At 41.8% G+C, this 60,000-nt stretch overlaps 2 protein-coding genes across 4 annotated transcripts in view; one reads left to right on the plus strand and one right to left on the minus strand.

Moving 5' to 3' along the window:
• The window catches only part of LOC138979377 (contactin-4-like), a 140,030-nt gene extending 131,526 nt beyond the window's left edge, over positions 1-8,504 (minus strand). The window contains exons 1-5 of one of the 3 annotated variants that reach the window (XM_070352086.1): positions 8,128-8,504; positions 7,296-7,404; positions 5,438-5,631; positions 933-1,106; positions 545-682 (exon numbers count right to left, since the gene is read on the minus strand). In XM_070352086.1, coding sequence (XP_070208187.1) covers positions 545-682; positions 933-1,106; positions 5,438-5,631; positions 7,296-7,404; positions 8,128-8,200 — 688 coding nt within the window. In that variant the 5' untranslated portion in view covers positions 8,201-8,504. The remainder of the gene's footprint in view (positions 1-544; positions 683-932; positions 1,107-5,437; positions 5,632-7,295; positions 7,405-8,127) is intronic. The other 2 variants (XM_070352085.1, XM_070352084.1) reach the window with 2 other exon arrangements.
• A 5,032-nt stretch (positions 8,505-13,536) lies between these two features.
• On the plus strand, positions 13,537-45,104 carry LOC138979398 (neuroglian-like). Its single transcript, XM_070352112.1, has 12 exons — positions 13,537-14,521; positions 15,004-15,112; positions 15,520-15,716; positions 18,748-18,936; positions 19,407-19,544; positions 20,381-20,489; positions 23,867-24,078; positions 24,298-24,450; positions 26,707-26,850; positions 27,205-27,552; positions 36,371-36,469; positions 44,753-45,104. The coding sequence occupies exons 1-12, from the start codon at positions 14,449-14,451 to the stop codon at positions 44,917-44,919; spliced, it is 1,938 nt and encodes a 645-aa protein (XP_070208213.1). The 5' UTR covers positions 13,537-14,448; the 3' UTR covers positions 44,920-45,104.
• The last annotated feature ends 14,896 nt before the right edge of the window (positions 45,105-60,000 follow it).

The raw sequence follows: 60,000 nt of genomic DNA on the forward strand, positions 1-60,000 counted from the left end.
CCCGATCGGCAGGGGCGAGTAAAACATCCGCTGGGCTAGTAGAAACCGCCTGGCAAGCTAGTGACATGTTGGTCGTTTGATTGTACTAAGAATAAGAATAAGAATAAGAATACTTTATTATCTCATAGAGAAATTCAGGCGTGGTACATAACAATAGTACAAACAAGACATTGATTTTACATAAAACATATAGCACTATATAACAGGGCAGGTTATAGAAACACCTCCCACATACCTCTCTGGACATTCCTTGCATTGTTCTTACGCATTCAGACATGAACACATCCATGTCTCATTTACGAGTTGCCACACTACGTATCACTACGTATCACTACGTATCCCTGCTATTTGCATTGTGAAATCTGTCATTCATAATTCGGTGTGGTGTGTACCGGGCCAGCGAACTTCCTTGCGGACTATCAATTAACTTTCTTGAAGTTACGTGCCCGGCTTGCGAGTTAACATTTCGAGACTTGGTCATCGCTGCAATACCTTATCTTAACTATGTCTAATGTCTCCTTCCACAAAGACACACACATCTTACTCGAGTCTGCTTGTATGACCACTAGGCTGGTTTGTCGCCCATCTATTGAGAGCCCTTGAATCGAGTTGTGCATGCTGCAGGTGTAGTATCCCTCGGACCCATCATCGGTATGCATCACGTAGGCAAAATGAAGTTCTCCTGAAATGTATGTTTGAAGTACACATTTAGCATGAGAGAATAATACATTTTTGGAGCAGGAACAGTGGTGTATACAGTGTAGAAGAAGAGAAAGGAAATTGTCCATTCCACCAATAGCAGCAGCAACAACAACAATAGCAGCATCAGCAGCAGCAACAACAACACAATAAAATAAAATAATAAGTTTAACGCAGACTTTAACTGTTTTACAAGCATAATTATAGACTAAATCACACATCGAAACACACACCTTTGATATCAATAAAGATTTGGTCATCTCTTCCCAGACGACCAAAGTCATAAAGCCACTCGAAGGTGGTGGGACCGTAGTACTCCAGTGGGGTATCCCCACATGTCATGAAGACGTAGTTTCCCTCTGTGACCGTTACGGTTCCTTGTTCAGACCGTACCCCGCGTACAATACCTGCAAACGATACACAAAACAACCACTGTCTTCAAATCAACTGATTCTATACTTTTTACATTTAGTCAAGTTTTGACTAAATGTTTTAACATTGAGGGGGAATCGAGACGAGGGTCATGGTGTATGTGTGTGTGTGTGTGTGTGTGTGTGTGTGTGTGTGTGTGTGTGTGTGTGTGTGTGTGTGTGTGTGTGTGTGTGTGTGTGTGTGTGTGTGTAGAGCGATTCAAACTAAATTACTGGACCGATCTTTATGAAATTTGACATGAGAGTTCCTGAGTATGATATCCCCAGACGTTTTTTTAATTTTTTGGATAAATACTTTAATGACGTCATATCCGGCTTTTGTAAAAGTTGAGGCAGCACTGTCACACCCTCATTTTTCAATCAAATTGATTGAAATTGTGGCCAAGCAATCTTCGACGAAGGCCGGACTTTGGTATTGCATTTCAGCTTGGAGGCTTACAAATTAATTTATGACTTAGGTCATTAAAAATCTGAAAACTGTAATTAAAATTATGTTTTTATAAAATGATCCAAAATTACGTTCATCTTATTCTTCATCATGTTCTGATTCCAAAAACATATAAATATGTTATATTCAGATTAAAAACAAGCTCTGAAAATTAAAAATATAAACATTATGATTAAAATTAAATGCCCGAAATCGATTTAAAAACAATTTCATCTTATTCCTTGTCGATTCCTGATTCCAAAATCATTTAGATATGATATGTTTGGATTAAAAACACGCTCAGCAAGTTAAAACGAAGAGAGGTACAAAAAAGCGTGCTATGCAGCACAGCGCAACCACATTCGCGCTAAACAGGCTCGTTAATTTCACTGCAATTTGCACGAGCGGCGGACTACGGTCATTGTGAAAAAATGCAGTGCGTTCAGTTTCATTCTGTGAGTTCCACAGCTTGACTAAATGTAGTAATTTCGCCTTACGCGACTTGTTTCTTTTCACATTTGGTCAAGTTTTGACTAAATGTTTTAACGTAGAGGGGGGAATCGAGACGAGGGTCGTGGTCTATGTGTGTCTGTGTGTGCGTGTGTGTGTGTGTAGAGCGATACAGAGAAAACTACTGGACCGATCTTCATGAAACTTGACATGATAGATCCTGAGTATGGTATCTCCAGACTTTTTTTTCTTTTTTTGGATAAATGTCTTTGATGACGTCATATCCGGCTTTTCGTGAAAGTTGAGGCGGCACTGTCACGCTCTCATTTGTCAACCAAATTGGTTGAAATTTAGGTCAAGTAATATTCGACGAAGCCCGGACTTTGGTATTGCATTTCAGCTTGGAGGCTTAAAATTTAATAATGAGTTTGCTCATTAAAGTTGTCATTAAAATCGATTTTTCGCAAACAGATTTAAAATTGATTGCATCGTATTCTTCACGACATTCTGAATCTAAAAATATATACATATGTCATGTTTACTCTAAAAATGTGATCACAATTAACGAAAATAGATAAATTAGTCTTACGATTAAAATTTAAGAAATCGATCAAAAAAGATTTCATCTTATTCTTTATCATTTCCTGATTCCAAAAACATATAGATATGATAGGATGTATTCAAAACAAGCTCCGAAAGTTAACAAGAATACAGAAAAGCGCGCTTTCCTGCTTAGCACAATACGCTACCGCGCTAATCTGGCGTGTCAATATCACTACGTTTTACACGTGGAAGCAAGGTGAGCGATTTCCTTCACGCGGGGATTGACGAAGCGGCTGTACTCTCTTGGTGAAAAAACACACAGTGGGTTCAGTTTCATTCCGTGAGTTCGACAGCTTGACTAAATGTAGTAATTTCGCCTTACGCGACTTGTTTGTTTTTGAATTTGCCAAGCACATCATGTGGGGCGTTTAATAAATACCACTGATTCCATACTTCTACTGCGTTCTCGTTGCCACGCTAGACTGTCAAGGTTATTGATGCGAGGAAGTCTGCAGTTCTCGTTGCCACGCTAGACTGTCAAGGTTATTGATGTGAGGAAGTCTGCAGTTCTCGTTGCCAGGCTAGACTGTCAAGGTTATTGATGTGAGGAAGTCTGCAGTTCTCGTTGCCAGGCTAGACTGTCAAGGTTATTGATGCGAGGAAGTCTGCAGTTCTCGTTGCCACGCTAGACTGTCAAGGTTATTGATGCGAGGAAGTCTGCAGTTCTCGTTGCCACGCTAGACTGTCAAGGTTATTGATGTGAGGAAGTCTGCAGTTCTCGTTGCCAGGCTAGACTGTCAAGGTTATTGATGTGAGGAAGTCTGCAGTTCTCGTTGCCAGGCTAGACTGTCAAGGTTATTGATGCGAGGAAGTCTGCAGTTCTCGTTGCCACGCTAGACTGTCAAGGTTATTGATGCGAGGAAGTCTGCAGTTTTCGTTGCCAGGCTAGACTGTCAAGGTTATTGATGTGAGGAAGTCTGCAGTTCTCGTTGCCACGCTAGACTGTCAAGGTTATTGATGCGAGGAAGTCTGCAGTTCTCGTTGCCACGCTAGACTGTCAAGGTTATTGATGCGAGGAAGTCTGCAGTTCTCGTTGCCACGCTAGACTGTCAAGGTTATTGATGCGAGGACGTCTGCAGTTCTCGTTGCCAGGCTAGACTGTCAAGGTTATTGATGCGAGGAAGTGTGCAGTTCTTGTTGCCACGCTAGACTGTCAAGGTTATTGATGCGAGGCTGTCTGCAGTTCTCGTTGCCACGATAGACTGTCAATGTTATTGATGCGAGGCTGTCTGCAGTTCTCGTTGCCAGGCTAGACTGTCAATGTTATTGATGCGAGGCTGTCTGCAGTTCTCGTTGCCACGATAGACTGTCAATGTTATTGATGCGAGGCTGTCTGCAGTTCTCGTTGCCAGGCTAGACTGTCAAGGTTATTGATGCGAGGCTGTCTGCAGTTCTCGTTGCCAGGCTAGACTGTCAAGGTTATTGATGCGAGGAAGTCTGCAGTTCGCTGGGCGCCACAGTCTCTCCTTTAGGTCAAACATCTATGGCCAGAACTTTCTTCACAGGTCCGCACAGGTTGGGTATGTCTGGAGGACGTGTTCTGGGGTCTGCCTGTCTGGTCCACTAAGGTTGGACATGTCTGGAGGACGTGTTCTGGGGTCTGCGTGCCTGGTCCACAAAGGTTGGGCATGTCCAGAGGACGTGTTCTGGGGTCTGCGTGCCTGGTCCACAAAGGTTGGGCATGTCTGGAGGACGTGTTCTGGTGTCTGCCTGCCTGGTCCACAAAGGTTGGGCATGTCTGGAGGACGTGTTCTGGGGTCTGCCTGCCTGGTCCACAAAGGTTGGGCATGTCCAGAGGACGTGTTCTGGGGTCTGCGTGCCTGGTCCACAAAGGTTGGGCATGTCTGGAGGACGTGTTCTGGTGTCTGCCTGCCTGGTCCAAAAAGGTTGGGCATGTCTGGAGGACGTGTTCTGGGGTCTGCCTGCCTGGTCCACAAAGGTTGGGCATGTCTGGAGGACGTGTTCTGGGGTCTGCCTGCCTGGTCCACAAAGGTTGGGCATGTCTGGAGGACGTGTTCTGGGGTCTGCGTGCCTGGTCCACAAAGGTTGGGCATGTCTGGAGGACATGTTCTGGGGTCTGCCTGCCTGGTCCACACGGGAAGTCGTCTGTGTGGGAGATCTTTAGCCTGTAGAGGTGAGCTAGGAGCCGGCAGTGACCAGTCCGGAGACTGAAGATGATAACCAGTTGTGCTCTTGTAATTCCATACGAATGAGAACTAAATCACAGGCATGGTATTTACATGAAAAGTATCAACAACGAAAGCTTTCCCCCCAAAAGATCAAAGATGGGTGGCCCGGTAGCTCAGTTGGTAGGGAACTGGACTTGTGATCCTAGTGTCACGGGCTCCAATCCGGGCCGGGACGGACACGGGTCAACTTTATGTGCAGACTCAGAGACGGTGTCCATGTTCCGCCCCGTGTCACCACTGTGGCACGTAAAAGACCTCGGTCACTCTGCCATAAAAGCAGGTGGCTGATACCTAAACACGCAGACACCAAGGTAGCGCGACTCTGTTGCTGCTAGCTTTCCATTGGCAGGAAGCGACCCGAATTTTTAGAGATTAATAAAGTTATTGTATTGTATTGTATTGTATTGTAATGGGTGGGGAAAAAAAGCACACAAAAAAGCTGAACATTCGTCTCAAGAAGACAAGGCCTTGGTAAAGTGGACTTCCCCACAGATACATTTAGCGTTGCAAGCGACACCGGATGTAAACCAACAGGCACGAGAAAACAGAGCTACATCTGTCTCGTTTACCATGTTTGCCTTTAAGATCCTTTTTGTGTATGACAGGCAAGCAAAACAAGTAGCCCAAAAAACACTCACGTGCGACTATCACTTCAATCTTGGGTGAGATGACCACGGCGGACAGACCGTTAGGGAAGGTGTTCCTGGCCCGACAGTTGTAGAAGCCTTCTTCACGCGTGGTCAGACTCCTTATAGTGAGGATGCCTGATGGCGGGTTGTAGGAGATATAGCCATTATCTTCAACTAGAGCGCCATTCCTGTACCATTCGTATCTAAACACAAGTCGCGTAAAAGCCAAATTACTACATTTAGTCAATCTGTCGAACTCACAGAATAAAAATCATCACACTGTATTTCTCTCTCTAACCAAGACAGTTTAGCTCCATCGATTTCCCGCGGCGTGAACAACTTCCAGCATTGGGCTAGTCAGTATAGCGCGATTGCCAGTGCGCTTCACAAAAAAACGCTTTCCTTTATTCTTGTTAACTTTATGAGCTTTTTTTCTCAATACAAACATAACATATTCATATGTGTTTGGAATCAGGAAATAATACAAAATGAGATGAACCATTTTTTTGGATCGATAACTTGAAATATAATATTAATTGAAATTTGAGATTTTTAATAACCAAACTCATTAATGAATTATTAAGCTTCCAACCTGAAACGCAATCCCATAATCCGGGCTTGGTCGAAGATTCCTTGTACACAAGTACAATCTATTTCACAAACAACAACAAATGATAGCGTGACAGTGCCGCCTCAACTTTCACTATAATCCGGATATGACGTCATCAAAATAATGTATTTAAACATTGAAAACAATGTCTGGGGATATCATACCCAGTAACGTTCATGGTAAGTTTTATGAAGATCATTCCTGTAATTTTCTCTGAATCACTCTACACACACACACACACACACACACACACACACACACACACACACACACACACACACACACACACACAACCCCCTTGTTCACGTATACATCGCTGGTTACTGACCTATAATGTCAGGTATCATGTCGACTATCATGTCGCTATATGTGTTTTGAAACATCGCCTGTTAACCTTCATCGTGCGGGCCTAACGGTAACCACTTCATTGTTGCATCTTTGAAAACACACACACCTCTTGTTAGGCTGACCAACACGAGTGGACAACTCAGACAAAATAACAGAATTATATCACCCAAGCCACCTTACTGTTTGCTGAATTTGGTAGCGGAATGAATGGGCTTTTAAATAATTAAACCGGTTGTACAGGGGAACCCCCCCCCCCCTCTCCCGATTTAATACTTCCTCCATTTTCAAACCTTGCTTTTTTTCACTACATAGGCTCTGTGAATGGACCTCCATATCACGACTCCCTGTTTTTAAGACCTATTTTTACGACCTGTTTTTACGACCTGTTTTTAAGACCTGTTTTTAAGACCTGATTGTAAGACCTGTTTTTAAGACCTGATTGTAAGATCTGATTTTTTAAGACCTGATTTTGTCAGATTGTGACGGTCAGAAAAGGGGGGTGAAGTGTAAAGTAAACCTGATCACGAAGATCTGCACTTTAAAATTAATGAGTTGTAAGGGGGGGGTTCCTCCTTTTTTGGGGGGGCAAATCAGCGAAGTGGCGATGCCACAAGCGCGCGCCTGCTTTGCAGGCGCGCGAACTAGGGGGGTCCGGGGGGCATGCTCCCGCGGAAAATTTTTGAAAAACGGTTAAAATCTGTGCAATCTGGTGCATTCTGGGCCTTGTTTTGAGGGTTAAGAGCAGCATTGTTTTGGTGCTAAAACTAGTAAAAAAAACAACACTCAAAGCAAGGTACATGCTTTTTCCAGGGGTGGGGTTCCGGAACCCCTGGAACCCCCCCCACCCCCCCCACCCCTGGGTCCGGCCCTGGGTTGACAAGAAGCAGTATGGAATCCTACTGTACGTACATAGGCACAGGCTGACCAGAAGCTCTGCACTGCAGTGTCACGTCTTCCCCGCCCTTGTGGAATTCCTGGCGAGCTGCTGCAGGCTCCACGATCTTGGGTGGCTCATAGGCTGTGTACATAAACAGATGCTTGAAGATCTTGGGTGGTGCATAGACGGTGACCAAAATGATCAGAATATTGTTATATGTAGGTATAACCTTTTCGAATCTTGGGGGGGGGAGAGGGAGGATAGGGTAGTGGACACGGGGGCGAGGCAAAGTATTGTCACATGCAGTTAAGCTCCTCGGAGGTGGGGGGGGGGGGGAGGCAAGGGAGAGACTGTGCAAAAACAAAACTGCAAAATATGCTCATTTGCAGGTAAGCTGCTCAGATAGTTGGCACTAAGTTCATCACCCACGCCCTGCTAGTGGAAAAGTCCTATTTACATTCAGTTAAATGAACCAGAGAAAGAAAAGAAAATGACGATGGCAATACCCTGACGTACACAGCTTCTAATTCCATGAGGGACAATGCAAAGTGTAAACGGTGTGTATAAAATAATCAACTAAACGACAGAAAGCCCTTTCTCTCCACCGGAAAGACCACACTCTCAGTAAATGAAAGCGTGCGTCAAGGCATTAAAAATTAAAATATCAACGCAATCTGCAGGAAACGTGGAGAAGACAGTCGTCTAAACCCCTACCACAAAATGTATCAGGGGCGTACCTTGCAACAACAACAACAACAACAACAACAACAACAACAACAACAACAACAACAACAACAACAACAACAACAACAATAACAACAACAACAAATGCTTTGGCAACAAAAGAAGAAGACAGAAACTGACTGTCGTCCTGAGCCCGAACAAAGAGGAAGACAGAGAGGAGCAGTGTTGATGCCAGGCGTGTCCCTCCCGCCATGTCTTCTCTCCCTGTGTGTCGTGCAGGCAATGGATCAGTCTTGTAGAGGCAGCGCCAACTATAACCCTAGAGGCTGCTGTGTGGAGATGCAGGGTGCGCCCTCGGTCAAGACTCAACACTGTATTCTGCAGGTGGGACGTCAGTTCTGACAACCCCTTGTTACACACACTGTCACTCACTGCTTTCAGTCAACGCGACCTCAAGTAGAGTGAACCAGATCAGGTTTTTGAAAATGTTACTCACAGCAACACACGACGAGGCACACACGGACGCACAGACACATACCCACACACACACACACACAGATAATGTAATTGCACCCTGTGCTTGTGTGGCGTGGCGGAGACATCTCCTTTATTCGCTGGGATCATCGCATGCACAGATATTAAAACGTTTTTACCTGTAGAACTCTCGCTGTCATTGTTAGAAGCGGAGCTGTGAATCAGACACGGAAATAGGATCCTGTGTATTGACTGGGCGCTGTGCCTTGCGCGGCCTGATACCATAATCTGCTGAACAACAACCAGAGACACATAATTATGATACAGGCTTGGCTGACTCTAAACCCAACCACCGCCCCAGACCGACCTTCAACCCCCTCACCCCCTCCCCTTGCGAATCCCCCTTAAGCACTGCATAAATGACGTAATTCAACCGCAAACGACTTTGCTGTTTGACTCTGAGGTTGATTTGAGACTGGTTTATTGTGTGTGTGTGTGTGTGTGTGTGTGTGTGTGTGTGTGTGTGTGTGTGTGTGTGTGTGTACGTGTGTGTTTCTCCGAACGTCTGTGTATCGAAACACAGATACACGCACTCCATGCCTTTGTAACTTGGAAGACAAAACATATCGCTTGGTTTTATTTGTTTGTGATGAATTTAAGTAGTTATCTTTTTTTTTTTGTTTACTTGTGCCAGTTTGCCAGTTCGTTTTGGGAACTTTGCAAAGCAGTGTCGTCTGTCTAGGTCTGGGGAAACGCCAATGAAAAGAGCCGAAGAATCCCCGAGCGTTTCTATTGGGTTTGCTTTTGATTATCCATGTATAACCTACTTCCTGCAACTATGGTAACCGGGGATTTATTGCATGGGGAACATGAGATTTATTTCCCAGGTGTTTGTGAATGAAAACTCGTGAAAATGATGACAATTAGTTTTAACGTCCTCTTGGAACCAATTGGCCTATCTTGGGACAGGAAGAGTTAATATGCTTTATGGAGAGAGAGAGAGAGAGAGAGAGAGAGAGAGAGAGAGAGAGAGAGAGAGAGAGAGAGAGAGAGGTGAGAGAGGGAGAGATAGAGAGAGGAGAGAAGTGAGAGAGAGATAGAGGGAGACAGGACAAGACAAGACAAGACAAAATCTTTATTATCGAGGGTAATAGATAAGCAAGAATAGTGCTTTTTTACATCCAGCCCTCGCCCTAATATAGGGTGAACAAGAACAGAAAACAATATAATCAAAGAATCACATCAAAATTAACACATCATAACTGTATATACAGATACAAAATTTAAAAATAAATTGTCATACTGCATTTTAAGTACAATTGTCAATGATAAAAAGTGTCAATTTTTAACATAACTTAATCTAGATCTGAATATTATTATAATTTTGTTTAACATGCACATACATTTTAAATGAATTGATGAACCATTCAGCAAATGTTTAGTTGCATTATGTGCGACATATAATTTTTTTTGAAGCTGTCTGTGTTTGTTTTATATTTAAGAAAAATAGGCAGTGAGTTCCATAGGACCGCACCTGAATAAAGAAGGCTTGATTTGAAAAGGTCAATACGTGGAGACGGTGTTATGATTTTTAGTCTGTTATAGTTCAAAATAAAATTATCACGTAATGTCTCCGGTGCATATGCTGACATCACTTTATGCATTATAACACCTTTATTATACATTAATCTTTTTTGAAATGGTAACACTTGCACATTTGTATGATCAGATTCTGAAGGAGTGTGATTTGTTAGCATAACTAGCTTAACTGCTCTTCTGTGAAGACTGGCTAAAGGTTTCAAAACATTAGCACTTGCACAATTCCACACGGTGGATGCATAATCAATATTTGACAAGATGTGATTGTAAAACAAAATCTTTCGCGAGTGGAGATTCAAGAAGTGTTTAATTTTTGATAACTGATATATTTTTTGGGAAGCAATCTTACAGATGTAATCAATGTGGTCATTCCATGACAAATTATTATCAATCTTTACACCAAGGACTTTTTGGTGATACACTTCTTCCAATACTTGATTTTTAATATAAAGGGGTGGATCATGGAATGCTCGATAATAGATTTTGTCGTTTCTGTCTTGTGGTTATGAGCATACATTTTGTTTTTGTATGGTTGAGAGACATATGGTATAACTCTGACCAATTCAGTAGTACATTAATGCTTTCTTGGAGAGTTTTTGATAAATAATCTAAGGAATGGTGACTGGAATGAGAGAGAGAGAGAGAGAGAGAGAGAGAGAGAGAGAGAGAGAGAGAGAGAGAGAGAGAGAGAGATGGAGAGAGGTGAGAGAGAGAGAAAGAAAGAGAAAGAGAGAGAGAGAGAGACCAAGAGAGAGAGAGAGAGAGAGAGAGAGAGAGAGAGAGAGAGAGAGAGAGAGAGAGAGAGAGAGAGAGAGAGAGAGAGAAAGATAGAGATCAAGAGAGAGAGAAAGACAGAGAGAGAGATGATGATAATTAGTTTTAACGTCCTCTTGCAACCAATTGGCCTATCTTGGGACAGGTAGAGTTAATATGCTTTATGTGGAGAGCGAGAGAGAGAGAAAGAGTGAGAGAGAGAGAGAGAGAAAGATAGAGAGAGAGACCGAGAGAGAGAGAGAGAGAGAGAGAGAGAGAGAGAGAGTGAGAGTGAGAGAGAAGAAGTGAGCGAGAATGAGAGTGAGAATGAGAGAGAGCGGGGGGGGGGGGGGAGAGAAAGGCAGGGGTGAAAGAGATATTCGCACACACACACACACACACACACACACACACACACACACACACACACACACACACACACACACACACGCACGCGTGTATGGACACAACCACACACACACGTACGCACGCAATCTTTTAAAACGATATCATGGCTATTTTCGTTTCCGAGTTGATCCATACTTAACGCAAACACGCCATGTGAACACGGCAGTCATGATTCCCATTGAATGCGGCCTTACGCGCTGCCTTCAAAACAGATTCAAAGAAACCATTCGACTCACTTTTGACTCATAGGCTTAGGCCCCCCCAAAAAAAGTTGTATGTTTCTGGTCACCCGACCCTACCTAGTTTTTTCCCGCCGACCCTAGACTTTTTTTTTTATTGCATTTGTAAAATAAAAGAAAAGAAAAAAGCGTCAAAACGAAAGTAACAGACGGCAGACGACACAAGGGGGATAACTCCGCATCCCTTTTGTCTCATTTGTTTTGTAATGTGTTGTCTTTCTCTTTGTATAGTAAGTCCAGTCTCTTTGCGTCACTGTATAGTTATTTTCTACCCTGACAAAAAACAAAAAACAAAAACAAAAACAAAAAAATCCCTACCTACCTACCCTATTTGTTGTAGCCATGTTACCAGAAACATACAACTTTTTTTTGGGCGTGATTATAACCTGAACCATGTATGCTTCTTCTTCGTCTTCTGCGTTCACGGGCTGAAACTCCCACGTACTCTCGTGTTTTTGCCCGAGTGGGTTTTCATGTCTGTGACCGTTTGTACCCCGCCGACGGGCGCAGTGGCGTGGTGGTAAGACGTCGGCCTCCTAATTGGGAGGTTGTGAGTTCGAATCCCGGTCGCTGCCGCCTGGTGGGTTAAGAGTGGAGATTTTTCCGATCTCCCAGGTCAACTTATGTGCAGACCTGCTAGTGACTTAACCCCCTTCGTGTGTACACGCAAGCACAATAATAATAATAATAATAATGGTTATTTATACGCGCACACCTTCCCAAAGGGAAGCTCGTGGCGTTTACAAAGGCGCTTCATGCATACACTCGTACATAACAATCTCACAACCTTACATTCCACACAATCAACCAAAAATAATAATAATAATAATAAAACAAGTACAAAATAAAGGATAATAAAGCAAATATCTAACTGTACATTATTAAAAACTCTAAAAGAATATTATACATCGGTGCCACACATTTTGTACAAGGTGAAGTAACTGCTTCTCACTGATCAGCAGAAAAGGCGGATCGGAAAAGGTGGGTCTTGAGGGAGCTTTTGAACTGGGTCGGGGTATCAGAATCACGGACAGAGAGAGGCAGGCACAAGACCAAGTGCGCACGGAAAAGAGTCTGTAATTCATGTCAGAGTTCGGTGGGTTATGGAAACACGAAAATACTCAGTACGCCTACTCAACGAAAGCGGAGTGAAGCTGACTATGCTATCTGAGTATAGCTGGGGAACTTAAATGGGAAAAAAAGCTCACACGTAACCAGAAAATTCTGGAACGCTAAAGAAGAAGAAGTACGCCGCCATTTAGGCAGCCATAACCTCGTATTCAATAAGTCTGTAAATGCCAAGTACACTGAATGCAGGCTTTAGCGTTGGCCACGCTTTCCATACATGACCCTGCAGTCTAGAATCGTAATCGAAAGTACAATGTTGTTACTGTCAAGTCCTCATACTCATTTTGTTTTACTGCAAATTAATTGAAAGAGATTTGACCAGTCGAGTGACTCCCCCATCGCCATGATATTTTGAACATTGGAAAGATTCTTATCTGTGCTTTCAAGAACTGTTTCGTGTGCGTATCACGTTCAGTAAATGATACCCAGAAATCAATTAAACAAGAGCAGAGTGTATCTTATCACTTTAAACTTTTATATTTCCTCGAACTATTCTACAGTAGTTCGCTTCGGCCTGACATGCATTCTAACGGTGACATTGAGGCAAGGCACGGAGCTCTCATCTCACAAGTAAACTTTGACATCGGGAGACCACTTCTTTACCTGCAGATTCTACAAAGTCTAAACAGGAGTGTCCGTGGTTGCAACATGTTTGTGGCGAGCGCTTTCCACTTTTATTCCAGTGACAAAAGTATGCCCATGATATCAAAATCATATGTGTACCAACTGAGGTTCTTTTCATTTTCTGTTTGCTTCCGGAAGTCAGTAAAATCAAACGGGGAAACCCTTTATGATAGTGTACACTCACTTCACACTGCGGATTGTGAGTTGTGAAGATACAAAGGACACCACAACAAAACCCAACCCGTGTCCTGTGTGTCAAATCTGTCGTGATTTTCAAAAGGTTTGTCGGACCCGTCTGAATCAAAATTGACAGAAGTCTTTTCCGGAAAGGAGCGCCACTCCTTTTTTTCTCGCGGACGCGTTCTTTATTCGTCATACGTTATGATTCATAATGCCTTCCGCCATTTTGACATGACACCGAGTGGAACGTGGGCTGGAAAGTTAACTCTGAGTGTGCAGTCACTTTGATTTTCTTTTTCAGTTTGTATCTGTGTGGGAATGTATCACAAAAGCAGGAATTGATTTGTTATGTTATCCAACGGTTGAGTGAAGCAGCCGTGGGTGACAGTGTGTCTAGAAAGGACTCGGGATTTGCTTCCTATCTGCAGAGTAAAGTTGTGAGGCTTGACCGAGGGCGCACCCCGGTGTAACACGAAATTTTTACTCCACGAAAAATTTACTCCGGAGTAAATATTTCGTACGAAATTCTTACTCCGAGTACACTTTTCGTACGAGAAAAGAACTCCCCAAGGCACGACAAAATTACTACCTCCACGAAATTTTTACTCCCCATTTTCTGTACTTCCAGTAAAAATCTCGTACGCAAAAACGGGATGCGGGCGAAGGGATTATGCCAATAAGTGATCTCGCGCAAACGAATGTCGCGCTACCCTCCTTCCACCCCTTCCACCACCAAGACTAACAGGGGACAAGGGAGTAGACATTTCGTACACCTGGCATGGAAAGTTAAATTGCTCGTGTTAGGGTGAAGTAATGTATTCGTTATTTATTCGTCAGGGGAGTAACATTTGTGTACGAAATGTTTACTCGGAACTCACATGTCTTGGGGAGTAATTTTCTCGTGTAATGGGGGAGTGTTTTTTTCGTAAAGGGAGTAATATTTTCGTACGAAATGTTTACTCCGGAGTAAAAATCTCGTGGGAGTAGTTTTCTCGTGTTACACCGGCATCTCTACACAGCAGCCTCCAGGGTTGTATTTGGCGCTGCTGCTACAAGACTGATCCATTGCCCTGCACGACACACAGGGAGAGAAGACATGGCGGGAGGGACACGCCTGGCATCAATACTGCTCCTCTCTGTCTTCCTCTTTGTTCGCGCTCAGGATGACAGTAAGCTCAAAATTAACTTAAGTGAAATCAACATTCCTGCTTAGTCTCAAGTGTGAATTTTGTTGACTAGCATTCAGAGCCCGGCTTCGCCCGGGGTGACCTCAATAACGTTTTAAAGGCTGCCCTTTTCGTAGCGTTCATTAATTAATTTCTATTGTTTACATGTGCGAATAATGTTATAAAACCTGTACCTAAGGGATATAATAACGATTGGCTGTAGCTTTCGAACACGGAAAACATTATTTCAGTATTGCAAAGTGGTTTTGATAGTGTCGAATGTAAACAGAACAGTCTCAAAGGGAAAGTAGATGTTGTCCGGAAATTGCGAAGTTAACAAGAATACAGAAAAGCACGCTTTCCTGTGAAGTATCATGTATGTACACAGTCCAGTTTACCTGTGGTTTATAATACTTTATATCATGTATGTACACAGTCCAATTTACCTGTGGTTTATCAAACTTTACATCATGTGTGTGTTACAGTCCGAGAGCCCCCCAAGATCCTGGAGCCTGCATCAGCTAAAGAGTTGTTCTATGACGGAGGTGTGGACGTCACGCTGCAGTGCAGAGCTTCTGGTCAACCTACACCGCTGTACGTATGCTTCTCCTGTCTGATAAATACACACGATTTGCTTTTTATGTAATGTTTCTCCTTTTTTGTGTGTCTTCGTTTTGCCTCCTTCTCTTCCCCCCCCCCCCCCCCCCTCTTCTTCGTCTGCTTCCATTCCCAGTTTAGGAATCAGGTCAGCTTTACTGTGGTTATCTTTAACTTTGAATATATCACGCTTGCCATGACACAGCTAAGGCCACATACTTACTTTTATGTGTATTGTAATGCACGAGAAAAGGAAACACACAGCCACTAGCAGAGCAAGTATCAGCCAAGTCAGCAAATAAGGTTGTCCGTTACGCGCTGTGGCCCCATGGGATGATGAAATTCACATGGACTTCTTTTAGCACAACACTTGCTTGTCAGGAGCATGATCCTTTTGTTTACAGATACGAGTGGTACTGGAATGGCGCTCCAATTGAACCTACAAACCAAGCCATCACCTACGACCCGTCAACGGGCCTCCTGACCATACAGGGTCTGACCACGCGTGAAGAAGGGTTCTACAACTGTCGGGCCAGGAACACCTTCCCTAACGGTCTGTCCGCCGTGGCCATTTCACACAAGATAGAAGTGCGCCGAGCACGTAAGTGTCCCTTTCCTCACTGGCTGACATTTGCATGTCAAGAAATGGTACTATGTGTGGATACTTCAGGTGATTTTATGGAGTCGAAAAGCAGGTGTTCTTGATTGTTGAAGTCCCGCAGTTTGTGTTTTTGCTATGTTAATGATAATTAGATGGGTGTTGTTGCTATGTTAATGATAATTAGATGGGTGTTGTTGCTATGTTAATGATAATTAGATGGGTGTTGTTGCTATGTTAATGATAATTAGATGGCTGTTGTTGCTATGTTAATGATAATTAGATGGGTGTTGTTGCTATGTTAATGATAATTAGATGGGTGTTGTTGCTATGTTAATGATAATTAGATGGCTGTTGTTGCTATGTTAATGATAATTAGATGGGTGTTGTTGCTATGTTAATGATAATTAGATGGGTGTTGTTGCTATGTTAATGATAATTAGATGGGTGTTGATGGGTGCTGAAATACACACGTTCCTTCTTAACTGTGACCTTGATTCTGATTTGATGTGAATACACTCCTAACAGGAAGTTACTGGTTGGGGGGCATCTGAATGGGGGTGGAGGAGGGGGTAGGGAGGGGGGATGGGAGGGGGGGGGGCTTAATTCAGGAACGTTTGCCTTGTTTTTATTGGTTTTCTACAGTGTCGTTCTGTACCTTCTATACTTGCGATTTACTATTTTGCACATGTTTGAATATCTATTTACATGGATACATGTGATGGAGTACATATTTTCAGACAATAAGAGCTTTCCATATTGCTGCTAGGTATTGAACCACGCAGAAAGGATGAAGATAGAGTGGGGATAGATAACACTAGTTCACACAGTCAGAATGGGGGGGTGGGGGGGGGGGCGTGAAAAAGTATTTCAAACCTAAATCAAAGCATTAATCCCCGTGTCATTTCATTACAACTTTATATGCCAGATAAGGCCGTTTGCCTAACCTTCAGGATCACATTTTGGATTAAATATTTCTTTTACAGGGATCACGTGACCGCCGCTAAAGTAAGGGTACCCTCAAAATAGACCAGACAAAAACGGAAGGGCCGAATGAAAAATAGAAAAACAATTACAATATGCAAAACTTTGCAACTTTGACATACGAGAAGAGAGTGAAACCAATGATCTAGCCTAAACACATTGTTTAGTTTAGCTACCTTGCGAATTTCGCGTGCTATGCTATTCCTACTGATGCAGGTGTCGATCGCAAGAGCGGTCAAAAACGAGACTTTTTGCGTCATTTTTTAGGGGTATCATGACAAAAAAGGCTGCACTTTAGCAATGATTTGGTGGATTGCTTTGAAACTTTCAGAATATTTTACCAACATACTAGAAATACTTCGAGCAAAATGTTGGATTATTTCATTCATTTGTATTGTTATGTAATTTTTCGAAGTTTTTAAACTTGTCATAGGATTGTTCACTTGCGTCAAAAAATGTATGACTTTGAATGTCTTTAAAACATGATTGATACACACACTGCGAAAGTTGTATGTGCGTAAGCACTGACGCACATTTGCTACGCCTGTAAACACGCTTGATATATAAGCGATGATTCTGCTGCCACAGCGATGCCCAGCCAAGCGTGACCCTAGCATGTTTTAAGAGGCACGCAGCGGTAACAGCTCTCAGCGCGAAACAGCGTAAACGTTCCATTTTTTTCTCATGTGTTTGCATGACTAGCAAATTAACACCAGCGGCTACTCACAAATGAAACTTAGACAGAATCTGTATCAATCATTTATCTGTAGACATGCAAAGTCATGAATTTGTTGGACACAAGGGAACAATTCAATGATGAGTTCAACAACATTTTCTAAAACATTGCGTCATATCTGAATAAGCAACCGTAACGATCCAAACTTACACACGAAGAATCTCTCGAATGTTGGTGATATATTCTAAAAGTTTCAAAGCAATCCACCAAGTCATTGCTAAAATGTGGCGCTTTTTGACATGATAATGTTTTTGTGAAGGGCTGGGGGAACACCCAAATGTCGGCATGACATTGACATGAGTTCTCCAAACATCGGGTGTCTGCGAGGAATATGCCATCTGTAAGCAAAAATAGGAACAGGTCTCTCTCTGCCCTCTATGTGCCCTCCCTGTGCCCTCCTTTTGCCCTCTGTGAATCCTCTGTATGCCCTCTGTGTGCCCTATGTGTGCCCTCTCTCTGCCCTCTCTTTGCCCTGTCTCTGCCATCCCTTTGCCCTCTGTGAACCCTATGTATGCTCTCTGTGTGCCCTATGTGTGCCCTCTTTGTGCCCTTTCTGTGCCCTCTCTTTGCCTTCTCTCTGCCCTGTCTCTGCCCTGTATGTGCCCTCGGTGTGCCCTCTCTCTGCCCTCTCTTTGCCTTCTCTCTGCCCTGTCTCTGCCCTGTATGTGCCCTCGGTGTGCCCTCTTTCTGCCCTCTCTTTGCCCTCTCTCTGCACTGTCTGTTCCCTCCCTGTGCCCTGTCTCTGCCCTGTATGTGCCCTCGGTGTGCCCTCTTTCTGCCCTCTCTTTGCCCTCTCTCTGCACTGTCTGTGCCCTCCCTGTGCCCTGTCTCTGCCCTCTCTTTGCCCTGTCTCTGCCCTGTTTCTGCCCTCCCTGTGCCCTGTCTCTGCCCTCTCTTTGCCCTGTCTGTGCCCTCTCTTTGCCCTTTCTCTGCCCCCCTGCGTGATCAGACCTGACCAGAGAGCACAACTCCTAAACTGTGGAAGACCTGCGCCGAACATACCAATTGATAGCATCAGCAGGTCTGAGACTATGAGCGTCACAACCCTTGTAACCTTAAGAAGAAGAAGAATGAGAATGAGAAGTGGTCTTTGGCCCTCTCAAGTTCCTTTGAGTGGGTCCAAGGACCCCCATGTATAAACGTGTGTGTGTGTGTGTGTGATGGGGGGGGGGGGTGGGGGGGGGGGGTGAGGGCGTGACACTTAAGGAGAAGCGTACGTAGGAAGCACTGTTACTTGTAATTTGCAGTGTATCTACATTCTTACGTATCTATTTATAACAAATGATATATATTGAAAACAATATGTGTTTATAGGTATAAAACCGTGGACAAAGGATCAAGACAGAACGAAAACAGCGACCGAAGGAAACTACGTCTTCATTACGTGTGGGGACACCCTGCCAAAGTACTACGGTCCCACCACCTTCAAGTGGTACACGGTGGAGGGTGAAGATGATCTTCTTGAAGTGGAGGAAGATAAACGGGTCTTCATTGACAACAAAGGTGTGATTTGTGTGTGTGTGTGTGTGTGTGTGTACGTGTGTGTGTGTGTGTGTGTGTGTGTGTGTGTGTGTGTGTGTGTGTCTGTGTCTGTGTCTGTGTGTGTGTGTGTGTGTGTGTGTGTGTGTGTGTGTGTGTGTGTTTCAGTGATAGAGAATCAATCTGACACTATTTCTTCAACTTCCACCTGCGTTTTAGGTTCTTTTCTTAATTTCACCTCGAACCTATTGTTGCATGTGTGTTCTTCAAAGTGCGCTTACAAAATTAGCAATGACATAAACACAGACACTGCGTAAGCACAATTATGTGCATGAACATTGACTTTAGTACATGGAAGGATTGGTTGATGTGCGCATTGCGGGGGGGGGGGGGGGTACGGATAACTTCCGTCTCAGCCAAGATTCCTCCAGTGTCAGAAAATGTTTTGTTTTTTCCAAAACGGAATATGACTGTGCTTCGAAAATGACTTTCAGGAACACTGCACTTCACTTACGTGCTTGGGACGGACGAGCAGTCCAACAGATACTACTCCTGCGCCATGTCCAACGTGGTTGAAGGGAAGCTCACGCTGGGAGGAAGAACAAGGCTGGTGGTCACGAAGACAGCCTCCAGTAAGAGTTATATGCCCTTAACCTTCACTATGCTTCCTGGGTCGGAGACACAGGATAAACTTTGTATTTCTTAAACTGTACTGAGTTTTGCTTGGGTTGAAACTCCAAGGTTTATTAATGATTTTGCACGAGTGGATTTTTACGTGTTTGACCATTTTTACCCCACCATTCAGGCAGCCATACACCACTTTTGGGAGAAGCATGCTGGGTAGTTTCATGTTTCTATAACCCACCAAACTATAACATCAGTTACAGTATCTTTTCTGTGCGCACTAGGTTTTGTGCTTGCGTGTTTGTACACACGAAGGGGGATAAGCCACTAGCAGGTCTGCACATAACTTGACCTGGGAGATCAGAAAAAACTCCACCCTTAATCTATTCCTATTCAGATGGCATAGGTCGTGTACGACTGACACCTTTTATGTTTAATCCTTTTATAAAAAGTATGGGTCATACAAGACCCACATTATTCGGACTGTGTATACTAAAACATCATCTGGTGAAAGTTAGCATACAAGTGTTATAAACTGTGGAAAAAATGTATTGTGACAATTTTTGTTATCTGGCACTCTTTTCATATCACAACTTTCTTTTACGGAGGTAATGTGAATGAATGCTTTTTGGGAGGTAGGAACAAAGAAGCAAGTTCAGTTGATTATTCAATGCCACAGCAATTTTTCGCCCATTTTGAGTGACAAAAATTACAACATCTTTTGTTTGTCTTTAGCATTATTTTTTCATGTTGTTTGTTGCCACTTTAGTTTACACTGTTGAAAAAAGACAGCATCTGTTATTTTGTTGAAAACGCCAGCTCAAACCACTGTCATTGGTTACAGTGTCAGAGGTGAAGCCTGCCTTGCAGTTCTCCACGAAGCTTGCGGGAGATGGGGCCTTGACCTTTAAACGCAACACTGAAGGACACCTGGAATGTTTCTTTAGTGGATAGTAAGTGTGTGTGCGAGTCTGTGGGTGTGTTTGAGGGGAGTGTGTGTGTATGTATGCACATGGATGCATAATATGATGTGTGTCTTTGGGGTGAATTAGATTATATATTTGAAATGTTGCCTGGTATCATTAAGCGTTAATTTGTTTTCTCTTCAAAGTTTTCCTTACTTGTTTTTTTGTTGAACCCCTTTGTGCTTAATTTTGTAGTCCAATTGTTTCTTTTGATGGCATCAAAGAAGGGCAACTTGAGATAATGCAATTGGAGGTAATATTAAGCTCAATCAAGCCATGAGAGCAGACATTTAATGGAACAATTCCTAGTGATAGAATACAGAGCAACAAAAGAAATGCGAAAACATTCTGCATTTTTTTTATTGAAAAAATCTTGAACAATTTTAGAGTTAGGATTATGAAAGAACAAGCGGAGCAGGAGAAAACTGGTGTGTGAGATGTGTTCACTAATGCATCAGCAATTAAAAGAGACCATGGCACGCTTGCTACCAGTCTCACTTTTGAAACAGCCAGGATGCCAAGATTGACATCGCCCAAACACCAGACAACCGTGTTTATGTCAACTGTCTATCACCTTCAGCAATGTTTTGCTGACACTGCCTACCCCTACGACTGGGGCGTAATTTACTATTATTGTTAATCCAAACTACGCCACCACGCTTTCCACAATAAAAGTACGATTTTGAAGAAACCAAAAGTACGATTTTTCACATCTCGTCTCGATGTAAATCCGATCTGTATTGTTGCTCTCGCAGAGCTTGTGTGTGCACCTGCGCGAGATCATCTGGGCAATATCCGGTCATTTCCGGTCTGTTCAGCAACATACAAGATAGACGACGCCATTTGCAAAAATGGAGAGACGAGTGGAAATCTGAGTCCCCATGAGACGGACGATAAATCTGATGAGGAAGCTGGTCACAGTGGTGGTAAAGGGATTGCTGTGAAAAAGAAGAAAGCCATTCAACAGAAATACAAAGGCAGCTAAATGGAATTGTGGTCATGCCTAGGACCTTAACCAAAAGGACCAAATCATGTCTTGTGTTCCCTTTGCCACAGTGACTTTTCATATGCACACGTTAACAAGTCGTGTAAGGCGAAATTACTACATTTAGTCGTAGCTGTGGAACTCACAGAATGAAACTGAACGTAGTCCGCCGCTAGTGCAAAAGGCAGTGAAAGTGACGAGCCTGTTTGGTGCGGTAGCGGTAGCGGTAGCGCTGTGCTTCATAGCACGCTTTACTGTACCTCTCTTCGTTTTAACTTTCTGAGCGTGTTTTTAATCCAAACATATCATATCTATATGTTTTTGGAATCAGGAACCGACAAGGAATAAGATGAAATAGTTTTTAAAACGATTTCGGAAATTTAATTTTAATCATAATTTTTATATTTTTAATTTTCAGAGCTTGTTTTTAATCCGAATATAACATATTTATATGTTTTTGGAATCGGAACATGATGAAGAATAAAACAAAAGTAATTTTGGATCGTTTTATAAAACAATAATTTTAATTACAATTTTCAGATTTTTAATGACCAAAGTCATCAATTAATTTGTAAGCCTCCATGCTGAAATGCAATACCGAAGTCCGGCCTTCGTCGAAGATTGCTTGGCCAAAATTTCAATCACTTTGATTGAAAATTGAGGGTGTGACAGTGCCGCCTCAACTTTTACAAAAAGCCGGATATGACGTCATAAAAGACATTTATCGAAAAAATGAAGAAAATGTCTGGGGATATCATACCCAGGAACTCTCTTGTAAAATTTCATAAAGATCGGTCCAGTAGTTTACTCTGAATCGCTCTACACACACACACGCACAGACACACACACACATACACCACGACCCTCGTCTCGATTCCCCCTCTATGTAAAAACATTTGGTCAAAACTTGACTAAATGTAAAAATGGAAACTATGACTGTTCATTGCACATTGGGACAAATTGTCACAAGGATGCAGTAAGAAGATCTCATGGAAACCAAAAGACCAAAGACATTCGAATTACCGGTTTCTTTATCAGGAAGTATGAGTCGAGTGATACAGTAACAAAACTGGAGGGAGAAATTGTCTGAGCAGAAGTGACAATGTGCGAAATGATTGCCTAATGGAATCTTGATTTCACCTTCTTCCACCAGATTACTCTTTTTGGCTTGGTCATTACACCTTGTAATTTTGGGGGGTAGGTAGTTCTGGAAGTTACGCAACGCGGTGCTGAGTGGAATTCCTAGCGGTACCTCAATAAGACATTATCGCCAGATCCTGCGACAACGTCTTCAAGTTTGATTCCATACAGCCACTGACACTGCCAGGAATATCATCAGGAACCACCAGAGTCCCATCAGTGGCCAGACATACCTATGAAGATTGGCTGAGCAAAACCTCCAGCTAGAGGACAAGTCCTTCCTCGAAGGCGTGATGTGGCGCGCAACAGTTGGCCCAGAATCACTTAACTGGAACTGGTGGCAATAACAAAACATTTTGTTCACTGATATGATGACCCTTGATGCATCAATCATGTTAATGAACTCGTGAGAGTGAGGAGAAGAAGAATTCAGCGTTATGTTGATGGCTGCATCATGGAACACAATGCCGAGGGTGGACTAAACGTGATGGTATGGCATGTAGTTGGCCTCAGCCAAACTTTTGGACCTGTGTTTTTCCACAATCTTGATCCTGGTCGGGAAAATGGTATCCACTAACGCATCCACTTCACCAGGCGGCGGTTGTCAGATTGTGACCAACGCTGTGTGTCATAAGTCATAATGACCTTCCGACCAGGCTTGCGTTGCCCAGGGCAACAAAAGACGATGCCATACCCAATAAGAGTGTTAAAAGAACTGTTCACCTTTATTTTGATTTGTTTCAATGTCAGGTGTTTAATTTAGCCTTGCAATTTTCAAATGTAAATTAAACTTATTTCTAAAGAGAATTCACGTTTCTTTTGTTGCTCAATATAACATAACTTTTCATTTTTTATTTTTTTTTAGCAATGTCAAGTTCAGAGGAATGTGTGTTACCATGGAGAAAGTGTAACAAACAATTGTCAGTTGTTAAAAATCAGTCAAATTCATTAGTCTAAATGTTTGACAAATCGCACAGACCATTCACCTGTCTTTGCAGAACAATCCCATTTATGACCCTGTTTTATTAGATTATCTGTCTATAACCTCTAAATGTACCCCCATGTTAAGGCTCTGTTCTATTTAAGACCGGATTTTCTCAGATTTCTGAATTTGGAAAAAGAGGGGTTCCACCGTAAACCTTGCTGGTTATTGTATGCTTACTTAGATTCTTGTGTTATATCTAGCTTTTATCATCAGTAAACTTCATTTTATTTTAAACTCTTGTTGACTGTCTTTCAGTGTAAATGACCCAGGCAATGAAGTACCAACCATAAAATGGCTGGACAATGCTGGCAACACAATCGTCAGTGGTACTGACCGCTACACCATTAAGGGCAACGGCAGAGTGCTGACGATTGCCAGTCTGGTGGAGGCCGATGAAAAACCCTTCACTTGTATTGCTAACAACGCGATTGGAACAGCTGAGGGCAGAATGACCCTCAACGTCACATGTATGTTGAATACTCTGTGTGGGCGTGCGTGTGTGTGTATTTGCATATGTGCGCGTGGGTGTATGTGCGGGTGGGTGGGTGTGTATGTGTATGTGCTGATGTGTGTGAATGTGCATGCACACTATCCATCAGAGTTCCTCTTTAAAATTATAAATGATTTTATGTGATTCCATCCTACTCTGTGTTATAATGCTTTGACGGTTGTCCTATTTTTCCCAGCATCCCCGATCTGGGTGAAAGCCCTGCAATCCATTACTGTCCCTCAAGGCAAAGACGCTGTGTTTCACTGTGAGGCAAGGTCAGCTGCCAGCGAGGTCCCCCCTGATCCCCCCAGGTGGTTTAAGAACGGATACCGTCTGGACATGTCATACGGTAAGTTTCTGTGGATCTGTGCAAAGCATGAGGCCAAAGTGCCTTGTTGCAGATCATCACCATTTCATCAGTTGTTGTTTTTCCCTGTCTATAACGACCACCACAGGGACCGACAGACCTGGGAACCCATACAATTTCGCCGTATTTTGTACACATGATTGTCGAGAATACGATCAGTACGGTCAGTGGAAAAAAAATACGACCAGAAACATTCCTAGACTACTTTTCTTCACAAGCCCATCTCGAAGCCGATCCAGTATTTTGACACATGATTACAGTTTTTGTCAGTAAACATTGAAAACAAGCATTTGTTTTAAATGTATAGGTAAACTTAATCAATGGTGTGACGGACGTGTGTGAAGCATGCTTTAATCATGGATGTTCATATGCCGTGTGGAGTACGCTCATTTTTCTGAAAATACACCAAGTTTGTTTGAGAATACTTTAAGTGCAAAACAGGGGTTCCCAGGTCTGGACCGACCAAAAGTGGTAACGTATTTTCCGGGTTACAAGGCGCTACAGCGCATAAGGTGCACCCCCTTCTTTTAAAAAAAAATTGTAATCCAGTCACCCATTGGGCGCAGGGGGCCGATAGGGCGCACCACAATTGAACAAGTCGCGTAAGGCGAAAATACAACATTTAGTCAAGTAGCTGTCGAACTCACAGAACGAAACTGAACGCAATGCAACGCAGCAAGACCGTATACTCGTAGTCCACCGCTCACGGCATAGGCAGTGAAATTGACAAGAAGAGCGGGGTAGTAGTTGCGCTGGGAAGGATAGCCCGCTTTTCTGTACCTCTCTTCGTTTTAACTTTCTGAGCGTGTTTTTAATCCAAACATATCATATTTATATGTTTTTGGAATCAGGAACCGACAAGGAATAAGATGAAAGTGTTTTTAAATTGATTTGGAAATTTAATTTTGATAATAATTTTTATATATTTAATTTTCAGAGCTTGTTTTTAATCCGAATATAACATATTTATATGTTTTTGGAATCAGCAAATGATGGAGAATAAGATAAACGTAAATTTGGATCGTTTTATAAAAAGAATTTTTGTTTTACAATTTTCAGATTTTTAATGACCAAAGTCATTAATTAATTTTTAAGCCACCACGCTGAAATGCAATTCCGAAGTCCGGGCTTCGTCGAACATTACCCGACCAAAATTTCAACCAGTTTGGTTGAAAAATGAGGGCGTGACAGTGCCGCCTCAACTTTCACGAAAAGCCGGATATGACGTCATCAAAGACATTTATCAAAAAAATGAAAAACAAGTCTGAGGATATCATACCCAGGAACTCTCATGTCAAATTTCATACAGATCGGTCCAGTAGTTTAGTCTGAATCGCTCTACACACACACACACACACACACACACACACACACACACACACACAGACAGACACACACACACACACACACACACACACACACACACACACACGCACATACACCACGACCCTCGTCTCGATTCCCCCCTCTACGTTAAAACATTTAGTCAAAACTTGACTAAATGTAAAAAGTATACCAGTAACAAACGGTCGCGGCACATCAAAGGAAGAATAGAGAGTGGAAATATGTGTGCTCTGTGTGTGAGATCAAAGGCAGGTCCATTGTGATAGCTGGGTTGCCTTGTTTATAGACACTCACCTTCTTCCCAGGGGTCAATGACCCAGTTTTAGCTATAAAAGGTGGTTCCCCTGTCATATCTGAGATCTGAGAGAGGAAACACTTCCTGCACCGGGGTCAGTGACCGAGTTTAACCTATGGGGCGGTCTCTTTGATGTCTTGAGAGGAAACTTGGGTAGTCCCTAGTAGCTAAAACATGCATTATCACAAGTTGTTTGACTGGTACTCAGGCGCTCTCTTTGATGCTCACGGAATTTAAAAAAACCGACTACCGGTATTGAAGATGGAGGTGAGTTCTTGATTAGGCGGTGCTTATGACGTAATTATACACAGATGGTCACTATAGAAAGGTCCGTCGCCATATATAACCTTCGTGGTTGAAAACGACGTTAAACACAAAAGAAAGAAAGAAAGACTATAGAAAAGTGAATTTTGGATTGACAAATCGTGGACGATCCTTGGGGTTGTGGGTAGGGAGGTTGTCGTTATCAAGAGGTCGTCACCAGGGCAGGATTGACTGCAGTAACATTTGAAGAATGCAGCAGAATATGAAAATCTACATCCAGACTTTCATAGGGTTAAAGTAATGCATCATGTCTCATTATCGTTGTGTTGTTTTAGATCCCAACAAGTTTGAGTTTGCCAACGAGAACCGAGAACTGCGAGTGAAGTCAGCCCAGAAGAACACGGACATCGCCTGCTTCCAGTGCTTCGTCGGCAACAGTGTGGGGGAGGAGTTTAGTGACGGCTGTCTCAACGTCATCCGTGAGTAACGTTTTGTTCAGTTTTGGTTCTGTTAGCTTTGTGATTTATCATTGAGATGTCAGGGTGACATGCATTTCCTTTTGCATCCTTACGGTGAGATGTTATGAAACAATCGTATCAGTTAGTACATTTATGTTAACGTTAATAATGTCGTGATCTGTTTGTCTTCATGTTCTTGCGCCACCACTGTATTCTCTCAGGTTTGAGGTCATACAGGTAATTTGATTGGTTGAGGGTACTCGCGTATGTCTGTGTGTTATGTCTCCATGCAGCCTGTTTTGTGACTGCATTGTGTGTGCACATGGCTTTCCCACACCATGCAAACACGACCATTCTGCATTATGTTTGTTACAGTGCCAATTGAAGTCGTTGCAAAACCACTACCAGAGCAGACGATAGAAAGAGGCGACATCGTCAACCTGACCGTGGTAGCCACGTCTGACAAACTCTACCCTGTGGCCTACAAGTGGCATTTCAATAACAGAACCTACGAGGGAGTGAGCGCTCCGCCCCACGTCATCTACGACGTCAGCACCAACCTGGCCTACATCAACACCAGCGACCTGACCGACGAACAGATGCGGGACATCAGGGGAGTGTACAGACGTCAAGTCTACCACGAGTTTGAGTCAGTCTTTGTGGACGTGGACGTGGACGTGGACGTGATACTGAAAGTACAGGAAGAACCTCCTCTACCCGTTGGTGAGTGTTCCAAATAAAAAGTCACTACAATCAGAAGCTACCATGTCAGTTTTTCGTTGCCCAGGGTTCCTTCAACTAATATGAACAGATGTTAACTTTTCCCACTTTCGTTTTGGTCGGCCGTGAGCTTACCGCGGCACATTGATACATATTAATTACCGTACTTGTATCTCCTAGTCATATACGTTACTGCCCGGGCGTACTTTTTAAGAAAATAAAATTGTTTTAAAAACATAGACAAGCTCTTTATGATTACATGCAATATCATTTGGATTATACGACCATCAGTGTTGTTGCAGCAGTTATTTTAATGTTTAAATGACTCGACCATCAGTGCTGTTACTGCAGTTAGTTTAATGTTTAAATAACACGACCATCAGTGCTGTTGCTGCAGTTAGTTTAATGTTTAAATGACACGACCATCAGTGCTGTTACTGCAGTTAGTTTAATGTTTAAATAACACGACCATCAATGCTGTTGCTGCAGTTAGTTTAATGTTTAAATGACACGACCATCAGTGCTGTTACTGCAGTTAGTTTAATGTTTAAATAACACGACCATCAGTGCTGTTGCTGCAGTTAGTTTAATGTTTAAATGACACGACCATCTGTGATGTTGCTGCAGTTAGTTTAATGTTTAAATGACTCGACCATCAGTGCTGTTACTGTAGTTAGTTTAATGTTTAAATAACACGACCATCAGTGCTGTTGCTGCAGTTAGTTTAATGTTTAAATGACACGACCATCAGTGCTGTTACTGCAGTTAGTTTAATGTTTAAATAACACGACCATCAGTGCTGTTGCTGCAGTTAGTTTAATGTTTAAATAACACGACCATCAGTGCTGTTGCTGCAGTTAGTTTAATGTTTAAATAACACGACCATCAGTGCTGTTGCTGCAGTTAGCTTAATGTTTAAATGACACGACCATCAGTGCTGTTACTGCAGTTAGTTTAATGTTTAAATGACACGACCATCAGTGCTGTTACTGCAGTTAGTTTAATGTTTAAATGACACGACCATCGGTCTAGTGCTGTTGCCGCAGTTAGTTTAATGTTTAAATGACACGACCATCCGCGCTGTTACTGCAATTAGTTTAATGTTTAGACGACACGACCATCAGTGCTGTTACTGCAGTTAGTTTAATGTTTAAATGACACGACCATCAGTCTAGTGCTATTGCTGCAGTTAGTTTAATGTTTAAATGACACGACCATCAGTGCTGTTGCTGCAGTTAGTGTAATGCTTAAATGACACGACCATCAGTGCTGTTGCTGCAGTTAGTTTAATGTTTAAATGACACGAGAATCAGTGCTGTTGCTGCAATTAGTTTAATGTTTAAATGACACGACCATCAGTGCTGTTGCTGCAGTTAGTGTAATGCTTAAATGACACGACCATCAGTGCTGTTGCTGCAGTTAGTTTAATGTTTAAATGACACGACCATCAGTGCTGTTGCTGCAGTTAGTTTAATGTTTAAATGACACGACCATCAGTGCTGTTGCTGCAGTTAGTTTAATGTTTAAATGACACGACCATCAGTGCTGTTGCTGCAGTTAGTTTAATGTTTAAATGACACGACCATCAGTGCTGTTGCTGCAGTTAGTTTAATGTTTGAATGACACAAGAGTCATTCTCCAAAGCTGGTGAAATCTTAGGTTGGTCACTTAAAATTAAATTTTCACAGAAGCAAATGTGGTTAGACCTTTCCCCCTGTTTATCTGGATAAAGATATGTTTGAAGAAGCACCCACAACAAAATGAATTAACATATTGGTATTTTGATATTTAACATAGTGTAACAATGTCAGTAAATCAACGAAAATGACGTCAAAAAAATGGGAACATTTACATATATTGGAAGCTACAGTTCATTTACACGAAAAGTTGATTTTAGATGATTTGTTGAAAGGTCACTTTGTGAAACGATAAAGGTTCATTCCTGTGCAATTGTTGTTATTTCCTTTGTGTTTGAGACCCAAAACAATGAAGTTGAAAACAGCGTTACGTACGCATCGAATGTTGTCACGCTCACTTAGATTTTTCCGACCTTTGTAACCAAATGAATTTCTTTACAATGACTAATGTTTTTGCGATCAAGTCAATAAGTGCAGCTTGAAGATGCAGAAAATGCATTAATTCAAAAAGGACACACTTTGGACAAATGTTATGTCTCAAAGAGTGTTTTGTGTCGCACGTCATGCGTTCGTAACGGCCGTTTTTATTATAAGCTAGCATCAATTCAACTGAATAAAAGCATACATTTTCACGTTTGCCCCTTTATAATCACCCAGCCATACAGATGCGTGACGTTTTTTCACAATGTATCGTGATAATGACGTCATTCACGAAAAAAGAAGGTGTAGTTGACATGTTGGAAGGGTACGTTCGTAAGGCCCTTTGCTACTGGCGAAGATGCAGACCCGGATTGCTTCGACATAGCCAATTTCTCACCAGTATGATTATGTACGTGCCAATGTTTATTTGTAAGCATGTAAAATAAATAAAAAATAAATGATTTTTTTTTTTAACAAAAATGGAAACAAATATTGAAAAAAAATTTTTGTAAAAATCTTTATAGATGCTTTTCAAGCAATAATTTGCACAACATTTTATTACTTAATATGACTGCATAATTAACAAAATTGTGTCGCAATGATGCGCACGTAACGATGAAACAGCCCCAGTTTTGGAGAATGACTCACAACCATCAGTGTTGTTGCGGCAGTTAATTTAATGTTTATATGACACGACCATCAGTGCTGTTGCTGCAGCTATTTCTATGTTTAAATGACACGACCATCAGTGCTGTTGCTTCAGTCATTTTCATGTTTAAATGACACGACCACCAGTGCTGTTGCTTCATTCGTGTTAATGTTTAAATGACACGACCACCAGTGATGTTGCGGCAGTTATTTTAATGTTTAAATAACACGACCATCAGGTCTGTTGCTGTCGTTATTTTCGTTATAGTGCGTCGACCCCATGGCTAAAGATCAATGTCCAGGGAAATAGGCGCAAAAACAGTAACGTCTTTCAAAAATATGATTAAATCCCATTTTGGGACCTTTTTACACACGAATATTCTTGAAACAACCGTCACAAGGTTTAGTTTAAATACAGGGCTTGATTTACTGCTCAGGTGCGTCTGAGTCTAGCTAAGAGGCAAGTTAGACACACCATTGACCTTGGCGTTCCATCACCGTCAAATACGTCACCTGCTTTTTCTAGAATGTGTACGAGAACAATTGGCAGAGCCGTCAGGCGACTCCTGACTGTGATGTGAGGTGAAATGAAAGCGCCCGTCATCTCATTACCGTCATCTTCGTTTCCGTCATCTTCGTTACCGTCATCTTCGTTACCCTCATCTGGATTGAATGAAAACATTTGTCATTATTTTCACACGTTTTTATTCTTAACCAGCTTGGTAAAAAAAAAAAAAAAAAAAAAAAATATTGAATGACAAGTCGAGGTAGTAAATGGTTATTAGCTCCATATTTAACGTGGATTGTCAAAGTAAAAGCCAACCAACCAGACTGTTTATTTTACATGTAGAACCATCGCGGCTTTGGATTCGTGTTTACTAGGACAACGATTGCAATCATTCAATCTGTAAGACCCAATCAATGTTGATAATTACGGCAACGACTCATAGTCAATTTGCAACTTAACTCTATATTCGCTTATTACACAAGGAAATGTCTCAATACACTTAAAATAAAAGAAAAATTCTAAAACCTCACTGAACCCGCAAAATGTTGGCAGCTAGTACATTCTTAGGTTGGAAGAAAAGCTACGAACAGGTTACGTTTGACGTCACACACAAGTATGACGTAATAACTTACACTTCTGACGTGCTTTGAGGCCCTGGTTTGCATTCTAAAATTTATGTTCCCAATATGGTTTCTTATCAATTATTGTTATATAAACTTTTGCTCTTCCAAAATGATAACAAAAACGATGTTTGTCAGACCAGCAGTTCGTGTCTGTCCGCGGGGAGTATATCGCCATTTGTTACATCTTTATCAATGTCGGCTTTTGACGATAAACATCAAACAGAAAACGAAATGCTCCCTTGCGACCGATAACAAGCTGATCTGACAACAAGCCACTAAACACCGTATATATAAAGAACTAGATGAATCGCGAGACAGAGTATGCAGCGTGGCGGTTCGCCGGCTTAGAGCACGTGTTGAAAATTTTCATCGACCAGTTTGTGCCCGGGGTCCACCTGAGATTTTGTACACGAATTGCAATACTTAGATGTACTACCTGTGCAGAAAAGCGCTGCTTAGATTCGTTTTTGTTGTGTGGCGGAAGTGAAAGAAGTGAAGAAGTAGAGCCGGAAAAAAAGTGTTTAGCTTCGTAATTCGTATCGCGAAACAGAGTATTCACCGCGGTTCACCGCGCCGCGCTTAGAGCACGTGTTGAAAATTGTCATCGACCAGTTTGAATGACTCGCAAGAGAGTACAATGCGGTGGTGGTTGGTAAGCCAAGAAAAGAGCACAGTGTTGAAAGTGATTTGATCTTTTTTAAGACAGACACAGAAACACCGGCAAAGCTCCTGACTATTAATGTTGCAATGAATATTTACGATGGGAGGGGTAGTATTAGTGGCAATATTTTGAAGATGGGAGGGATTTTGTACACAAATTGCAATACTTAGATCTAAACCAACATTTAAAACTCGGCAGGTTTCAAGTAGAAGGGAAGCTACTGCTGCTTCAGTAACCTAACGTTGTTGAATTGCGTAGATTGTTTCCCTTGGCACAGAAGCCGTATCCGCGGTTCACCGCGCCGCGCCGCCCTTAGAGCACGTGTTGAAAATTTTCATCGACCAGTTTGTGTCCGGGGTCCAGCTGAATATGCCCACCAAATTTGAAGCAGATCCATCGAGAACTTTGGCCGTGCATCGCGAACACACACACACAAGCCGTATCTATATATTTTTTTACGACTTGTGTCTGTGTGTGTGTGTGTGTGTGTGTGTGTGTGTGTGTGTGTGTGTGTGTGTGTGTGTGTGTGTGTGTGTGTGTGTGTGTTCGCGATGCACGGCCAAAGTTCTCGATGGATCTGCTTCAAATTTTTTGGGCATATTCAGGTAGACCCCGGACACAACCTGGTCGATGAGAATTGTCAACACGTGCTCTCAGCGCGCAGCGCTAAACCGATTTTGGTTTTTCTATTCATCTTCCCAGATCCATTCCCAGTAACTCTTCCTTATCTTCTCCAGTGTTTTGCGTTTATCTCCCTTCCTTCGTATGGCGTCAATCCATATTCCCGTTACTATTTTTAGAAGGTCACTGTCCACAACGCTTTCATCCCGGCGAAGCCGGATATTCCCGTTACTATTTTTAGAAGGTCACTGTCCACAACGCTTTCATCCCGGCGAAGCCCGGTATTCCTCCACTTCTTCCCGGCGAAGCTGGGTATTCGGCTCTACTTCTTCCCGGCGAAGCCGGGTACCCGGCGGAGCGGGTATTCATTCTAGTCTATATATATACGACTTGTGTGTGTGTGTGTGTGTGTGTGTGTGTGTGTGTGTGTGTGTGTGTGTGTGTGTGTGTGTGTGTGTGTGTGTTCGCGATGTACGGCCAAAGTTCTCGATGGATCTGCTTCAAATTTGGTGGGCATATTCAGGTAGACCCCGGTCACAACCTGGTCGATGAGAATTTTCAACACGTGTTCTCAGCGCGCAGCGCTGAACCGATTTAGGTTTTTCTGATCCATTCCCAGTAACTCTTCCTTATCTTCTCCAGTGTTTTGCGTTTATCTCCCTTCCTTCGTGTGGCGTCAATCCATATTCCCGTTACTATTTTTAGAAGGTCACTGTCCACAACGCTTTTATCCCGGCGAAGCCTCTACCTCGGCTCGACTGCTTCCCGGCGAAGCCGGGTATCATTCGGCTCTACTTCTTTCCGGCGAAGCCGGGTACCCGGCGAAGCGGGTATTCATTCTAGTATAATCATATATAGAAGACTAAACGTTGCGGGGTCTTTTTTAATTAGAAGCTCATTTTAAACCAAAAAACACATATTTTCGGGGGGGGGGGGGGGTGGTGTTTACAAACTGTACTGGTCGCTTCCTATTGACATTTGCTGTGCAGCATAATTGAGCGTTTACTCAATGACGGCAAACACAGCCACATGGCAACATTGGTCAATGCACAGTTTACACTACAAGACCTTCAGTGTACTCGTTTCGTTAAACTTACACATTGTTCTAATTACCAGATCTCATTTTTACAGATTAAACACAAAGAAAAAAGGATTACGAAAAATGATCTCATCTGAATCCTGTCTTATCTACAAGATATGCGTCACTGAATGTGTAATGTTAACGTTTTACTATCATTCATCTGTTAGTTGCCTCCCTTGATTTTCATGTTTACAGTTGGTCAAGTTTTGTCTAAATGTTTTAACATAGACGGGGAATCGAGACGAGGCTCGTGGTGTATGTGTGTGTGTATGTGTGTGTCTGTGTGTGTGTTTGTAGAGCGGTACAGAGAAAACTACTGGACCGATCTTAATGAATTTTTTCCTGAAAGTTCCTGGGAATGATATCCCCAGATTTTTTCCTTTTTTGGATAAATGTCTTGGATGACGTCATGTCCGGCGTTTTGTTCAGGTGGCACTGTCACATCCTAATTTTTCAATGAAATTGATTGAAATTTTGGCCAAGCTATCTTCGACGAAGGCCGGACTTTGGTATTGCATTTCAGCTTGGAGGCTTAAACATTAATTAATGACTTTGGTCATTAAAAATCTGAAAATTGTAATTAAAATTATGTTTTTATAAAACGATCCAAAAACTCTTATTCTTCATTATTTTCTGATTCCAAAAACATATACATATTGTAACAGATGGCCCTATTAGTATTATCCAGAAACTTTAACCTGAACATTTGCGGATCTAACTTTTATACGGAGAAACATGTGATACAGATCTAAAAGTGTTCTTCGTTGACACACGTGAAAGACTGGCAGACTTGTGGACAAATGTCATGATATTAACTGTGTTAGGATGTACTCACCAGAAAACCACTGCACAGTTCGTAGCAGGAAACTTTCGCTGACTAGTTCATGTAGTTTTTATTCGGAATCGTGTTCGTATCGATCGCATTCTTATGAGATGAACACATCATGACAATGGAACGTAATCTTCCCTTCGATGACGCCATTTTAGATGACGTGTTATTCGAGATCTCATCAAAGAAGAACGATAAAAGAATGTTGAGTTACGAAATGTGCATGTAAATATTATTGCATGCATTTTAGAATTGATTCATTATTGATAAGATAATGATTGAGTGAAAGGAAACAGAGATTTAGTTTAGTAAAATAAATTGTTTGTACGTTGTTAGAGGTTACCTAGAGAAACGTAAACAAACACTTTTTGGTCGCTTTGACTTGAGAAGGTGTTACACTTAGATCTCATCGAAGCAGAACGATAGAGGAATGTTGTGTTGTGAAATGTGCATGTAAATATGGTTACGCATTTTAGAATTAATTCATCATTGATAGAATAATGATTGAGTGAAAGTAAAATAGAGATTTAGTTCGGTAAGATAAATAGTTTGAGCGTTGTTAGAAGTTACCTAGAGAAACGTAAACAAACATCTTCGATCGCCTTGACTCTAAGACGATCGAGAGTGTCGGTTCGTTGCTAGAGGTACCGGACGAGAAGAACAATAAGCAGAATCAAGGTATGTTGTGTATGTTGTTAGGACATGTATTGGGGTAACGTAGACAGACAAGGGAGATCGTTATGGACGATCGAAACGTTAGCGGTAGCTAGCGGTAACAGGTAAACAAACAAGGAAGGGGATAAATAGAGAAGGGAAAGGAGAAATCGGGGAATGTGTTTTTAGACTTTTTAGACTGTTCTACGCTACGAAGACGGTGCTTCTTCGAGACGGGACTATTGAGATATAATAGGTTCTAAGCTACACGACGGGGTATTGATCTACAGGAGGAAATGGGGAAAAGAGAAATTAGGACCAGTCTACAGGAGAAATCTGGGTCTACGGGAGAAATCAGGGAAAAGAGAAATCGGGGATAGTCTACAGGAGAGATCAGTCTACGAAAGAAATCAGAGTCATTCCACTCTATGTCTTCTGGGATCGAGGTCATTTAACGGAGAGAAGATAGTCCAGAGCGGAGTTATTGTTTATCATTCTTATTTTACATGTGAATGAATGATACACTGAGAATGAGATACGATACGAATTTATTAACATATTAAATCTGAATCTTGAAACCCGGAATAATTTGTGTCTGTTTTATTCTTCGTCTTCATTTTCACACACAACAACAATCAACAAGAGCAAACAGCATTCGTTACAATATGTTATATTCGGATTAAAAACAAGTTTTAAAAATTAAAAATATGAAAATTATGATTAAAATTTAATTTCCGAAGTCGATTTCAAAACAATTTCATCTTATTCCTTTTCGGTTACTGATTCCAAAAACATATAGATATGATATGTTTGGATTAAAAACAAGCTCAGAACGTTAAAAAGAATAGAGATACAGAAAAGCGTGCTATCCTGCTCAGTGGAACCCCTACCGCGCTATTCTGGATTTTCAATGTTACTGCTTAGCCACGAATAGTGGACTGCCGATGCTGCGAGTATACGGTCTCACTGAAAACATGCAGTGCGTTCAGTTTCATTCTGTGAGTTCGACAGCTTGACTGAATGTTGTATTATCGCCTTACGCGACTTGTTTTACATTTTTAATGCTGATTTGATTTGATTTGATCTTTCCCATTAAAATGTTGCAAGATCAATTTGTGTGTGTCATTGTTTCCCCCCAGAAAATGCCGGGCCAGACGTTGTTGTGATTGCCGTGCTTGGTGCTGTGGGAGGGATCCTAATTCTTGTCATGCTGCTGGTAGTTCTCTACAAGATGAAAGGTATAGTGCATTGACATCTATGTGAACAGTAGTATTTTAGATACAAGGAAGTAAACTAAACATATACTACCACTGCAAGAGAAGCTTATGAATATATTATGTACGCTTTTTGTTTTGATTTCAGCAGTCAGAAGAGTCTGTAATGTTTGACAGGAGTACATTAATTAGAAGTGGTTAACGATCATTAGGCCAAAAAGACAAATATGTCTGTTTCAGGTAACCCGACCGACCCTATTTTTAAGCGCTGACCCTAAAGTTTTTTTTCGCTTTTCGCACACACACACACACACACACACACACACAAAAAATATATGAAGTCAAATATACTTTATTTAGTTTCAATATATCTAGGTCAAAAACATGTGCTAAAATAATAATTGTAAGTAAACTAAGGAAGCGTTAAAAAAAACAAAAAAACCGTAAAAAGACGTTAACAAAACGTAAGAAAAAAACACGAAAAAAACCCCGACCGAAAGACCTTTTTTTTCGGCGATGTTACCGGAAACAGACATATTTTTCTTTTTGGCCTTACCTGCAATCGACGCGCGGTGAAACAAGCGCCAATAAGGCTTTTCCGAAACGCCGAAGTTACTAAAAAATAGAATGGGTAATTCTGGAAAATCGTTCACTGGACGTAATCTATAATTAACGTTTTTTTTTTTTTTTTTTTTTTTTTTTTTTTTTCTTTCTTTTTTTTTTTTTTCTCTCTCACTGTCTCCTCTCGTTCTATCTTCTCTCTCTCCACCTTTTTTTTTTTATTTTTTTTTATACATTTTGTCCTATATTTTCTTCCGTCATCATTTCTCCTTTTGTTACCTCGGCCTAACGTTTCTTTATTTCAATTTCACAGATAGCAACATATATGCGAGTCACAAGTCAATTATTTTTCTTAAACTTAACTCTTTTTCAAAAATACATCCGATCTCTAAAGGGGTACCGTATCTATAAATACCTATGCACATTTTTGCAATCAAGATCAGCAAATTGACATAGTCTGCTTCAGCGGATGAAATAGAATTCCTTTTAACTAGGCCAAATAGGGCATCCCGCACATCAACATGAATTCTTTTTGAACAAGCGGTGAAGAAGGCTTCTTCAACAAGATTCCACACTTTGCTTATTTTTATACAATAATAAAAGAAATGTTCGATATAATCTGTCTCTTCTGTACAATGTGTACAACTAATACTCTCAGCAATTCCCATTTTATACAATATAATGTTCGTTGGATAAATGTTATGAGTTATTTTCCAGTGTAGCAGTCTCAATCTTACTTCTTTTGATGCGTTGCTTGCTATCTGCCAAATGTCCTTGTTTATTTCAATTCCCATCTTTCTTTTCCAGAAACTGACTGCAATAGTGTCAGTTTGATAAGCGTCCACCATTAATTTACGAAACTGCCTGGGTTTAAATGTACTTATTTTCTGATAATCCATTACCTTCATAGCTTGTATTCCATTATCATTCATCTTCAAAAAAAGGGATGCTATTGCTGTGCGAATTGCCCCATATTCAAATAGTCTTGTTGGTTTATGCCCAACTCTTTCACAAATCCTGTGAAATGGTAAAAACATATTATTCTCGTATAAATCCTTCACATAGCATATATCAGATGTAACCCAATCACGTAGAAACATTGTCTTGCCACGATAAGCAATTAGAGAGTTATTCCATAGGCATAAATTCTCCAGCTGGGTCATTTTTTTCACGCATGGTAATATCTTTTCATGGTTGTCAAGCCAACATTCTAAAACGCTTTTCCAGAACTTGTTTGTAATCAACCCCAACCCTTTAAATAAGGCTGGTTTGACGTTTGCTTGAAAGCAGCATAGATTTTTTCCGAGTTTGGAGAACATACTGAGTGGAATACTTTTCCAAGCTTCTTCGTTTGGTTGCAGTAATTTCGAAAACCATCCAAGTACAAAGGATTTTTGAAAATCACCCAAATCAATCATATTTAGGCCACCTTTACTTGTTTCCTGGCACATAACTTTTCGTTTTACCTTTTCATAGGCTTTTGTGTTTGAAAATCTTTTTTTCCAAATGAATCTGAAAAACATTGAGTTCAGTTTACATATGATCTTTTCGGGTATAATCAAAGCTTGCAAAGCATGTGTTAATTGAGGGATCAAAAGTTATTTTACAAGGCAAATCTTTCCCATTATACTGCAGTTTCTCTTAGACCACTTAATCATTGTGCTCTGAATATGATTAATTTTTTCCGTCCAGTTTTCTTCGATTTCCGAGGCTTCTAAATTATTACTAAAATATATACCAAGAATTTTGACTTTTGATTTCCATCTGAAGCCACATGGCTGCTCCTCAGAGTACTTCTGTGAACCCAACCACATGGCCTCCGATTTCAATCTGTTCACAGCCAGTCCTGAGAACTTGGAGAAATATGACACCAATGTCAGAGCATTTTGCACATCATCAGTGCCTTTCAGAAAAAGCGTAATATCATCAGCGTACAAGATCATTTTCAATAGTCTTTCTTGATTAGTACTATTGGCTGATGGCAAGAATACCCCTTTAACTGACTGATCTGCCCTCATCTTGACTGCCAGCAGCTCTAAGGCGAGCACGAAGGCCATTGGTGAGAATGAGCAGCCTTGTCGAATTCCAGCGTTCATTTCTATAGGCTCTGACAACCACCCCATATAATTTACACAACTTACTGTTTCGTTCATGAGCGTAGTGACCCATCTAACAAAAGTGTTACCAAAATTGAAGCGTTTAAAGGCATACATTATGTATTCTTTTGATATTGTGTCGAAAGCAGCTTTGTAGTCTAGAGCTAGGAGTAGCCCTGGTTTGTTCGTTTGTTTGAGATGTGTAATTATATCATCAATCATTCTAACTGCTGTGCTACTATTTCTGCCTTTCATAAAACCAAACTGATTTTCATGAATTATTGTTCCAAGCACACTTTTTAGGCGTACTGCTAGACACTTTGCCAGTAACTTATAATCTGAGTTTAGTAAAGATATTGGTCGCCAGTTATTCAGATCATCCCTTGACAGTTGCTTCCCTTTGTGTATTAATGTTATAACTGCTCTCTTTTGGGTCGGAGACATTTGACCATTATCAAAAGCGGCGTTCAAGGAACATATAACCATTGTCTTTATCTGACACCAGAAAAATTTCATAAAACCAGTTGTTAGACCATCTCCGCCTGGTGCTGAGCCATTTTTCATTATTTTTAAAGCCTTTGTGATTTCATCTTCAGTTAAAATGCCCTCAATGCTATTTTTATGTTCTTCGGTCAATTGTGGAACTTCTACGTCTTGTAAAAACATTTCAACATATTGTTCATCAAAGTTAATTCTTTTTTGTATCTATTTGAATAAAAACGAGTTTGCTCTTTTACAATATCTTGTCTTTTTTTCAATACTTGTCCCTCCTCATTAGTTAGTCTATCCATTACTTTACTATTTGCTCGAGCCTTTTCTAGGTTGAGAAAATATTTAGTGTTTTTTTCCCCGTCTTCAATAAATTTTACACGTGCCCGTGCATGGGCACCTTTTGCTTCTCTAATCGCATACAATTCCATTTCTGTTTTATACTTCTCCCGTTGATCAACTAATTCTTTGTCTGTCGGGTTAAGAGCCAAATTCTTCTCTATCTCATCTAATTCAGACTGTAACTCTGCTTTCCTTCTGTTTGATAATTTGTTCTTAGTTTTACAGTATGCCATGCACCATTCCCTTATTTTAATTTTGCAGAGTTCCCATTTTAGTTGATCATCTATTTCGGTGTTTTCATTAGCATAGTCTGTTAATAGTTTATTCATTGAGTCTACAAAAGTTTTATCGTGTAACAAACTGTCATTAAATTTCCAATATGAGGGTCCCCTCTTGATTTGAGACATGTTATAGGAGAGGGAAACGAGTCTGTGGTCAGATTGTGCAACCGAGTGAATTTCACATTCTGTTACCCTATTTAATACTGATTCTGTGGCAAAAATATAATCCAGTCTGCGGGCGATAAAAGGATTTTTCCTTGACCATGTATATTCTTTTTCTCCATGGTGAAATAATCGCCACACGTCTATTAACTCATTCTGAGCCATACAATCACGGAATGTGTCAATATCTTTTTCGTTGTGATTTTCACCACTAATAATATCTGAATCATTGTCCATCACACAATTAAAATCCCCACACACCACACTATAGACATTTTCCGGTTTACTGACCTGGTTTCTTAGCTGTTCAAAAAAGCGCTGTTTGTTCTTATGTACTGCTGGTGCATATACGTTCCAAATATACATATCGTTATCATTAAACACAACGTGAATACCAATAATCCTTTGGCTTTTGTAAATACACTGAATTTCGCCTGCAAAGCCCTTCTTTATGAGTATCATCTGTCCCATAATTAACGTGTTGATTAATTCGATTTCTAATGCATCACTCAAAACATTTGGAATGAAGAACAAGAGCGTAATTAACCATTCAGTCAAGCACAGAAGCCAGACACAATAGCGATGACGGCCCAGGACTGACACACGTCCGATCAGCTTACACACACACACACACGCACGCACGCACGCACGCTCGCACACGCACGCACGCAGGCACACACACACACATACACACACGCACATACACACGCACGCACACACACATACACACACACGCACGCACGCACTGACGCACGCACGCGCACACACACACACACACACACATTTCAACACACACACATACATTCCAACACACACACACACACACACACATACATTCCAACACACACACACACACACACACACACACACACACACACACACACACATACATTCCAACACACACACACACACATTCCAACACACTCACACACACACACACACATTCCAACACACACACACACACACACACACATTCCTACACACACACACACACACAGACATTCCAACACACACACACACACACAGACATTCCAACACACACACACACACACACACACACACACACACACACACACACATTCCAACACACACACACACATTCCAACACACACACACACGCACATTCCAACACACACACACACACACACACACATTCCAACACACACACATTCCAACACACACACATTCCAACACACACACACACAGACATTCCAAAACACACACACACACACACACATTCCAACACACACACACACACACACACACACACATTCCAGCACACACACACACATATTCCAACACACACACACACACACACGCACATACATTCCAACGCACACACACCACACATTCCGACACACACACACCCACACACACACACATTCCAACACACACACACACACACACACACACACACACACACACACAGACATTCCAAAACACACACACACACACACATTCCAACACACACACACACGCACATTCCAACACACACACACACACACACACATTCCAACACACACACACACATTCCAACACACATACACACATTCCAACACACACACACACACACACACACACATTCCAACACACACACACACACATTCCAACACACACACACATTCCAACACACACACACACACACACACACACTCCAACACACACACACACATTCCAACACACACACACACACATTCCAACACACACACACACACAAACACACACACACACACACACGCACACATTCCAACACACACAAACACACACACACACACACACACACACATTCCAACACACACACACACACACACATTCCAACACACACACACACACACACACACACACATACACACACACACACATTCCAACACACACACATTCCAACACACACACACGTACACATTCCAACACACACACACACACATTCCAACACACACACACACACACACACATTCCAGCACACACACACATACACACACACATACACACATATTCCAACACACACACACACATTCCAACACACACACACACATTCCAACACACACACACATTCCAACACACACACCCACACACACACACACATTCCAACACACACACACACACATTCCAACACACACAAACACACACGCATTCCAACACACACATACACACATTCCAACACACACACACACACACACACACACACACACACACACACACACACACACATTCCAACACACACAAACACACACACATTCCAACACAGACACACACATTCCAACACACACACACATTCCAACACAGACACACACATTCCAACACACACACACACACATTTGAACACACACACACACACACACACACACACACATCCCAACACACACACACACATTCCAACACACACACACACACATTCCAACACACACATACATTCCAACACACACACACACACACACACACATTCCAACACCGGCACGGTTGGCCTAGTGGTAAGGCGTCCGCCCCGTGATCGGGAGGTCGTGGGTTCGAACCCCGGCCGGGTCATACCTAAGACTTTAAAATTGGCAATCTAGTGGCTGTTCCGCCTGGCGTCTGGCATTAATTGGCAATCTAGTGGCTGTTCCGCCTGGCGTCTGGCATTATGGGGTTAGTGCTAGGACTGGTTGGTCCGGTGTCAGAATAATGTGACTGGGTGAGACATGAAGCCTGTGCTGCGACTTCTGTCTTGTGTGTGGCGCACGTTATATGTCAAAGCAGCACCGCCCTGATATGGCCCTTCGTGGTCAGCTGGGCGTTAAGCAAACAAACAAACAAACAAACGCATTCCCACACACACACACATTCCAACACACACACACACACACACACACATATATTCCAACACACACACACACACATTCCAACACACACACACACACACACACATTCCAACACACACACACACACACACACACACACACACACACACACACACACACACACACACACACACATTCCAACACAGACACACACATTCCAACACACACAGATTCCAACACACACACACACACACACACACACATTCCAACACACACACACACACACACACACACACACACACACACACACACACACACAACCACCACCACCCCAACCTCCCTCATATCGATTTCCAATCTATTATAAAAACTTGACTAAATGTTAAACAAACAAAAACTCCATTCTAGTCTTCTCGAAGGAAATCGTCAAAATCTCAAAAACCGTTTGGTATTCTGGGTGGGGAAATACTTTTATAAAATTACACCAGCGTCTTTCAGCGATTGTTTCAAGCATTTCGGAGCTGGAATGCTAACATGATGTCGGTCACACTTAAAGTTAATGGTATTTGAGTTGGCTTTTGAATTTGATACGAATTGAACGGGAGCATACGGTCAGTTATCTATTTAATTTACCTCGAACAGTGAGCTGGACAGAACGTGCAGTACACAAATACGAAGGGAGAGTCTCGGAAACCGACGAGTCCAGTACTGCTCCTACTATGCTCGCGGACTCGCATGCAAAATGCTGAGTCAAAATTGATCTTATCACCTTTTTGGCTCCACGTAAGTGTAGCCTATGCGATGATAAACTTTGTCTGTCTGTGCGTGCGTATGTGTGTATGTCTGTGGTAGAAACTTTAACATTTCCGAGTCTATGGATTACGTCAGTCTCGGTCAAAAGTGTTCGACGTGTGTGATAGAAACTATTTGAAGACGTCACATTATGACGTAAGAGGGTTAGACGTCACGCAAAGGAATTACTGAAAGTCTCGGTCATTGTTATTGTGAGCGGGCCGAGACTTCTTGGCAGATCCAGGGTCTCGCTTTCTTGCATAGTTTCACCTATGCTTACTCTGTGTGTGTGTGTGTGTGTGTGTGTGTGTGTGTGTGTGTGTGTGTGTGTGTGTGTGTGTGTGTGTGTGTGTGTGTGTGTGTGTGTGTGTGTGTGTGTGTGTGTATGTGTGACGGAGTGATTGAGTTTGTGTTACTGTTTGTCGATTTCTTACGTGAGCCTTGAAGGCTTCGCCTCTTGTAAGACAGTGTGCCCGGATTGCTTAGAGCGCCCGATCGGAAAGGTGGCGGTCACGGGTTCGATTCTCGCAGCAGGCATGAGCTTTTTACAACTTTGTTTTTAATTATTCAACTTTTTTTTCTTCTCAAATCTTAATTTTTGTATTTCATTATTTTGTTTCCATTCCAAAGGTTGAGTGATGAATTACTTCGAATAATCAAAGGGTTGTATACTTATTGAGTACTAAATGTTCAGGGTTGATCGTTTAGTTTCAGGCCGACGGATTGACCTAATGCTTTGATATTGCTTCATGCGACTTGTTTGTGCATAACTTGCATTTGTCTGCATGTTTGTTTTGGGATTTTCAGGTAGAGCAATGCGTTTTCATCCGCCTGAGGGAACAGTAGTATACGGTGTACCGCCAGATGCGTCGGCAGTACAGGAAGACCAGGCATCTTCAGATAACGAAAGCAATCACTATTATTCTGAAATCCCCGGCATAGCAGTCAGAGGTACATACGGTTTAAATATCTAATTATTGGCCCCATGTTGGATTTCAGTTGTTCTATTTCTAGGTGTGGGTATGTGGTGGTTGTAACTTGTATTTGTAGTTAATGAATTCTAATTATGCAGGTTATTCAATACTTCACATACACCACACTCGCATATTTATACACAATATCTACATTTCAAAATATTCAAGCAATGAACAATGAATAATTACACATGACCTCACACACAAGAAGACGGAGCACTCAAACTCGCAGTATCCTCAAACACATAACAGTCTCGATGATGATGTTCGAATGTTTCTTGAAGTGTTATTTAGTATCCATATAATTTAAACACTTGTTTTACTGTGCCTGTGGCTGGTGGGTAGACAGACCTACCACCAGTCAGAACCCCTCTGTCAAGAAGCGTGCGTTATTTCCTGCATGCTTTTTATGGTGCATTTTTGTGTGAGCTGATGTCAGGTATTTGACTTATTCAGAAAACAGATTAAGTTTGCATGACATAGTGTCGATACAGTGGAACCTACATCACAGACATCCCCCAAAATCAAAATCGCAAAATCAAGGTTCCCACGTTAAATTGACAAAAAAACAGAACTGCTAAAACGAAACATGTTTAGCATGTCCTTAGACAGAAAAATCAAATCTGCATCCAAATCAGTCAGTTTTGTTCACATATCTTGTCTAACATGGACGCTATGGCATGCTGAGCTGTGTAGGTGTCAATCCTCTCATCAGACATAAAAGGCAGTTTTTGAAGCCGTTTTAGCGGGTAATGAGACAACAAATGGTGTTAACTTGTCTTGAACAGACAAACAAAAGACAGACTCGAGGCTTCTAGTTCCGACATCTTTACTCTCGAAGACGACAAGGGAAACCACTCATGATAGAGGAGGAGCTAGCTGCAGCGTAGCCTCCCATGTGTATATGCAAAACACAAGTCTAAAACCTGGATACGGAAATGGACCTCAGTCCATCAACATATCCCCTTCACTTTCAACAAGTTACTTTGGTAACGAAACAAAATACAATGAAGAATAAAAACAATGCAAATTAAAAACTCAATCACTGAATCAGCATGCCCTTGCTGAAGACCTACTGTACTTTTACCAACGTAGCAAGATTCAAACTTGTAAATAACAATACGTAAACAAACGTCTGGCAAAACGCAATGCTCAAAATAAAATTAGAACTGTTTGCATACTTATGCAAATTCACCTCACTATCCCCCTTTCTCATGGTCAATACAGTATGTTGATTTTGCAAAGTAAACCATTAATATTTACTGATTGTGAGATAAAAACTACAACGAACGGACCAACAAAACCCAAAACAAAACAAAAGGAAAACAGAAGATTAAATAATCATGAACAAAATTAAAAACTTCCATCTAACAGTTTTCTTCCTACACACAGATCCCTCTGATTTGTCCCAGTGTTTATGTCACTCCTTTGTTTTCAATTGTTCTCAATATTACTGTCTTGTGCACTTGCAACACAGAATTGTTCTCTTAGGTTGTGTCATAGTCAATCATCCAAGATGGTTTCTTACGGGCTCGCTGAGGACGCACTGGTATGGTTGACACTTCTGTAGGAACGTCGACAGGTCTCAGATCCTGGGTAGGTTGTAGTGCTGTTTCTGTGTTGTCAGGGACAGCTACCACTTGGTGTCCTTCATCATTCTGTTGCATTTCAGTTATAGGCTCCGGCTTAATCTTCGTAGGGCGAATGTGTGCTCTGTTTCTCCTGTAAATTGCTCCATTTCGACCCTCAACAATGTAAGATCGATTCGAATGCTCACGTTGCACCGTCCCTTTCTGCCATCTTTGTCCTTCACGATGCTTGTAGTAGACTGGTTGTCCATTTGAGAGCGGGGTCAAATCCTTGGCAGCTCTATCGTAGCTCTGCTTTACTGACCGACGCCTCCTCTGTCGCTTCTGCCTCGCCTTCCGTGTCTGCGTCTTGCTTACTGGCTTGTTCGTAGCTGCCGGCAGTCTCGACCTTGTCAGCCGCCCAAACATCAGTTGAGTAGGGCTCAGCTCTGTGTCCTGCTGTGGGGTGTTGCGCAGCTCCAAAAGCGCATCGTAGACGTTCGTATTGTCCTGAAGGCATTTCATCATCATGTGTTTGATCGTCTTCACTGCCGCTTCTGCTTTGCCGTTTGCTTTAGGGTATAGAGGCGACGACATTGTATGAGTAATGCCCCAACGACTGGCAAAGGACTGAAATTCTGCAGCAGTAAACTGGGGACCACCGTCAGATATCAGTTCAGCTGGAATACCGTAACGTGCAAACAAAACTCTCAGTTTCACGATCACATCACTCGCAGTGGTACCTTTCAGCTGATCCACTTCGATGAAAGAAGTGAAATAGTCCACTGTCACCAGATATTGACGTCCATCGAGATCAAAGAGGTCTATCCCGATCTTCATCCATGGTGCATTCCCGTCACTGTGCTGTGTCAGCGTCTCTTTTTGGTTCTCTGGCTTCATCTGCTGGCACGGTTCACAGTGATCTGCCACGTCTTTGATGTCCTTGGCCATGGCTGGCCAATACAGTAGTTCCCGGGCCCGCCTCAGCATGCTGTCATATCCCAAATGAGCTGCGTGTAATCTCCTCTTCATTTCTCCTCTCATGGCTCTGGGAATCAGGTCTCTCTCTCCTTTCAGAGGAATACCACGCTGTTCTCCGAGGGTGTCACGGATGTCAAAATACAGTCTGATTGGCTCAGGAACATCTTTCCTCTCAGGCCATCCGTTTCTGATGACATGTAGCAGTGTCTGAAGATCTGGGTCATTCCGCGTCGCTTCTCTCACCTCTTCCCTTGTCAGGCATGTCCATTAGCGAGTTGATGGAAAAAACTCGCACATCCGTTCCAGGGTCCGGAAGGTACGCCCTGCTCAGTGTATCAGCAATAAAGAGCTGACTTCCAGGTACGTAGTTGAAGGCAATGTCGTATCGATGGAGTCTCATCATGAGAGCTTGTATCCTCCGCGAAGCTTGACTCAGCGGCTTTCTGAGGATGGCTGCTAGCGGTGTGTGGTCATTCTGGACACGAACTTTGCGACCGAAGGTATACTGGTCAAACCGCTCCAAGCCAAACACTAAAGAGAGTGTCTCTTTTTCAATCTGGGCCCAGTTCTTCTCAACCGGACTCAGAGCTCTTGAAGCGTACTCCAGGGGCCTGCCGTCTTGCAGAATTGCTGCCCCAAGGCCATCTTTACTGCTGTCGACTTGAATCACGAGTTCCTTTTCTGGATCAAAGAATGCCAGCACCGGTGTGTTTGTCATTTTCTTCTTCACAGTCTCTGTAGACCTGTTTGCTTCAATGGCGTTGACGCTGCGGCATTTTATACTGAAATGGTTTCGCCTTGAACACTTGCTGCAGACTTTCCCCATGCTGGGCAACTTGTTTTCTTCCTCTCATGTGATCGACCACAAAAATTGCAGTCCTGCACAAACGCTCTGCTATCTCTGTCATCCCCCCCTCTTTTTCTCTGTGAGTCAGTGTTTAATTCGTTTGGAAGATTGTCTTTGTCCTTTGTCACTTTGTCTACATGTGCAGAGGCTTCTGACATCTCTTTTGTTTGCTTTGCTGTCAGTTCAAATACCCGACAAATGTCAACAGCTTTCTGTAGATCTAGCTGTCTTTCTCGAAGAAGTAGCTCTTGCACTTTGCCGGTGACGGAGAACACAATCTTGTCCCTTATCATCCTGTCTCTCATTGAACCGAAATTGCACAATTTTGCCCTGGTGCGCAGGTCAGTGAGGAACGCATCGAAAGGTGCTCTGTATGAGACATTCCAAAATCGGTGGGTTTCAATGACCTCACTCGTTTGAGGGCGACAGAACTCATGTAGCTTGCCTAACACTTTGATGGGGTCCTCCTTGTCGTCATTTTCATCAAATACAAAATGTTCAAACACTTCTTGAACCTGGGGACCAGCGCAGTGTAGAATAATGGCAGTCTGTGTCTTTTTCGGCTTTTCCGACGCACCGGAAGCTCTCATGTAAAAATCCATCTGCCGCCGCCACGTGCGGAATGATTCTGCCAGATTATCGTCGGACAGATCAAGAGAGGGGGGCTGTCGAAAAGGACTCACCGCTTCGGCCATCTTCTCGTAGTTCGTGGGTTGCTCTTGTCTTTACACTTCAGGTGTTATTTACGCTGCCACCATGTTAACTTGTCTTGAACAGACAAACAAAGGACAGACTCGAGGCTTCTAGTTCCGACATCTTTACTCTCGAAGACGACAAGGGAAACAACCGATGATAGAGGAGGAGCTAGCTGCAGCGTAGCCTCCCATGTGTATATGCAAAACACAAGTCTAAAACCTGGATACGGAAATGGACCTCAGTCCATCAACAAATGGTACATTTGAGAAAATCGCTTACGCATTGCCTTCAAATTTTCGGAGATTTGTGTTAACACATGTTCAAATCATGTGAGACATTAGGTCTGCTGTTATTTGTCATGTCAGAAAGAGTTCTTAAATTGAAGGTAGGTTTTTGCTGACTCATCGAAAACAAATAATTTGTTGAAATCTTCAAGAACAATAACCGATGCGCCACATACTCAAATGTCATGTTCATATTTTATCAGACATGGGTAGTATAAGGATTTCAACGCGAAAGTAGTTTTTAAGAAGTTGACTCATTCAGAACGCTAAGCAAAAATGTCGGCCCACACCTAGCAAAGCTCACTTTTTATATTTAGTCAAGTTTTGACTAAATATTTTAACATCGAGGGGGAATCGAAACGAGGGTCGTGGTGTATGTGCGTGTGTGTGTGTGTGTGTGCGTGTGTGTGTGCGTGTGTGTGTGCGTGTGTGTGTGTGTGTGTAGAGCGATTCAGACTAAACTACTGGACCGATCTTTATGAAATTTGACATGAGAGTTCCTGGGTATGAAATCCCCGAACGTTTTTTTCATTTTTTTGATAAATGTCTTTGATGACGTCATATCCGGCTTTTCGTGAAAGTTGAGGCGGCACTGTCACGCCCTCATTTTTCAACCAAATTGGTTGAAATTTTGGTCAAGTACTCTTCGACGAAGCCCGGGGTTCGGTATTGCATTTCAGCTTGGTGGCTTAAAAATTAATTAATGACTTTGGTCATTAAAAATCTGAAGTTTGCTTAACGCCCAGTCCACCACGAAGGGTGATATCAGGGCGGTGCTGCTTTGACATTTAACGTGCGCCACACACAAGACAGAAGTCGCAGCACAGGCTTCATGTCTCACCCAGTCACATTATTCTGACACCGGACCAACCAGTGCAAAGCTCACTGCCGACACGCTTAACTGATCAATGGCTCTTGAAAAGGCATTTTCCAAAATGTTTTGTGTGCGTTTAAACAAGTGCGCTGTGAACAGCCATTGTTAAAACTGTATTAAATTTAAGGGTAAATTGAAACTTTCATTTTTCTAAATGCATGCTAATTTCAATATTTGTACATCTTTATTTTTAAAACTCTTTCTGGTATGTCGCATAACAGCAGAACTGATATCTCAAATGACTTGAGTTTCCGTGTGTAGTTTACGACATGTGTTAGCACAAGTCACTGAAAGTTTGAAGACAATGCGGTAACGAGTTACTCAAATGTACCATTTGTTTCTCATTACCCGCTAAAACGGCTTCAAAAACTGCCGTGTATGCCTTCTGAGAAGATTGACACCTACATCGCTCAGCATGCCATATCGTCCATGTTAGACAATATATGTGAACAAAACTGACTGTTTTGGGTGCAAATTGGATTGTTCTGTCTAATGACATGCTAAACATGTTTCAATTTAGTTGTTCTGATTTTTTACATTTAGTCAAGTTTTGACTAAATGTTTTAACGTAGGGGGGAATCGAGACGAGGGTGTGGTGTATGTGCGTGTGTGTGTGTGTGTCTGTGTGTCTGTGCGTGTGTGTGTGTAGAGCGATTCAGACCAAACTACTGGACCAATCTTTATGAGATTTTACATGAGAGTTTCTGGGAATGATATCCCCGGACCTGTTTTTCTTTTTTTCGATAAATGTCTTTGATGACGTCATATCCGGCTTTTTGTAAAAGTTGAGGCGGCACTGTCACACCCTCATTTTTCAATCAAATTGATTGAAATTTTGGCCAAGCAATCTTCGACGAAGGCCGGACTTCGGTATTGCATTTCAGCTTGGTGGCTTAAGAATTAATTCATGACTTTGGTCATTAAAAATCTGAAAAGTGTCCAAAAAAAAATGTATAAAGCGATCCAAATTTACGTTCATCTTATTCTTTATCATGTTCTGATTCCAAAAACATATTTTTTTTTTTTACTGTAACCACCTATTAGCGCACTTTGACCACAATCAATTATTTCACCCTAACCAGTCTGGATTTAGAGCTCATCACTCGTGTCACACTGGCTTAGTCTCTCGTGTTCATCAGTGGTTGGAAAAGATCAACGATAATGAATGTTAGAGATTTGTTGCGCCAGTGCAATCTACTATATAATACTTTACTCACATCCAATGAACTCACATTGTTTGTATTTATGCAATGTATTGTATGTAAATGTATAAGATGTTTTTACTTCAGTTTATTCATGAACGTGTAGCAGTTGTTTCCTTTACTTGTTTATTCTTTAGCCATTTTAGACTAGTCCCTCTTTAGGGCGAGGGCCACATGTAAAAAGGCTGATCACTGCTTACTCTATTACCCTCATTAAATAAAGAATTATTCTTGCTCTCTCTCTCTCTCTCTCTCTCTCTCTCTCTCTCTCTCTCTCTCTCTCTCTCTCTCTCTCTCTCTCTCTCTCTCTCTCTCTCTCTCTCTCTCTCTCTCTCTTGCTCTTGGTCTCTCTCTCTTGGTCTCTCTCCCTCTCTCTCTTAACTTATTTTTTCATGCCCACATTTTGTCACACGTTATTTGCACATCAACTATTTGGGATTGCGTCTTTGATGTTCTCATACAAAAGTTAAATTCTCTACTCCGTCGGGCAACTAAACTCATTTTAAATGGTCCACAAATGTCAGCTGATTTGATGTTAAAAACTCTACCTGATCTTCCTACAGTTAAACAACCACAGTACAATAAGGCTGTATTGATGTATAAAGTATACCATGGCGAATGTCCAACTATGTTCAGACCCTGTTTTACAGAGTAACCAAAAGATATGGGTCTATCCATTTTTTACCACGAATACCCCGGATCGATATGTTCAAAGCGAGTTTGGCCTTCTCTGGCTCCATGGTGTATGTGGAACTCACTTTCATCTGTAATAAGATCATTCATTTAGCGAAAAAAGCAGGGCATAATCGTTTCATGCTTACCTATATGTCAATACTGGTATAAACATATGCAGGTAGTAGTCAAAGTTGGGAACAGCTATATGAATTTGAAATTGTATGTATATAACTGTATATGTTTGTAGCATTTTCGTTACATTTTTATAATATTATGTGCATTTTTGCTATCATCATCATCATCGTCATCATCATCATCATCATTTGCACAAGTAGTATTATTGTGTATATTACAGTTACAGTTACTGTATATGTTTGTAACATTTTCGTTAAATTTTCATCATGTTATGTGCAGGTTGTACATGAACAATTTCTTTTTTTTTTAGAATTATGTTAAAATTATGGTTGGTCATGATCATTATCTTCGCTGCTTGTGTTGTTAACAATTAAATGTTGTGTAAAATGTCTTTGTGAAGCGTTATTCGTGTGTTCTGTTTTGTGAAGCCACAAGTGGAATGTACAACGCCATTGTCAGAGACTGTGGAAATGGACTAGTCCTTGTTGTTTGTACATCACTGTCAGTCATGACATATTTGTTCATGTCCTGTACATTCTAACACAGTTTTCTGGAATTATCATGAAGTTGCAGATGGAAATCTGCATCGATGCTTTTTCACAGGTGTACAGAAAATTGTATCTGTATATACATTAACACTCTGTGCAATTGTGTCCTTTTCCCTGTTTTTCAATTGTTGAACGATTATTATATATAAAACTTCTTACACATAGAAGAGTGCAGTTGCTTCAGTTTAAGTGCTGCCGTTGTGGGAGCGAAAGGGATTTAACTGAATCTGAAAATGTACGTTAACAATGCATATTACACATCTGTTTCTAATCAAGTCCAAGGAGAGAAAATGTGAAAAGAGAAAAATAACAAAATGACTGATCGTCATGTAAATACAGTTTTGGATTAAGCAGAAACAAAATTGGCACTTTGATAAATCATAAAGTTAAAACAAAATAGGAAATTTTTGTCTCTCCAGACATCACTTAAAGCCGAAGCAACTGTAATACTGACATCACACTCCAGAGTATAGTATATAATATTTATCAGGCAGTTTCCTCACTGAGAATTTGTGTCCGTGTCACCTGTAGTGTGTAGAACTTGTGTTGATTGTCCGTACCACTTGTGGTCATTATCCGTACTGCGCAGATACTGTCTTCAGCTCATCCAGTCATTGTACAAATCTCGTAGTACACATCTCATAGTACACATTGTGTTGTACACATCTCAAAGTACACATCATGGTTCACATCGTGTTGTGCACATCTCATGCTACACATCATGTTACACATTGTGTTGTACACATCTCATGCTACACATTGTGTTGTACACATCTCATGGTTCACATCGTGTTGTACACGTCATTACAGTCCACATCTTGTCCATCTATCACCCTGTGTCGTTCCGACGCAGACAGAGTGTAAAGTGTATTGCCAAGTTGTTACTTTTACAGTGTTTATGTCGCCCCCTGGTGGACCGTTTACAGCCACCCCGGGGTCTCCTTCAGAGGGGCCGTACAAGTCTACCCGGCTATAATGCCCTCCGTGTTACACCCGCTTTTTTACATTATTTTTTTTACTGACTTGTTTCAAGTCTTTGAACACGTGCGAAAGGTGGTAGCCCTGGTAGACTTGGTCCCTCTCCCCAACGTCAGCGAAATGTCTTCTCTCGTTCGTCTTTAGCTAGAGATACTCTTTTATTTCATTTCTGTCATTGTTCGTCTTTAGCTAGATATACTCTTTCTTTTCATTTCTGTCATCGTTCGTCTTTAGCAAGAGATACTCTTTCATTTCATTTCTGTGTTGTGTTCATTTGGTAATGACTGGACATAGGTAGGGTCATTATCAACATTTTCCATCAGCTGTTACGTGTCTGGATGTATCGCTCTTTTTCCTCACTGTATATGGACTGAAGAGTAGATTTGTGTATTTCCCAATGCCTTCATAGCACAGAGATATTATCGGATATATATTCTGGGATTTTTCTTCTGTAAAACACAGAATGGCTTTGAATTCTAGGACTCTTACCACGTGCATACTGACACTACAAATGAATGAGCCAAGAAATGGTTTCACCTTCAACTAATTTTAAGGGAAAATGTTTTGTTGCTTTGGCTTTGAAGAAACTGTTTTTGCAGATCTGCTGTTACATATTGGACAAGTACAGCAGAACACATACTTAATTCATGCGCATACTTAATTAATGCGACTAACTTTGCCTTTTACAAAATCAGTATGTCTTCATTTCTTGTTCTTTCCTTTTTTAAACATAATGTATCATTTTTCTGTGTTGTGCTTGCATTGTGTTTATATCCCTGGGCTAACAGGTCAGCTAGCTTAATCAAGTTTCTTACATTATGCAAACATTCTTGTTCATTTGTGTACATTTTTTTATTTCAATGGTTGTGAAATTGATTGACTTAACTGGTTATATAAGTTATAACTGTTAACCACAAGGAAGGTAACAGCCATTGTGACAGTGTGAACAATAATAAAATCCACACATTTTTGTAAGATGTTAACATTTCAAATGAAGTCCTTGTTTCATATGTTTCTCTCAACAAAACACAAATGGTGGATGATTTCTCAACAAAACACAAATGGTGGATGATTTCTCAACAAAACACAAATGAGTGGATGATTTCTCAGGCTAAGATTTGGGTTTCAGAGTTTGCTTTTTGCTTAAAGAATAGGATTATTTTTCAAGTTTTGTGAGCATGTACTGGGTTAGGCAATGGTGTACAGGGAATAGTGTTGATCTATTATTTAAACCCTCTTGATTTTTCTGTTGACCGTTCTTTATGAAGCAAATCTGTACATTTCTGAAAGGCAAGAAAATCTGTGTCAACACAAGAACAGTGTTCTATAAATGATATGATACATAGCATACTTATGTGTGAACAGGCAAACAGACCACAGACAGCTTTGTTCTTTTAATATAGTTGGCTCAAGTGTCATGGGTACGATTCAAATATTTCTCAGGTTGTGATTTTTATTTCAGTTTTCTCACTACTTTGAAGCTGTAAGAAAAAAAGAGTTGGAAACTAAGTCGTGTTAGAATCAATGAAACGTCTTTTATTTAAAAACTACTTTATGATACAACATTGCGAACGTTCATTTGTGAAATTCATTTATTTGAAAGCTACTTTGTTGAAAACAAAATTGAGAAAAATGACTGAAATTCTTGGTCAGAAATAATGTGACTCAAGAATATATAATTAATTGTATTGTATGATTATATTTTAGTTTGTCATCTTTTTCCATCTGAGGATGTCGGAGTGTACATGTGTGTGTGGTGTCACTGAAGAGTGTAAATATGTTACTTATTCACCATCCACTCTAACCTTTCGCATTGTGGTTCTTGCTTTGTACATGTACTGTCTAGTTTCGTTTTGTGTTTTTTCCAAGCTGACACATTAACATGGAGGGCGCCCTTTCCAACAGATTTATTTCTTGTATACTGCAAAATAGTGCAGACAGGATCTGTGTTGACATTTTTAGCAATAAAATTGGCTTGAATAATCTTTGTAGTTTTGGGTTTAATTTGTTTTCTGTCATTTGTGTGTGTGTGTGAGTGTGTGTGTGTGTGTGTGTGTGTGTATGTGTGTGTGTGTGTGTGTGTATTTATGTGTGTGTGTGTATTTATGTGTGTGCGCGTGTGTGTGTGTGTGTGTGTGTGTGTGTGTGTGTGTGTGTGTGTGTGTGTGTGTGTGTGTGTGTGTGTGTGTTTGTACAAGCAATGTCAAAGGAATATTACCTAAAAAAAAAGAAGTAACTCTCGGACTGCTTATAAAGTTATACCATGAGATTCTGCGTTACAAATAATGGTCGAGCGTCAGAGCACTGCCCACACTTTGCAAAAGCAAGTGTTTTAAAAGCTTGATCAGATGTCATAGAATCGGAAAAGAGAACATTGATCAACATTCTTTTTGAGTTTGACAAGTCATTATAATCTCAACACATGTGACACAAGTGACTGCTATCTGTTGCTAGGATACACTCTGTTGGTAGAATAGGAAAGAGAGAATGCTGGTAGAATAGGACAAAGAGAATGCTGTATGTCCTACAGGCTAAATGTTTCGCCTCTTAAGGACAAGATATGGGTTATATGATTCTAGTTTTACGCCCTCGCGGCTTTTGACGAGATACACAAGTGTATGCGTGTTTAGGTGGTATCAACCATCTGCACTTATGGCAGAATGACCAAGATCGTTTACGTGCCATTGTGGTGACACGGGGGTGGGACATGGCTTCCGTCTCGGGGTCTACACATCATAAAGTTGACCCGTGTCCGTCCCGGCCCGAATTCGAACCTGCGACCTTTCACAAACTGACGACTGGCCATGGCCATGTTGGGTTTGATGCGTGCATGCCTGGTTTTCTCCTGTAGATGGGTGTCGGCACAGGAGGTCTGCCCGCTGTCCTCAGCCAACATGCTCCGTCTTCATGGCAGCTCAAATTTTTTATCGAGGTTCTCTCCTCTAGATCCGCCGTGTTTCGCCTAGGGGCTTGCGCTGCCTAGTTGATAGGGTCACCTCGTAGAGGATGTGGTCATAGACCACGCACGGTCGGTCTTGGGATAGGGAAACGTAATGCTAGTCCGGAGGGATTACGCCACAATGGCCACCTCGCGAAGACCCAGGGTCCTAGACTAGGGAGGTCCAAGGGGGAGCACCGGGAGGGCTACCCCTCTACCCGCACCTCCAACACAATCCCTTCCCCTGGTAGCTTCATCCCCAAGGAGGAAACAGAGCTACCTGCAACACCCCAAACTGACGACTAAATTGTGAGAAAAAAAGAAAGTGGTTCACACGGGTTCACGATGGCTCCGGGGTTAGATAAATCACGAAAACAGGTGTGTGGTTTACGTGAGCTAAACAGCCATTCAAACGAACTGTTAAAGGTTAAACTGCTTTTTTCATGAGAAGATTTAAATCGTTATGTAAACCGTTTGAGACAGACTCGGGCTTTAAGTAACCAACTAGACAGCTAACCAGCAAGCCATTAAACCGCGAGAAATGTTTTGTTTCGTGTCTCGAGAACCAAAGGAGTCACGCGAGCCGATTCAGCAACGATCGTATTCTCTGTTTTGCCCTCGGCCTGTTCTATAACAACATTCGCCAACAGTCAGCACTTGTAATCTTGTTAAAACAAATCTTCCGCGACAAAAAGCATGCCGTTTTTGGCTCAAAATTGTTGCTGACGGTCTTCATAATAGTGGACAAAAATGAAAATGTTCAAGAAATCGTTGCTTTTGGCATTGGGCTGAGACATGTACGATTGATATACAGTAGTTGGTTAAATTGTTTTGCTATATGTTTTATTTTCGTTTGTTTTTATTTTTGGATTTCAATGAAGATATTTTCCGCCCGGATATCCTTTATCATAATCATTATGCGTGTCAATATTGTATGTTTCTGTTACATAATGTCAGTATGTATTTCATGGTAAACCAGGAAGTCGGGAACAAAATCTACTTCTGAACTGTAGTTTGCTTTCCATTGTACGTGTCGACTGTTGGAAATAACTGGAATAACATTATATAAAATAAAATAAAACAAAATGAACAAAATCAATGTAAATAGATATAAAAATATACTGTTCAAAAAAAGAAACGCATAGCTTGTAATATTTGGTTAATTTAGTTATATGGCTACAAGGATATCCACCAAACTGCAGAAAATGTTTATCTGGTCGTCGACCTTTCGTCCATTGCCACAAGTGAGCTCTGCACGTGACGCATGCGTTATCAGTGGCTACAATGTCAAAATTGCTCATTTGGCATGACCACTCGTCATGCTTCAGTGTAATCTCGTGAAACTCGGGGAATATTGAGCTCTCACCATGTCTTCCAAAACCCATAAAAGCGGATTGTTCGCCACAAAGAAATCAGACGACAATTCAGCGACGAAAGATGGCCCGATTGAGCAGAGAAGACCGCCAAATTGCATTGGGTCGTTTACAAGCAGGCCAAAGTCAAAGTGCAATCGCCAGGCACTTCCACGTGTCCCAGAGCACCATCAGTAGACTGTGGGTCAGGTTTCAAGCCACTGGCTCCGTTGCTGACTTGCCACGAGCGGGAAGACCAAGGGCGACAACTGCTGCTCACGACCGCTTCATACGGCTCCGCCACCTCCGGAATCGTTTCCTGTCGGCCTCATCTTCTGTCCAGGCTCTCCCCGGGCCACACCGATTATCGGACCAGACCGTGCGGAACCGCCTGCATGAAGCTGGTTTGAGAGCTCGCAGACCTCACAGAGGAGCTGTCCTCACCCGCCGCCATCGCCAGAACCGAGTGCAGTGGGGCAACCAGCACCTTCGCTGGACCGTCCGGAATCACTGGAGACACGTGTGGTTCAGCGACGAGTCCTACTTCCTGCTCCAGCGACATGATGGGAGGAGGAGGGTCTACCGGAGAGTAAACGAACGTTACGCGCCCAACTGTGTGGATGAGGCACCCGTTCATGGTGGTGGAGGCGTCATGGTGTGGGGGGCGATCAATACCGCTGGAAGGAGCACCCTGGTGCACGTCCAAGGGCGCATAACTGCCCAGCGATACGTGGAGGAAATTCTGCGCCCACACGCCCTTCCTCTTCTGGCTGACCAGGATGCCATATTCCAGCAGGACAACGCTCGCCCGCACACAGCACGACTCACCACCCAGTTCCTCACCGACCACCATGTCCAGGTGCTTCCCTGGCCATCCATGTCGCCAGACATGAACCCGATAGAACACCTCTGGGATGAATTGGACAGACGTGTGCGCAGGCGAGAAGAAGCGCCGGCAAATCACCGCGATCTATTGCAGGCACTTCAGGAGGAGTGGGACACCATCCCACAGCAAGATATCCGGCATCTGATCCAGTCCATGCCCAGAAGGTGCCGGGCAGTTGTTGCTGCTCAAGGCAGTCACACCCCCTACTGACTTGACAGCCTCGGCACCCAATCGTATTGATTGACTGATTGATTTGAAGATGCAAATGAACTGTGTGTGCATTCAACTGTGTCCATACCAAATTTCAAACAAATGTGACCCTCCACCACGAAATGAGTCGCATGTCACCTCGCGCGGTTCTGTGCTAGGCATAATATAAGTCCGGTGGGTGTCTAGTAACAGTGTGAGGGTCACTTTAGTCACAGGCTTATAACTCAAACAATTTTCGCTCTTTTCTAAAACGGTTTTCACCACTGGAGAGAGCATAAAAAACTCTTTAGGAAAATGTAAAAATATGAAAATCATGCAAAGGTGACATGCGACTCATTTCGTGGTGGAGGGTCACAAATAATCTAAATATTGGATTTTCTGTTAATTTTTTCGAAAAATAAAACAAATTTGGCAAGTAGCAACTATGCGTTTCTTTTTTTGAACAGTATAAATATAAAAATAAATGAATAATTGTTTCAATAATGTGTCTTCCCTGGTAGATGTTAGTGTCAAATGTTCATACAAAAATGCCACAAACACACCCGATAAAATCACAAAAATCTATTTTGTTTTCAATCATACCTCAGTCTTGAGTTGTTAGGTAGGTTGCCCTGTATTTGAAACCTACAATGTAAATTTTCCCACATTTTCTTCCCGACAATAAATAAATGTTTCCCTGAGATAACAGTGAGTCACATTGTTTGATCTATTTTCAGCCTGGATGTTGGCTGCGTCCTTATTTGAGTCATTTTGACTCGGAAGTTGATTTGATACGGGATGATTATATGTTGTGTCACGTTCAATCCTGTCATTCGCTAAACCTACTTGTGTTGCGGCGCCAGAGTCTGTTCGTTGCCGACATATTGCCCCGTAATTCTGCTGCTCACCATATGGTAAGTTGATTTGT

Source organism: Littorina saxatilis, linkage group LG11, assembly GCF_037325665.1.
Source record: "Littorina saxatilis isolate snail1 linkage group LG11, US_GU_Lsax_2.0, whole genome shotgun sequence".
Taxonomy (NCBI): domain Eukaryota; kingdom Metazoa; phylum Mollusca; class Gastropoda; order Littorinimorpha; family Littorinidae; genus Littorina; species Littorina saxatilis.

Excerpts from the sequence above, each read along its gene's own strand:
- LOC138979398 (XM_070352112.1), top strand. The coding sequence starts at position 14,449 with ATGGCGGGAGGGACACGCCTGGCATCAATACTGCTCCTCTCTGTCTTC. Across the intron at positions 15,113-15,519 it reads TCTGGTCAACCTACACCGCT|ATACGAGTGGTACTGGAATG; the intron begins GTACGTATGCTT and ends TTTTGTTTACAG. Across the intron at positions 19,545-20,380 it reads GGTCACGAAGACAGCCTCCA|TGTCAGAGGTGAAGCCTGCC; the intron begins GTAAGAGTTATA and ends CATTGGTTACAG.